This window comes from Saccostrea echinata, unplaced genomic scaffold, assembly GCF_033153115.1.
Source record: "Saccostrea echinata isolate AGI-Se365-2 ecotype Australia unplaced genomic scaffold, CSIRO_AGI_Sech_v1 ptg000018l, whole genome shotgun sequence".
NCBI classification, from domain to species: domain Eukaryota; kingdom Metazoa; phylum Mollusca; class Bivalvia; order Ostreida; family Ostreidae; genus Saccostrea; species Saccostrea echinata.
In genome coordinates, this window is record NW_026889767.1 from 5,390,426 (window position 1) to 5,462,514 (window position 72,089).

At 32.3% G+C, this 72,089-nt stretch overlaps 1 protein-coding gene across 1 annotated transcript; it reads left to right on the forward strand.

The window, feature by feature from the left end:
* Positions 1-21,410: 21,410 nt before the first annotated feature.
* On the forward strand, positions 21,411-47,257 carry LOC133189510 (cell-death-related nuclease 7-like). The gene is made up of 8 exons (XM_061324863.1): positions 21,411-21,475; positions 22,985-23,153; positions 34,229-34,310; positions 36,141-36,293; positions 43,824-43,976; positions 45,300-45,385; positions 45,731-45,853; positions 46,799-47,257. The coding sequence occupies exons 4-8, from the start codon at positions 36,290-36,292 to the stop codon at positions 46,931-46,933; spliced, it is 501 nt and encodes a 166-aa protein (XP_061180847.1). The 5' UTR covers positions 21,411-21,475; positions 22,985-23,153; positions 34,229-34,310; positions 36,141-36,289; the 3' UTR covers positions 46,934-47,257.
* Positions 47,258-72,089: the final 24,832 nt, after the last annotated feature.

Consider the following 72,089-nt stretch of genomic DNA (forward strand, 5'->3'; position numbering starts at 1 on the left):
CTTGTGTATTAAAGTCTCAGATAGGCAAGCTTGTGCTCTATGTTTCCCGAAGTGAAACGTATCTTAAATTTGACAAAATTTCAACAGAATTGAGGAAATTCCAGAAAATGTCTTAATTCTGCACCCTCTTGTGGCCTCCGTGTAAGCTTTGAATGAAAATAAGTGCTGGTTTTAAAACAAGCATCATTTTAAGTTCTTAACAACAAACTATCACAGTTTTAACTGTGTTCCGATTTTAACATCAAATAAGGGGCCAGATTCGGCGGTTACCATACCTTGTCCTTAGTTCAAGACACTTCCTAATGCTGATTTTTTGATCCCATGCCGATCATTCCTTTAAAAGGAATGCTTGTTTAATGATGATTACTTAAAATACCCCCCTCCCCCCGCCCATCTCACAAAAAAAATATAATGTTATATTTTTAAAAAAAATATAATGGCATCTAAAAATTCTATCATTTATATCGTTCAGGAAATATTTGCTATAAGTTTACTTTGATCAGAGTCTTCCATTTTCTCATATTTCTCAAAGCAGGAATCAATGGCTACTGCAAAAACAGACGGCATGATATGAGTGACATGAAAAACATCTGTCCTGTGGATTTTAGAAAGTGGATGGAAATAATCATGTAGGGAACTCAACATGCAAGTACATTGTATATTAGAGTGAAATGGAAATGCAATCAAAAAATCTAACTCAGAAAACTCTTTGTTCTAATAAGGATTATATAATTTCTTAAATTTATGTTCAAAAGTTAAAATAAAAATAAAGACAATGTATAATTTTGGAGAAAGATAATATTAAAACAAGATGTGTTTGTGAAACGCTGATGCTCCGTATGGCAACTCATAACAAAAGTTAAACTTTCTCAAATGCAAATCTAATATGTTTGTACTGAAAGTAAGGTCTTGTCTCGAGGAATATACCTGTCAAATATGAAAACCCTAGCAGCAACCATTGAATAGATATGGAAAAGGTTAAAAATTTTCAAAAGTAAGTCAAACATCAAGGTCAAGTTCAAATAGTAAAAATTAATGTGCTCAAGGAAAGGCCTTCTCACAAGAAATGCACGTGTGAAATATGAAAGCCCTAGCCCCAACCGTTCAAAAGTTATATCTAGAGTTAAAGTCTTTCAAAAGTAGGTCAAATTGCAATGTCAAAGGGCCAAAGTTGTTGGTATTCAAAGTAAGGTCTTGTCACAAGAATTACATATGTTAAGAATGAAAGCCCTAGCACCAACCGTTCAAAAGTTTTGGCCAAGGTTAAAGTTTTTCAAAAGTAGGTCAAACTCCATGGTCAAGGTCAAAGGGTCAAAGTTGTTGGTAAAAAAGGAAGTTCTTGTCACAGCAATTACATATGTGAAGCATGAAAGCTTTAACACCAACTATTCAAAGTTATGGCCAAGGATTAAGTTTTCCACAAGTAGGTTAAACTCCAAGGTCAAGGGGTCAAAGTTGTTGGTATCCAAAGGAAGGCCTTGTCACAAGGATTACATATGTGAAGTATGAAAGCCCTAGCACCAACCATTCAAAAGTTATGGCCAAGGTCAAAGTTTTCAAAGTAGGTCAAACTCCAAGGTCAAGGTTAAAATGTCAAAGTTTTTTGGTATTGAAAAAAAGGTCTTGTCATAAGTATTACACATGTGAAGCGTAAAAGCCCTAGCCCCAAAAATTCAAAAGTTATGGCCAAGGTTAACGTTTTTTTCAAAAGTAGGTCAAACTCCTAGGTCAAGATCAAAGGGTCAAATTTGTTGGTATCCAAAGAAAGGTCTTGTCACATGGTATACCCATGTGAAGTTTGAAAACACTAGCATTAACTATTCAAAAGTTATGGCCAAGGTTAAAGTCTGAAAATTTTGCAAAAGTGGATCAAACTCCAAGGTCAAAGTCAAAAGGTCAAATTTTATGGTACCCAAAGAAAGGACCTGTCACAAGGAATACACATTTGAAATATGAAAGCCATAGTTCCTACCAATCAAAAGTTATGGGCAGGTTAAAGTTTTTGCGGACAAACAGACAGACAGACAGATAGATTGACAGAGAGACAGCTGGCAGACAGACAGACGGACGGACAGGGAAAAAACTATATACCCCTGAATCTTTGATTACGGGGGCATAAAAGTATATCGATTGATTTTGTACACGGTTCAAAATTCGTTTGGAGTTAAGCGGGAAACATTTATTCAGCATATTACATTGTAGGTACAAGGTCGTTTAAACAATTTTCTTAGCCTAATTTTTGCTAGGGATATTCCTGAACATAATTATTATTATACTTTCATGTTAAATACTAAAATCTGATTGGTTTAGACGCAGTTAACAATCTGTAATATTACCCACAGCGTTAGCAACACGCTTGACAACGGGTTACACAACGAAAATGCTATATGCGCGCAAATCATGCGCGTACGGTTAATCGTAGAATTCTCAAAACGTCCCTTGTGCGTTTGAAAGAAGCCGAATAAACTTGACGTCAATAAAAACTTGCGTCCGATCTAGCTTACTTGAAAACAACAAACGACAGACGAAACATGCTTGCGAGTGTAGACATAACGAAACTTAGGTGATAAAGAACTCTTTTAGTATCAAACAAACAATAAAGAGGTCGGTAAATCTTTTTTCGAAGCTTTCTTAGTGAGAAAAAAATAGAAGCGGGGAGTTTGAAAGCTTTCTAAACGTTAACGTAAAGACGATCGACGAATTTTTTTGCTGACATCCTAAATCAATAAGACATTCAGTATATGTATATTCAGTATAAATGGTGCCTGTTTTTGGAGGGTAACAGTTGAAATTGACACCCCTCGGAAAACCATTGTCAACCTCCACTGACGCGTCGGCTGACAATGGTTTTCCTTGGGATGTCAATTTCAACTGTTACCCTCAAAAACGTGCACTATTTATTTTTTGTTATACCTTTTAAAAATTGTGTCCTATATAATTCTATACTATAAAAAGTCTAACATTTCCAATGTTTTACTGAGTGGGCATAAAAAAAATTGATGTTTGACCGCAGAGTGAAATGTTGGACCTGTCGATGAGATGTTAGACCGCTTACGTCATGGATGGGCGGGGTCAGCTATATCTTATTTGCATTTGTTGGAGTTCGACAGAACCGCATTGCGGGTAAACGAAATTTACATCATGATATGTCGAAATAAAAAGTAAAAGGTATAAAAAAAAAAACATTTATTCGGCCTAACGGCCTCCGGCAAAAAGTTTGGTTCTTGGGTCCGACAAAACACATTTTGCCCTCGAACCCAGTCAATGAATAATGTTGCTAATAAGAAAAAGTCGTTTACAAAATTGACTAGGTGTGGAAGGGAACAGAGTACATACATGAATGCTAATCTTTATTTTTAACTCCTTGCAACTTTAATTGAGAACACTAAAAAAGATTGATAGTAAATTATCTCTTTACAAAGATTTAGCTCAATTGATTTTATGTCACTCATCCCTTTAATAGCTCTTTTCTAACATATCATACTCAGTTGAGAAAAATGTGAAAGCATATAATTACATATGTTTATACTTATAATATAATGTTAATTTAAGTCAATTAAAACAAATAGACATGTCTACAAACTTAGTTCAAGACACTTCCTAAAGCTTATTTTATGATCCCATGCCGATCATTCCTTTAAACGGAATAATACTTGTTTAATGATAATTACTTAAAACTCTCCCCACTCCCATCCGACAAAATATATAACGTAACATATTGAAAAATAAAAAAAAAAATAATGGCATCTAAAAATTATATCATTTATATCGTTAAGGAAATATTTGCTATAAGCTTACTTTGATCAGAGTCTTCCATTTTCTCATATGTGTCAAAACAGGAATCAATGGCAACAGAGTTGTGATGAAAAAGAAGAGTTCCCTCCATGATTGCTAGTTCTGCATTTTGCGGAATAATAGCTGTCAATTCTGGGAAAACATTCTTTATGGCATCTTGTAAAATGAAGTTCTCTGAAAATCCCCCGACCATCAAGATTTTATCGATTTCTTTTAAGTTAATTTTATGTAACATTTCTTGCATGTGTCGCATTATCTCTTCACAAATCGGCTCAAAAAGACACTTAAATGTTAAACAATCAATGCAGAATTTCCCCCTTTCCCAAAGAACTTTATCTTTATGTTGTGTATTGTTTGTGAGTAAGTTTAAATCCGCACTCAACCGAACTCTACACTCTTCCGCAAATGAAACTGGAATTTTGAGAGTTAGGGGAAATTCACGAGTGTATAATCTTTTCCTGACTTCGAAGTCCCTGAATATGTTTGCATAGTCTTTCGGGTGTTTTTGTTTGTATTGCTCAAGAAAATCTTCCCCCACTATTCCTGTCAAAATCTTTTCAAAAACTTGATCAACGCCAATACTTCTAGACTGCAAACTGTCCATTCTGACTACCTTTGCTAATTTACCATCGCTCGTATGTTGACACAAGGTGATGTCGACACTTCCACCTAAAATAATCCTCAAATATGAACTCTCATATGGATGAATGTAGAATAAAAGATTTATACGATGGTATACATTTCTAAAATACTTTGAAACATAACTTAAAGATGACAACATAATTGTTTGCTTGAAAGTCTGACAAAACTGCTACATGTATATATTTGGATATTTTACTTAAGGAAACTGGATCCTGCTTTCAAAAGTCTTAAGTATTTTTGTCAATTATATTTTTAGTATCTACATGCATGGCTTCATTAAAAATCAAAACAAAAGATGGGAGATTAAATTTATTCTTTTGGCGCTACGGTACATTTAATATGATCGTTTTGCACTGAAATTGTTTCTTAAAAATAAATCACTTTTTTGAACTTTTTCCTCCAGTAATTTTTTTCTTATCGAAATAAATCATGTTACAAAATTTACTCTTATTTCATCCTGAAAAGACGTTAACAATATGATATATGATTATGTTTTTTTTTTTCGAAAAAAATGAGTCATTTAAATATCTTAACTTATAAATAACTTAAATTCTTAACTGAAGCGTAACCATTTCATGAAAAAAAAAAAAATAAATTCGTGCCCATACTTTTTTGGTGGAATAAATTTCATTTTTTTTCTTTGTGTTTGTGTTCTTTGTTGTTTTAACTTTTGGAGAAGTTTGTAAACAATTAAAACAAATAAAAAATTATGCATTTCTTGCAAATAGATTAACAAATAATAATAATAATAATATAGATAACCACGGCATTAAGTAAGCAGCACACGACAATTTCCTGATTGTTCCATAAAATTTTGGAAACCGGAAGATGGGTGGACTGGGTATGGATTCCAAGGCACTGGATGGATACTAGGCGATATGATAGACACTCACTGTATATTATTTGCTTTTTTAACAGGGAGACTGTTCCTGATGCAACCTCCTGGACAACCATCGGTAATCATCAACTTCATATCTGGGCAAAAATGGTGCGCAGTGCACGTCGGGATATTGGTTTCCGAGCAGAAAGGTCATTTAAGGGTCTTGTCATGACACCAAGACATTTGTCAATTCCAATGTATTTGGAAAAGATGGCCTATTAGATACACAAGTACCAATTAGGCCCAATTCAATTCGTAAAGAAGAATAACAAGTGGAATTATGTCAAATATATATATATATATATATATATATATATATATATATATATATATATATATATATATATATATATATATATATATATATATATATATATATGTATATATATATATATATATATATATATATATATATATATATATATATATATATATATATATATATATATATATATATATATATATATATATATATATATATATATAAGATTTCATACAGGTTGTCTGAAAGCTACGTTTGCAGACTTATAAATGACCGTAGTTATCATAAAAATATAAAGGGGAAGATATTCAATGAATACAATTATCATTATATTCATATGTGACACGTTTGCAATAAGTGTTCTGTTGAAATGCTTTTAGGGAATCTACTCAAATGTGAACAGCTAAACTTGTGAACGAACTGAAGTATGACAATATCAGACAAATCACATTATTTATTTCATAAATTAATTTATTAATTTTTTAAAGATACGAAAAAAAAACACTCTTTAAAGGAATTTAGGTATATCATAATCGTAGCGTTTGTTATCAAGGTAGAATAACTGCATAAAATAGAATTATCAATTTCAGGAAAGCCCCTAAAAATTATGTCACTTTTAATTCAAATTCAATTCAGCACCATTAAGAAATAAAATCGATTAAATTTATTTCGCGAATGGTGCTTTCGCGAAATAACGCGATAAATAATTCCTCGCGTTTATTTAGGATCTACAGTATTAAACATATAAAATTACCTGCGTCCAGAACAATATATTTGCAGTCTTGATCGTTGCTTCTTTGTTCTTTATTGAAGTGCTTGTACCAGAAAGCGGCTGCCTCTGGCTCAGAGGCAATCTTAGGCCGATTTATAGGTATACCAGCCTTAGAATGGAAATACGGAAATTAAGCATAACGTTACTTAAAGATGACATTTACTAGGGTTTTAATTAACAGTCTAAAGGGATTGCTATAAAAACAATATCTTCAGTACATGTATGTTATTCTGTTGCTATAAATGGACAGGATATCCATGATATATATTAATGTCAATATAGAAAAATAAATGTTTTATTATTTGAAGAAAAAAAAGTTATATATCCAAATATACATATATGGCAAGGTAAAGTGAAATCGGACTAAATTTTAATATTCATATAATTTGCATTTTTTTCCCTTGTAATTTAATTCTTAAAATTTAGATAAAAAGTATTTTAGCATCATTTAGCATACAGTATGTTTAAATACATCAACAACATCCATTCTAGATGAATAGTTTACTATTGTTTCAAAATTTAATAAGGTAAATCAAAGAATTTTTACTAAGGAAAACCAAAGTATTTTTACTAAGGATTTCAGATTGGTATTTTTTATGTTCTCCTTTTGAAACATGCATATTCTTGATATTAAATGGAAATATTATTTTTGTATTCACAAATGTTTTCCCAAATGTACATAATATTTATCTAATTTGAAAATTTTTTAGCTTCAAAATCTAAAAAAAAAAAGTACTAGAGTAAAGTTTCTTAGTAAAGTATCAAAGTATGAACTATAGTAAACCATATTTAAATTTCTTTGAGGGAGAGACAGCATGAGTTAACTGATGTTTTTTAATAGTTGAGAGTTTGTATCATCAATTCAGAGAATTATAATTTTAGATTAACAAAAGACCCAAGGACCATAACGATCACCTGCGTATAATGTAACGATCCATTATTAAAACAAAATAAGCTGATAAAAGTTATGTTGCCCAAAAACAAGAGAAATAGGATAATCATGGATCAGTAAAATATTAATTTAGTACTCAATATCAAATCTTAAAGTTGATCTATTTATTTGCCTGTACTTTCCTCCACCAGTCACTATCCTTTTGCGGACTTAACAAAATAATAATTCAAGAGCACTGGTAGTGAACACATTTCATTCCCCTTGCAATGGCCTCTCTTAGCCTTTAAAAGTTGTTTGTTGTACAAAGATATGGTATTTTTGTCCCATCTTCATTTATCTATTATTTAAAAGTGTACCTGACCATTAAAGTATGAAAGTACTTTTGTATAAAATAAAATTTCTTGTATAGTTATGTTATTCATTTGACGTTTTAAGTTACATTATTTGAAGTAATTAACTATTATAGGTGAATAGCAAAGGGGAATGACTTCTTTCAGTTGAAACTAATAAAATGACCAAAGGGTACAGAATTTCAAAATCTAGTAAAAAAAAAAAACCTGCTTATTACAACTTTATATATTCTATTTGCCTCTTAGATGCCCAGAAGCAGAGAAGAAGATTTTCAAGGAAATAATCCATTTTCACTCCAGATTCATTATAGTCCCACCGTTCACGGTAGCTCAGTCAGAAGAGCGCTCGAACAGTATTCAATCTCAAAGTCCATTGAAACAATATAAATCGGGAGCAGAGCAAACAAGGATCTCAGAATGTAGAGGTGGGATCAGGTGCCAAAGGAGGAGTGAGCATCCCCTGCCGACCGGTCCTACCCGCCGTGTGTTCCTTGTTATGATCGGGAAATAACGGAAAATCCGTCGACAATTCAGTGTGTAAATAATGGCTGAGCAATTAGTTTGAAAAACGTCAGTCAGCATATGACTTAATGATAGATTGTATTGCTGACTAGGCCATTGTATCGACCATAGAACCTAAGAAATGATGACTTTAAACGAGACTGTTGATATTCTTGTTTCATCAACTTGGTTGTAAATAGCTTGCCTCGTTTAAGAAATTGTTCATACGTAGAGCATGCTCTTTGTATCGAATCAACTGAGAGACATTCACCCCATATGCAGGTGATAAGGGTATATTGCTGCATAAGTAAGGGAATCGAATTTGACGATTGAAAAGTTAAAGTCATCACGTTTATCATAAAGCTTTTTTGTTAGATTACCATTAATGTCTTTTTCTAGTAAAATATCAAAATATGAAACAGATGTGTCAGACTCTGTTGTATCTTTTATTTCAAGCTCACTGGATATATCGTGTCGATATATGAATGGAAATAACTATTGTTAATATGTCGTCGATATATTTACTCGTGTAAATGTCGAGTTGAAGGCCACAGCAAGAGATTTCTTTTTCTCATGTTTAAGGGGGAACAAGATATTTATCACATAAACATGAACCTAATTTAACTGCTTTATGTACAGGGGGAGAGAATATTTTGAAAAAAATTATGCAGTTTCACTATATGATCATATATGATCAATAGAGCCCCGCCCTAACACCAGAACCCCTGATACAGGGGCCAAGATATTCACAATTTTCAAAGAGGCGCCCTTGCACAGCATTACTATATACTTGGTTTATCTGCTGAATACCTAGGAGCAGAAAAGAAGATTTAATATATACATTTGTGGTATCTCTCTATTATATAAACACACAGAGAGCAAATATCTTCATACATATATGACGTTTTTCGAAGGTCATAGGTCATTCTGTGACCTAATCACACAGCGCAGTAATATCTCATAAAAAGACTCAATCTACATGGCAATATAGCATGCTTTTCATGTGTATTAATGTACAAAATACGCAAGTAAAATAATAATCATTTTATTTACAATGTAAACGAGTATTTAATACAGTTCTTGATCGATTTTACATAAAGAATAGAAAACTAGTCTACGTCTTATTAGTTTCATGTCTGAGCTGCATAGTCTCAACGTTTACCTTTATTTTTATTGTAGACCTCTAAATGCTATAATTTTTTTTAAATAAACTTTACTCACAATAAATTTGAAAATCTGTCGGAAAATATGAATGTTATGCAATCACGCCACAAACAGCTGACAAACATGCACTTCTGAAGTTCGGTAGGCACACGTCCATCATCTAGAGCGTTGTCTTAATAATGTAAGCTATCGCATGTGTCTCCGTGTCAACATCATAATAAATATGCGTTATTGAAATCGCAGATTTTATGTTTCTGATCAAATTTTATACTTGATTTCAAGTTAACTGGTCCGGACAAGTGCCTCCATACATCGCTTTCCGACCGAAATTCCTCCAACTTTTTATCATCAAACATCGCACGTCTTTCTTGTTTTTCAACATCAAATATGGGTTTTCAAGAATACAAAAACTCCCAGATACTAATATGCTCACTATAATTGATCACAAGTAGCCTTTCACTGAATATTCCCTTCAAAACAGAATCCTTTGCCAGATGAATTTCAAGCGTAACCGCTTTTCAAGCGGATTTACACCTTGCGTAATTTGTCAAAATCTAAGACGAATAGTTAGTGTAATATTTATATTCGATTATATTCGATTGTCTGTCTCAAATGTATATATAAGTAGTAAATAACAAGTTAAAAAACTTCACTGGGAAATGAAGTGGGTCGGTACGTGATCAAGTCTTCTGGGAAGGCCTCTGACCTTCACAGGATTTGATCACGTAACCGACCCAATTCATTTCCCAGAGACGTTTTTAAACTTGCTATTTATTTCTTAAAAAAACAATTCACTTTCACTTTATAACCAATAGAGCCCCCCCCCCACAGAACCCGTCACCCTGGGACCACATATTTCACAATTTTGGACGAAGCACCCTTGATCACATAACCATGCATCTAGTATATATTCTTTATATACAGGGGGAGAGAACAAGATTTTTTTAGAAATAAAAAAAATATGCATTTTTACTATAAGATTAATAGAGCCCCGCCCTAACACCAAAACTCCTGACCAAGGGGCCATGAAAGTTACAATTTTGGAAGAGGCACCCTTTCTTATCATAATTAGGCATTTAATTTGTTTCCTTAATACCCAGGAGCAGAGGAGAAGATTATTAAGAAATAATGCATTTTCACTATATGTTCAAGAGAGCCCCGTCCTAGCACCAGAACCCCTGAATCTGGGGCCATGAATTTCACAATTTTAGTAGAAGACTCAATACTTATTACAAGCATGCCAACAGTTTGACTGCTTGAAGTCCAGGAGTAAAGAAGAAGATTTTTAAAGATAGCATTAATTGCATTAATTTCGTAAGTTCTATAGTCTATACAATGACCTTGTCAGCAAATACATTTATCATTAAGTCAAATGCTGACTGACGTTTTTATACTAATTGTTACGCCATTATTTCACACTGAATTGTCGACGGATTTTTCCGTTATTTCCCGATCATGAAAAGGAGCACACGGCGGGTGTGACCGGTCGGAAGGGTATGCTCACTCCTCCATGGCACCTGATCCAACTCTGATGTTTTGGAGGTCCGTGTTTGCTCTGCTCCAAAATTTGTATTGTTTAATGGAATTTTGAGCTTGAATACTGTTCGTATCTCCATACATTTCATTTTAGTGGTTTTGGCCCCACCCCTCAGGTCCCAGGGAGCAATCACTATGAAATTTACAATTTTTGTTCCCATTTACCCATAGTTGTTGTTTGCCAAAATTAGTTGAAATTAGATGAGCGGTTTCAAAGAAGAAGCTGAAAATGTTTAAATGTTAACGCACATTGCACGATTAACGACGATGGACGAAAACAGATAGCAATAGGTCACCTGAACAAACTCAGGTGACCTAAAAATGGGTAAAAATTTGAAAATGATAAAGGAAATTCGGACCGGAGTTATTAACAAATTAATTGATCACATCCTTATTGCGTATTACTTTAGCAGCAGTGTTCTAATTTCAATATATTTCATTATCCAGAGTTTTGTAAAGAAAGAAGATAATGGTAATAGAATAAAAATTTGAGGTATTTTCCGATAAATACTCAGGGGCCTTTAGCATAAAAAAATTAGTTATTGACCTATTTTTTTTTTTAAATGAATGTGCAATATACGATTTTTCATTTCTTTCTGAGGATTTGTTAAATTTTTGTCTTTTGAGTAATCGTCATCATTAAGACTACTTTGTTAGTCATAAAAATATTACTTCTTTTGCCGCTTTTTCTATTAAATGTTTTGCAGCAGCACTCTGCATTACGGGAATGGTTATGATCCATGCTATTTCATCCTCTTTGTTAAATATTCTTCTTTTTTCCTCAGTGTTAACAAAATGATTTTTGAGGTATCTTATTGCGTGTGAAAAGATCAGCTCAGCTGGTAATTTCTTCCCCGAAGCGTCAGCTATTTTCAGACTTGTCAGTTGCTAAAAGGTAAATAAAAAAAGAAAACAGTACATTTGACACATACATCTATTCGTAAACGTACATGTAAGAAATCCGCTTGAATTGAATTTTGTCGCAGTATGTAACCATCATATAGAAAAAAAAGACCCTTCATCATTTGCTTTAACCCTTTTTATCACAATCATTAAAGTACTTACGGAGCTTTACTTCTTGATGAAAAATTATTAATCTTAATCAGCGTGAAAATTGAAAAACAATTGAAAAAAACAAATGGGTACCTTTTCTTTGGCAATGTGGGTGAAGAGCATCTTGATTCTGCGAAAGTAGTAGAAACTCGTGTGTAATCCCTTCTCTGCAAGTTCAGAATACTTTCTCTCTGCATCAAACCCAAATGCAACAAGGTTTTTATCATCGTCCAAGAGAATGTTGCTTGGTGTTTTAAATGAAATAAGTTCACCACTTGGGTCATCCCAGGTAGAAACTTGTATCTTTATTGGCTCTTCTTCAAGTTCATCACATACGGCGAAAGCGTAGCCAGAAAAGGTAGCACCGATGTCGATAGCTACTACTACTATTTCTTCACCTTGTCAACCGTGAAAACATATCCAAGAACATCCAAAATACTTAATTTCTGATAGTGACCGAGAGAAACTGCAGATTAGTGCCCATACATATATATAAAGAATGAGCTCGTTCGAATACGAGGGGTGATCAAAACGTTCGCTAACTGACTGAATTACTTCCATAAAAGAAATAAATTTAGGTTTCAATGTTCATTTTTTTAAAAGTAGTCCTCTCCCATTTTAATACACGTCTGCCACCGTTCTGCCCATGCGTGAATCACATGATCCAGGCGGTCACGTGACATGCTTCGTTGCATTTTGTTGACAGAAGCTAAAAGATTTTTCTGAGTCTTATATTTCTTTACATGCAAGTTGATTTTTTAACAGAACAATCCATTTGTCGGAAATGCCAAATCTCGGCAATAAGATGGTGGATAAAGATATCCTTTCCCAGAATGAGCATGGTGACCGTCACAACCCGAGTCTTGTGTCTTGTGAGCGTCGTTTATCCAATTTGGATAAAGTATGAGCGCCTTCTTTTTATCATATCTGATATATTTAAAGTCTAAAGTAAACTGTATTTTAGGGGTTTATTAATATATTATTGTTAAGATATTCAACTATATTTCATACTGTAACTTGGCGATCTTTCATAACAAATTGCTCAACTAAGGACATATCTCTTCTCCAGCTTGCTTTCACTGGGCATCAGAACAACCATCATTTTTAACCAACTATTTTTCTTCACTAAAACAATCAATCCAAATAATGATTGAACTTCTTGCAAGTCTTTTGTCTTCATAAACTTTGAACAAATTATTATATGCTACTGCAAAAGAATTTCCAAGATATACGTAAAACTTAAGAGGCGTTCGTTGCTCGAGTACGACTGAATCAACAAATTTTGTCCTAAGTCACCTATATATTGACGTCATTTTGATATTGTGACGTCACAAGCATGGAGCAAAACATTACATAACATCTGCAATTTAAAGAATATGTGTATGACTCTATGTGTGCCAAATTTCATTCTGAGCTGAATTGTGGTTTTGTAAATATAGACATAGTTCGCGAACTTTTTGAACACCCCTCGTATATCAATTTTAGGAATATATTGCATTAAAAAAACACATGTGAGATATTTATTGCATTACCAGAATGATAATTCAGCTAATATATTTATGCAGAATAAACTTTCTGGCAAAATTAACATACATGATGCCAAAATAAAAAAGAACTTTGTCTTTAGAAATAATTATACTGCAAAAACCTACATTTTCCATCATTAATTTCAACTTTTTTTTTCAATCTGCTTGGTTTTTCTCCATCTGCATTTGCTAATTTCTCTATCACACTTGTGAATATTTGTGGAAGGGCACCCTTTTCTTCTGACATTGTGATTGTTGATTCCGAGCGCAACTCAACTACCAGGGCTGAACTTTCAAGATTTGGCTTTAGAGTGTCTGGAATACAAGCTAGTTCTCTTCGTACTCAAATGAATAATAGTTCAATATTTCATAATCTTTATCATAAAATGCACAGATAACAATACTCCACATAATTTTCCTGCGCTTTTTTTTTAAATATGAAAAAGATACTGTAAACATATAACTGTTTTCATCAAAAGATCTTATGCTTGTAAGTTGTTAATTTCATACGCCTTAATAATAAAAATTAGTAAGTGTAAACTTACAACTCTCTTTCTGATTCTGCTGGTTCTGCACAAGTTTTGTATCAATAACGACTCCAATTCTCATTAGTTTTACTTTTGATATCAGATTAGCAATCAACAATACACCTTTCAATAGAGCAAGAATAACTCCATCGTCTGCCAACAACCTGGCATACTTTAGGCAAGCTTTTGTTTTTACAATAAGGTTTATACAGCTCCCAACATTTTTTATGCTTTGGATTTCACAGCGCTCCGATTTTTTCAAATTGAAAATTCAGATTTCTTATTATTTCATCTATATTTTCCGTCAGCATACTCGCCAAGGAAGAAAATGTGATGTCCTTTGGATGAATAATACTCCCTTTTGCCATCACCCATATTCTGTCGTTAGCTGCATGAAAACAATGCTAAAAACTTAATCTAAAAGGATTTATGCATACACGAGTTTCAAATTTTCAATTATTATATATTTCATTTCAAAAAATGCTACATCTCATAATTTACTTTATTATTGACTTTAAATTAAAAAAAAAAATAAAATTTAGAATTCCCTTACAGAAAAGAAATCTTTAAAAAGAAACCTTCAGTTGTGAAATCATAGCTGGAAAGGTTTTGTAATAAATCTATCAAAAGAACATCAGCATCACATGTACATTCTGCAAAATTCCATGACAAGTGTGAATGGAAATGAAACCTTCCTGCTTTTCTCCAGTGTTTCTTTGTATTTATTGATAAAAACTATAACAAGGCTCCCTTTTTCAAATTTCTTTATAAAATTATTGTTGCCTTTTAAAGCGGGAAGCTCGTTGATCTCAATGTTCAAGTTACTCGCATGTTCTATCATGGCAGAAAATGCAGGATTGTCTGAGCGCAGGACAGCTTTCACTAAAACATCCAAATATATTTCCATTTCAAACATTTTTTATTTTACAATATCAGCTGTGTCTGGTTCCAACTTACTTATATATTCAAGCTACGTGATATATTACCTAAAACTAAGCAGAGCGCATATTCGCACTATTTACTAAAGTAGGACAGCCAATATTGGACAATGACTAATGATATTAGTTTTTAACGATATGTATTGATTGTCCAATTAAAAAAACTTTCTATTCCCTGATGACGTGTTTTTGACTTTACGATCGTCTACTAAATTGTACAGTATATTAAAGCTGAACACGCCTCGTAAAAAAAATCTGTCCGCCATTTTCGATTGGACTATTGCTATATCTGAGGGCCCCTATATATAGAGCCGCTCACTTGGTCACTGTTCAGTGTAATCAATTGTCACCGGTGTTGACGGACGTATGCTATACAGCACTTGGTAGCGACAAAAATAACTGTCTACCGCAGGATAGTAAGATACCAAGGAGATTTACAACAGTTGCACAGGTTAGTGCAGTATACAAACAAACACAAATATACGTAACTGCAATAAAATGTAAGCAGAAGTAATGCAAGATAACCAGCACGAACACGAGTCGCCATTTCACGCCGATCCCCACGACAATAAAGCAGTCAGGTGTAACGAATGGGAAGAGTATACCCTGGTGCTGATATCTTAGATAGTAATATCGAAAATGGCGTATGCCTATTTACGAGTCGTGTTCAGCTTTAAGCTTATTGTCGTTTCCTATATGTACCACGGTTATAGAGCCCTTGAACGATGAGCCACAATAAACTTCAATAGTATTTCCATCTCCGACTTGCACATGTACACTTGAACCATCTTAAAAGGGTAAAGATGTTCTCTATTACTAAATTTTTTCTGAACAATTATGAATTTTATTTTTATTGTTATTTTCAGATATCCATGTTTTTTTCAGTAAATTGATATGCAAACTGAGTAATAAATAAAGGCGAATAAGCAAAGAGATTAATTACGAAGCCTGGAACTTTGAGAATTGTATTTTGAAAGTGACTCGTGCAGTGTTGTGTATATAGATAAATGTTACTTTTAACACTTCTCTGCTGAAAGTAAATAAAACTACTGTACAAAATGAAACCTGCAAATTCAGAATACACAAGGGGCGGGGCTTTCTTGTCACTCAGAATCATTTTCACGCATGGGTGAACAAAGCAGTCCCAGGGACTGCTGGGACTGCTGGGACTGCTGGGTTTGCTTTGTAGAGCAGTCCCACAGCGGTCCCAGAGCAGTCCCGCGGACTGCTTTCTGGGACTGCTTGGGTGTCAGCTTGGGTCTGGTTGGTACTGTAAATCTCAAAAGTGGGAAATCTTTTGATAAGCAATATTGAACAAAAGATATTCAAAATAATGTTCTGAACAATATGCAACCTTTCAAAATTTGTTAAACGTTCCCATTAAGGATTTGAAGGGCCGGTCCCTAAATATTTCTTTTGCAAAGGTCTCGGAAACGAAGAAGAATTTCTGAATAGTTGTTGAACAAAAAGGTATTCAAAATCATAAGAGCTATCAAGTGGTATGAAGAAAAAGGGACTGGCCCCTCAAAATAGGGCCCGAGAGGGGCCGAAAGTCTTTAATCAGTAACTCTTTGACGATCAATATTTTGTAATGCATTACTGAAGCAAAAATGTTTATCTCAACAATTTACAACTTAATATTGTGATATTCACATTATATGTTACATAATTAGGGACCATAAGGGGCCAGAATGCAAAATCTTTGACGCTTTATATCTCAAAAGTGGGAAATCTTTTGATAAGCAATATTGAACAAAAGATGTTCAAAATAATGTTCTGAACAATATGCAACCTTTCATTTTTTGCTAAAAGTCCCCATTGAGGAGTTGAAGGGCCGGCCCCTAAATACTTCTTTTGCAAATATCTCAGAAACGAAAAAGAATTTCTGACTAGTTGTTGAACAAAAAGTGTTCAAAATCACGAGAGCTTTAAAGTGATATGAAGAAAAAGGGCTAGTCCCTGAAAATCGGGGCTGAGAAGGGCCGAAAGTCTTTAAACAATAACTCTTTAACGATCAATATATTGTAATGCATTACTGAAGCAAAAATGTTTATCTCAACAATTTACAACTATATATTATGATATTCACATCACATGTTACATAATTAGGGATCAAAAGGGGCCAGAATGCTAAATCTTTGACGCTTTATATCTCAAAAATGGGAAATCTTTTGATAAGCAATATTGAACAAAAGATGTTCAAAATAATGTTCTAAACAATATGCAACCTTTTGATTTTTGCTTAAAGTCCCCATTAAGGAGTTGAAGGGCCAGCCCCTAAATATATCCTTCGCACATATTTCAGAAACGAAAAAGAATTTCTGACTAGTTGTTGAACAAAAAGTGTTCAAAATTATGAGAGCTTTAAGGTGATATCAAGAAAAAGGGTCTGACCCCTTAAATGAGGGGCCGAGAGGGGCCGAAAGTATACAATCAATAACTCTTTAATGATCAATATTTTGTAATATATTACTGAAGCGAAATAGTTCATCTTCACACTCTTTGTCTAAATAACATGATGTTGATATCATATGTTATGCAATAAGGGGTGTTTAGGGGCCAGATTTCATAATCTTTGGCGCAATATATTTGCAAAAGGAAGAATATTTTGATAAACAGTATTGAACAAAAGATGTTCAAAATAATATTCTGAACAATATGCACTCATTCAATTTTTGCTTGACGTCCCCATTTAAGACTTGAAGGGCCGGCCCTTAATATTTCTTTTGCATATATCCCGAAAACAAAAAAGAGTTTCTGACTAGTTGTTGAACAAAAAGTATTCAAAATCATGAGAGCTTTAAGATGATATCATGAAAAAGGGTCTGACCTCTCACATTAGGGCCCAAGAAGGGCCGAAAGTCTTTAATCTTTAACCCTTTAATGATCAATATTTTAATAAACATTACTAAAGCAAAATTGTTCGCCTTAACAATTTATATATATCATTATATTTGAAGGAAAATCTCAGTCAAATTCTTATCTTATCAAAAATCGGACGGAAGATCCACTCGTTGCTCGCAAAGATATCGCATCTAGTATTATTATTTTTGTTTTCTTCACAATTTTTGTGCAGAAGATTTCTCGGAGTTGGCTCGATCGATTTACATGAGAATTTCAGGGAAGATGTATCTTTGCCTGAACCTTATACGTTTTTTCTCATTTTTTTGAAATTCACTTCCGGTCCGAAGTTATCGACCTTTAATCAAAATTCAGAGAACCTCCTTGTCTGCAATGGAATTAAAAAACGATTAAAGCTAGAGTGCTGAAAATTTCAGCGATGATATAGGACATGTTGCCATTGATCACCTGGGTTTTCAAATTTTCCGGAAGTGCTTAGTATGGAAGCTCGGTAGGGATCGAAATTTAGGGAACGAATCATGAGTGAATTTTAGAGACATTTCCTACGATAACTTTTTAACTATGAGTATTTTGTTAAGACATATTAAACAGAAATTGTGTAGAATTACAAGATCTTTTATATGATATGAAAGAAAAAGGGATGACTTATCACATTAGGGGCCGAAAAGGGCCGAAAGTCTTTAATAAATAACTCTTTAACGATCAATATTTTGTAATGCATTACTGAAGCAAAAATGTTTATCCCAACAACTTACAACTATATATTATGAAATTCACATCATATGTTACATAATTAGGGATCAAAAGGGGCCAGAATGCTAAATCTTTGACGCTTTATATCTCAAAAGCGGGAAATATTTTGATAAGCAATGTTGAACAAAAGATGTTCAAAATAATGTTCTAAACAATATGCAACCTTTCATTTTTTGCTAAACGTCCCCATTAGGGATTTGAAGGGCCGGTCCCTAAATACATCCTTCGCACATATCTCAGAAACGAAAAAGAATTTCTGACTAGTTGTTGAACAAAAAGTGTTCAAAATCATGAAAGCTTTAAGGTGATATCAAGAAAAAGGGTCTGACCCCTTAAATGAAGGGCCGAGAGGGGCCGAAAGTATACAATCAATAACTCTTTAATGATCAATATTTTGTAATATATTACTGAAGCGAAATAGTTCATCTTCACACTCTTTGTCTAAATAACATGATGTTGATATCATATAATGGATTTTTACTTTAAGCTACTATCAAAACTGAATTCAAGTGCATGCATGCACGTGTGCTGAAATCTGATTGGCTAATACTTTGAAGGCTTTATTTCTCTTACTTTTCAATATACTTCTTTGAAATTTAAAACATTGATATATATCATAAAGCACGATATGAATATATATGCGAGAAATCTAGAAAATACGAACAAGCACGAATGCTAAATCTGATTGGCTAAGGTTGTTAGTATTTATAACTTTTTTAGTTTTTAAGGAAAGAAGATGAAATTCAGAGTTTATGTATATAATAGAAGTTCCTACATTTTTCAATCATAAGAAATGAATACACGGACATGCATGCACGTGTGCTGATTTCTGATTGGTTTATATTCATGTTACTTTAACTTTCTTTGTTTTCAGTGATATTCTTTGAAATCTAAAATGGAGCTCTTTATTATGGCATTCTATGACATGATATACATAAATATGGTAATTTTCCAAATCATGTGCATGCGCGTGTACTTTAATCAGATTAGCTTATACCCATTGTGCTATATATGCACTGTTAATTCCCCCCAAAATACTTTGGAAAATAAATTGTAAAAGTCCATAATACAAAGTTTTGCTTAATTTAATGAAACTCATAGGGAATGGGGCCCAAAAGGAGTAGGGGGAGCGTTTGGGGAACATCTGTAACGGTCTCCGTTACAATTAGAACTAGTTCCATATATTTCATTAATATAATTAGGGAAGTATGTTATCAAGCTGAACTTGTGTTTTAGGTATGTTATAGCTTAGATTTATTTTCAAACTGAAGCTAATTGGAAGTTAACTTATTTAAATGATTCTATCTTTCTTTCAGTCATACCTTACCATGACAACAATTTTTATCACTACATCTAACTAAAAAAACCGGTTCTTAGGGAAGTTGATTTTGAAAAGCAACCTGCCATAGAAACTTCGTCTCGTATCCTGTTTTTGATCATATTGTGTTTTGGTGGATTTTCTTCCTACTGAATTTGTTTCCTGTGCAGATACCACAGGGCACAGCAAATGTTTTAGCTCCTAAAATTAGAAAGAAAAACAAAAACAAACAAACAAAAACAAAAACAAATGACGAATAATATATAGTTCTAAAATGTGTTTTGGGGATTTTCGTCTAATGTCAGCAATTTCAATCTTTTCACTTATGTTGTGTGGTAATTAGTAAATTACGGAGATGTTTTTAGCAATCCTCCATCATTTAGAGATCTTTCACCAGGAAGTATCAATATAACAATAAAAGTGGTAAATCAACTGATTTTTTCTTCCATAGATATATGTATGACTATTTTCCACCAGAATATTTACTTGAAAAGAACTGTGTTCTGTTTTCACTGTTTGCTGACTCTTAAATTTGTATAATCAAAAATACTTATCATAATAGTATTTTTGTGTTATATAAATTTATATACATATATGGCTTACACATTACACTGACATATCTGGTCAATTTACAGAAGATTTTTTTTTATTCAAACGCGTATCATAAATCCGGAAACTTCTATTTAGAAAGAACAGTCAATGAAGAAAATTGTTTGTAAAAAAATATGAACATTTTAAATCAAAGACATACAATTTTTTGGTTGTTGTTGCATAGAATATTATGCAGGTTATTCCCAGTCAATGGTGATCGAGATTCCAAAACACAAGACTCATTTTGTGTAAAAATAAAAAAAATAAAAAAGGCACCATTCTCTAATGGTAACAGGTAACGGAAGTTAATTTGTTACACGGAAATGTGAATTTGACGACATTACATATATATACCTTATCTTAACATACTCTGATTTCTTCATAATTTGGCTATAAATAAAGATAATGTCAAAATAGCTTAAAATTCAATATAGGCAGATACAATACTTTATATATACACACACACACACACACCCCCCCTCTCACACACACACCTACACACACACACACACCCTCACACACACACACACACACACACACACACACACACACATATATATATATATATATATATATATATATATATATATATATATATATATATATATATATATATATATATATATATATATATATATATATATATATATATATATATATATATATTTCATTTAGATTCTGCATTCTATAATTAAGATTAAAAGTTATCTAATATTTCTGTTCATACAATACAGTAGTATCTTTGTGGCTTCGTTCTTCTGCGAAAAGTGAAACATTGCTGTAAACAGTACACGTTACGGTATGTTACCCGAGTAACAACGTAATTCTGTGACATGTCTACACTATACATGTTACTGTTACGCATAACCCATACTTATTATTGATTCGAGAATAAGAATTCAAAGAAAGGTTACATCATTTCCACTCTGTATTTTCTAACTTCCGCGTGAATATTTCTATATAAATACACTTGAACTTGTAATAAATAAAAATAGAAATCAGTCGCTAGAGTTGTAAAATGACAAGTCTCTGTTTGTTAATTTTCCTTATAGGTAAGGGATGGCTGTGTCTCTGTTTATCTTGCAAGAATACCATCAATCGCTCTGTAGACTGGTAAGCAAACTATTAAGAAAATTTTTAACTATGTCTGTATATTCTTAAGTGTATCAATCCTTGGTGAGTGGTTTTTTGTGTTTTTTAAAACGTATTTTATTTTAAAAAATCAAATACCGTAACTGGAAACAAGTTACAACTTATAAGTTCGTCTCCTTAAATATCACAATTTGTCATGCAAAATAATTGACAGAACTCTGAATTGTACACAAAATACAAGTGGGATTTTGTTAGATATCATAGCAATTTAAAATCTACAGATTTCATCAATAAATATTATATGCTTAGAGTGAGATGACTTCTCTCCTTTAAAAAATCCCATTGTTTCAGAGCATCTGGTATGAAAGATCTTTTGAATATTTCTAATCTGCATCTTGGGACAGTAAATTGTTCTTCATTACGGGTATTGCATTTGATACATTTTCATTTTTTTGGACAATATCACTCAAATATTGAGACAAGACCCAACTGTGAAATGTGAGGTATCATTTTTTTGCGTTATAGCGACTGTATTTTAAAGTTCCTCAACGAGTTTCAAAGTAAAGTGTTTCTTTAAACACAAAAATAATAGGACCTGTGAAAATTCTTGCGGCAGTCAATTGTACTTTTTCAAGCTTTTTGGCATCCTGAATAAAACATCCATCCGAAACAATTGCAGTATTTATTCAAGCGAGGGGTTGTGTCAAATGTAGCATACAATTTTACCACTTTTTAACTTCAGTCTATTCAAAAGCCAATTGTTTTGTTTAGAATTGTTTGCAAAAATAAGGTATTGAAAAAAGTTTTTAAATTCGCACATTTGTGTTTGATACAAGTACATTCATGTAAGATAAAATACCTGTAGAACAACATTAGTTTAAAACACTAATTCTTATTTATAGGAAAAAATGAATGCTCTTCCTACAAACAACCCACACCAAACTGACTTTTATAAATTTCAATCATATATCTTTGACCTTCTTTCAAACAACCTTATTTTAATTAATGGTATGACAAACTCTATTTCCAACAGTAACTTAACGCCTTTGAACATTTGTGTTTCTTCAATAAATACTTACTGACAATATGTGAATTCCAACAACCCTAAACACAACAATTACTTCGCAGAAAAAAAAACAACTTTGAATCCAGTTCATGACACCTTTACTTGTCATTTGATACTCTCATACACAATATGGATTATTCATAATTTAAAAAGATGTGAACAGGATTAAACTGCTGTCAGATGAAGCAAAACGGTGTTGATATCAATTCGGACCAGCTCTAGGTTGTTTACTTCCTCTCGTACTTGTTAATCGCAATTGTTCGTTAGCTTCCTTTATTTCACAAATGTTAGAAAAATAATCAGTTGCTTGTATATATAAAAAAAAATGTTCACAGTGACAGGCATTAAAAATATTTTGTTGAAGGAATGTTGGTCTTTTATTCATTCTTTTCCACCAGGTACTTTTTTGTCGACCCTGACTATTGTAGACATCCAATTAAGATCAACATCTATTTCAATTGTAGGTTTGTTTTGTATAAGCCACCAAGATCACAAACCTCTCCTCCATACAGACAAGGGACTGAGTTTTACTACTATGACTCCAATGGTGATTCCTTTCAGCTCCAGGGTGCTAGCATTCTATCTAGACCAGGAAATCCGCTATACTATACGATTCACCAACGAAATTTCACGGTAGATAGCCTCTATTTTCATGAATGCTTAAATTGAATATATTTAATGAACAATTATTTATAAAACAGAATGTAAATATTGTTATTATCCCAATTTTCTACCTTCTACATACAGTGGCGGCTCGTTAATCTGGGTACCTTCGTTCCGAAAGATAAATTAAGAAACCGGATAAGTGAACCGCTTCGAAAAAAAAAATCCCAATCAAAACGGGTAGACGTACTGGTATCAAATGCGAAGACAAAGAGCAAATGCACCTGTTTACCATTTTATTTCTATAAGTTTGAAAAAAAATACATCTATATATCCAAATTTACATGTTGAAACAAAATGCGGATATTAAATTTTAAGCTGACATATTTTTTCTTAACTCGTCTCCTCTTTGGCAGGTGACTGCATAAAATTGATAAAGTATGATCTGCTACTGTTTTGTTTTTTTGTTTTTTGTTTTTTTTTTTTGCAATATTTGATAATATCGCCAACCCCCCTAACTCCGTCACTACCCTAACTCCCTCACTTTCGAGAAACTCCGCGCTGTTTGTAAACGAATGCAATTGTGACGTCATTTTTAGCATGCTGAAAATCTACAATCAAATGCCGAGATAATGTAACAGTCAAGTTCAAGAATAAGTAAAAAACAAATGACAATTATACTTAATCTATTGTATCTATCATTTTTATGTGAAATTAGTGAGCACGTTTTCCTTCATGCGCTATTCCATCGATATCTCCTACATGTGCGTCAACATGCTCATTTGCACATGTCAGTCATTTTTATGAAGGTCTATGTCAAAGGTTTAACATGACATACCATGTTGAATACGGCTAAAAATATTTTACCTTTTGTCTACATTTGCCCTAATGCACTACACGTTGGAGAGGACGTTAGGGCGACGTTATTACATAAAAAAAAATACGTTATATTAGGCAATCTTTAAGGGAGCCGACTGGGGTTTTATTGTGTGAAAACTACTACAGAGAAACTCTTTAATTTTATACCATATGTACCTTACATTGACTCCTGTATACATGCCAAGTTTAGTGAAAATCTACCGTCTGGTTATTTTTTAAGGACCATCTCAAAATACAGGTACATTTACTATAGGATTATATAGGAAAATACCATTTTTTCGCACTTCGGAGCAAATTATACAAATCATACTACAGACTTTTTGCTCAAATTATGATATATGATGGGTAATACTATATTGTATATTTTGTGCAAGAAACACAAAATTATACCGTCTGGTTTCCAGAGGGGGCATCTCAAAATGTCAAAATTCATGAAATTTTCCTGTTTTTATGGAGTACAACAAAACATGACAGATACCACAGATTTACATAAAAAATTATAAAAATGATTGTTAGATTCTCAATTTCCTATGTTTAAAATTTCAAGAACATATATTTTATACTTTGTATTTTATGGCATAATTTATGACCCCGCTTAAAGAACTTCGGTTATTCATAACGTCAAAAACACACTATTACGACGTCTATCTACCCATCATTTGAAAAATCGTTTGAAAAATCAGTTATTTAAAAACGTAATTAGTTTTTTTAACCTGAGATTTCCTAAATTTGTTAATTTTTATAAATTATGTAAAAATAGTTGCTTTAAAAGAGTAAATTGGCTTTATTTTACTATGTTGCGCGAAGTATTGCGCAATGAAAACCCCAGTCGGCCCCCTTAAAAAATTGTTTGCTTGCCCTCTCCCGACCGACTAACTAAAACCGGCCCGACTCAAAACTTTTCTTTTACCTCTAGGAAACAATTATTTTTTTATTTATTCCGAAGATTTCTCACCTATCAATAACTACTTTAACTTCATATTTGCAAGTGTTTCTGAATGAAAAAATGAAAAAAAAAAAAAAAAAAACCTTCCTATCTACATTTTTTATCCTGAGTCGGGAGAGGGCAAGCAAACAATTTTTTTAAAGATGGCCTAATTATGTATCTTTTTAAACTGTCATATTCAAGGACTGCGCATGCTCTTAAAAATTCACAATTTTATGAAGTAAATTTTTTACAACCTTATTTATTAAAATGTTGAATACAATAAACGTTGTTGCAAGAATATTTTAAACGAAAATTTAGAGCTAAAGTTCAAATGCGGCAAGTCAGAAAGATAAACTAGATCTAATTTAAGGTACACAGGCAAAAGTGGCTTACATAAATTTTATATGAAATTCACATGAATTTCATGTGAATTCTTTGCATGAGAAAGAGACGAAAAACAAGACATGTGAAATTTATATGAAAACTTCAAGCCATTTTGACATAACTTTCATATGAATTTTACATGAAGAGCATATCGCATAAATATCTTGCAAAGAAAACTTCACATGAAAGTTCTAAAAAAATTATTGTGAATATCATACAAACTTATTCACATGATATTTGCATGAAAAAATAAAAATATTTACATAAAAAAAATATTTATATAATTTTTACATGATTATCGCATAATTTTCAGATAAAAAGATAATCACATAAATATTATATAAGCCACTTCTACTTCCCGTTCGAGAATTTTTCACTCATATAGAGACGTAACCACATACAGGTGATGGGCCTCAAATGTAGACTTACACTCGGCTCTCAGGGCCATTGAGCAGTAAGGGATCTTTATCGTGCCAACGCATATCGTGTCTCGGTTTTAAAGGTCTCATCCGAAAGACCCGAAACTTTCATTTTGAAGTGCCGAGCGCTCGGCTAAGGAACGGTTGCTGGCTATTTTTTATCGACTTAGGTCAGTCGTTGTCAGGGCTCAAACCCACGACCTTCCGATTACGGAGAGAGCACTCTTCAGACTGAGCTACCGTGACGGTGTGAGATCGAGAGAGAAAAAAGTGTCTAAAATAGTTTTTTTTTTTAAATAAAGAAAAGCAGACATTTGAATTTTTAGCATAATTATTCGTAAATAACAGGCATATCTATGAGGAATCGTTTGGTTATTGATGCATTCACATTTATCAGTCCAATTAATTGCAATATCGCCAATATAATCTATTTGAAAGAAGTTATTTTTGCGGACTAACTTATGGTTTTCCAAAATATCTATCTCATTGTGTGTTCATAAAAAATGAAAAATAGTGTGCATTTTAGTTTTATTCACTGATATCCATCCAGTTCGGTTTCATAGTTTCATTGAAGATGAAAGAGTTATTTTCAATTTTGCAGTAGAAATTGACCATCCAGATGCGGAATGCAAATTTCCAAGATTAATGAGATAGGGCCACGTGGAAAAAATCGCTTTCAAAATAAATCATCCGAAAGGCGAAGCGTCTGGATTAACGCACCCCACTATATAGAGGATATTCAATGTTTTGTAGTTGAATATGGAATTTATTTTACGAGTGGGACAGGATTTGGTGATATTTTCACGAGTGCGAAGCATATTCAACTACAAAATATTGAATTTTCTGTTTATTATATTTTCTTGACCTCTGTCTTTTTGTAACACAGTTTCTTAGGCTTTGACGTTATAGTTGAGCGATTCAGAATATCCTATAGCTTATAGCTAAGCAATTGTGAAAACTGAAAACATGGATTTCAAAAACATATTTTGAGAAACTTTTGCAGCTTCAGTCTCTGTCAGCATGGTTTATTTGCTTAAAATGTTCTTATTACACGGAAAAAATGTAGAGGTTTACAAAGAAATGCTCTTGAAAAGTAACAGATTATTTTCCAAATTTAAAACCACTCGTGAATGACAAAATAAAGATGTTTTAAGACAAAGTAATTTACAAAAATATATATCTTTATTGAACAAATCGGGATTTTTTCACTGTAAAAGATTAAAATTTTTGTTCCTTTTTTTTTCATTCACATCATTTTAGATAAATAGTTTGAAAAACAGACAAAGACAATTGATATTTAAGTTAAATCATAAAAAAGAATACATTATTTTACCCTATATCTTTTATTTTTGATAATAAAATACATGAAGATGATGTACGAGGGTTGTTCGGAAAGTTGCGGAATTCTGTCATAACTTTTTTACTTATATACATATTATGTCCAAATTTGGTAGAAATATTTCAACAATAAATTCTTAAGATGTGAAATATTTTTTTTTTTAAAAGATCCTGATTTATTTCAAACTTCTTTAGAGTTAAAAAATGCGAAGATCGGATCGCGGAGCAGGTCAAAATTTCGTAATTTACAATCAATTCACTAAATAATGTCTGTAGTCATATCATCTGCAAAATGGCGCAAGATCGGAAAAATCCTAGACGTTTAAATAAGAACTGTTACATTGTTTCATAATCCAAATTATGACTTAATATTTTGCTTCGTTGAAAAGAAATCAATTTCAGAAGATAGGCAGTCCTCGATGAAAACGGAAAATATGACCTTGTAATTAACGTCACGGAGCAGCAGTTAACGATAATTTTGTGTTGTACTCTGGAAAACTCCAGGGAAAAAAACTCTGAAAATGCTGGAGAAAGCAGAAAATAAGTCAAAAGCGAGCCATGCATCTGTGTGTACATGGCAGAGGCGGTATTGGAATGTTGAGATTCTGTATCAGACGAGGACGATCTGTGAAAAACGGATTATCTGTAAATATCTGATCAAAAACTTAAAAAAGTTAGTAAGGTCGTGGTAAGAATTAGCTGCTTCACAGTTGCTGATCTTGTCAAAGCACAGTCACACAGTAAAAGAAATATAACACTGACAAAGAAAACTAGATGCTGTCGTAAGACAGTAATACCAGCACTAAGGTGTTTGTCTCTAAATGCACACTCCTTCATAATTGTGTAACCAGGGAATAATCCACAATAATTCTATAATTTAAATCAAGCATAAAATGCTCAGGTGAACATGTGGCCTTTGTGGCCTTTCACTAAATTCATTACCAGTCTGATATTACAGATATTTAATGATGTAAATTATGTTTAGGAGAGAATTTTTGAAAGGTTTTTGTTTTAAAAATGGGGGGCTGGGTGGGAGGGGGGGTGCGTAAATTTTGGCCCATGATTGGAACTTGTTGGGTTTATTGTCAAAATAACAAATATTATTATTTTAGTCTAGCGTTTTTGATGAACTTTAAACAATTTAAATTCCAAATGACAACTTTGGGAAATGATCGAATCGTTCATTTTTTTCAGTATATGGGTCGGAATATACCATTTCAAACCAACACCCGATCAACTATATCAAAAATCAACCCCCGACTACCCACAATTCATCTGTTTTTCTGTCATATTTGGAATAGATAACCCAATGTTATGTAAAAAAAAAATATTGTATGTAATTATGATATAAATTCTACACATTACACCTTTTTGGAAAAATTCTGCGTCTGGCGTTGGAATTACGTCTCACTACGAGCACTACTTTTACCGTTATCATAATGATTGCACGTGGTATACATACATCATTATTACCAGTAGGAATTCTCATGATTCTTGTGTGTTTTAAATGGTTTATATTATGAAGTTAACAGTTCCTACAACAGGCGGTAAATACATTATGATTATATTATATTAAAAGTTTAGACCTGTATAGAACGGGGGAAAATAAGCTAAAGTGCAAATGGTAAGAGGCCTATAGTTTGAAAAGGGTCAAAAAGATCATTGGATGCCACATAAGTTATACATTGAAACTAGATCCTGGAGTCATTCCTACTCTCTGGAACCGGAAAAAATCAAATAGCTTTCATTAAATTAAAACCGTTCAAGGTAGCTTAGTCGGTAGAGCGCTCGCTCCTTGATCGGAAGGTCGTGAGTTCGAATCTCGGCCGCGACTGACCTGAGTCGATAAAAAATAGGTAGCAACTGTTCCTTCGCCATGTGCTCGGCACTTTGAAGTGAAAGTTGCGGGTCCTTCGGATGAGACCTTAAAAACCGAGGCCCCGTGTCACGGCAGGCGTTGGCACGAAAAAGATCCCTCACTGCTCAATGGCCCTGAGTGCCGAGTAAAGGTCAAAATTTGAAGCCCTTCACCGGTATATGGTGACGTCTCTATATGAGTGAAAAATTCTCGAATGGAACGTAAAACAACATACAATCAATCAATCAATCATTAAATTAAAAGCCCCTGAGCCATCTTTGTATTATGACATATTAAATAGTATATGGGGTAATGACCCCTGAGGTCATCCCCACCATCTGAAACTTCAAATGATCATATATATATATATATATATATATATATTGATTGATTGCTTGATTGATTGATTGTATATTGTTTTACGTCCCATTCGAGAATTTGTTCATGTCAGAACAAGGTATTGCTTTGTATTCATGAACGACCTGAGGGCTGGGAAGGGGGAACAGGGGAAGGAGTTATGTCTGCATGGTCTTAAATGTTGTAAACTACTGTTTGTGAATATTAACCCCATTTCCTTCTTGTCATCTTCATTTATTGACCTCACAACATACATGTTTATTAATTCAATAGATTATGGACTTTTTGATCATATGCTTAGCTCTCCCTTGAATCAGCAATGGTGATATAAATATTTTTAGAATAGTTAAGGGTTAAACAGGTATTGCACAATCTCTTAAAATTGATTAAGCTCTGTAGTTGAATTATCTATACCAGTATAGCTTGATTTTGCTATTCAAAACACCTTGATGAAGTTATTTAATCATACTTTATTTCAAAGTTGTGCAGTTTTATTAACATGGATAAAAGTCACATTATAAATGTTGACATGGTATAAATTCGAAATTTTCAGCTTTGAGCTGTTCTGAAAGAATAAATGAAAAAAAATGCTTTTTAAATAATGTGTCTCCTTCCGAGCATTTGCGATCACAAGTTTATTTAGTTTTGTATGGGGTTGTTTACTTGGGATAATCTCTCTCATCTTCTCTTTCTCTCTTTCTGACATCTACTTGGGCCTAAAATTGAAATGGAATTATAGGTGAATTTTTTTTAAAATTGATTGACTTTTACACTAATTAACTCATACTGCAGCTTTGGAATAATATCCCTCCCAGAAATGTAAAAAATAAGTTTACTCACTATCTTGTCTTTGATCTACATCTAATTTCAAAAGGACACAGCCAGAAGTCTTTTCTCGTGGTTTGTAACAGATTTCACATGGAACTTCTATTTTTCAAAATCATGTAAGTTCCTGTGACTTAAATCCATTAGAATTAAAACACATGACAGTCCTCCTGCTTTGAGTAGGCAGATATAAGCTAAAATGTTGAAAAGTACTCACTATGAATAATCACCTGACCTTTTGAAGACAGCTAGGTAAACATACCGTTAAAGGTATAATTATCATACATAGGCCAGTGCAAAATTGAACTATCAGGATTGATTCATCATTATCATAGTTAAAATAACAAGAAACACAATAGAAATGTGATGAAATATTTAGCAACAAAAAGAGTTTTATTTCATGAAAAACATTTCTTGTCTAAAACAATGTTGTTTTCATCATATTTATTTTTTCACAATTTTATCTTCTCAAGAACCGCTGGACCATTTTAAACTACCTCAAAATATCCTTGGGCAAAGGGGAGTTAAATTTGTTAAGATTATTCAAATGAATGATCAACCCTCTTTCAAGGGGAGAGCAAGGGAAGATAAGAATGAGTGAAAATTTAATGGCACATTTTAAAAATCTTTTCAAGAACCACTGGGCCAGAAGTTTTAACTTATGTGAAACTTCATTACATAGTGTAGATCCAAGTTTGTCCAAATCATGGCCCCCAGGGGTAGGGTGGGGCCACAATAGGAGATCAAAGTTTTACATGGGAATGCGTGTACATGTATAGGGAATAAACCTTCAAAAATCTTCTCAAGAACCATTTGGCTTTAAATTTGAAACTTATGTGAAAGTTCATTACATAGTGTCGAATTAAAATATTCTTTCAAAACTTTACTCCTCCTACAGTTTTGGTCGGATTTCATTAAAACTTGGTACACAAGTAGACTATACTAAGATACATAATTCTCTGTGTCGATCTTTGATTTCAATGAACAGTGTTGCAATGGTTACTAAAAATAGATAATTTTGTGAAATTCATTCAATCGGCTACTCCTCCTTCAGTTTTGGTTCAGTTTCAAAAAGACTTGGTCACAATTAGTCTATAGTAACTTACAACTTGACTAAGTTTTATCGTTTTTGAATTTCGATGAACAATATGTTGCCATTGTTACTAAAAGTAGAATTACTAACAGTAGAAATTTATGAAATCTATGAAATTTATTAAAAATGCTACTCCTCCAACAGTTTTGGTCCGATTTCAATAAGACTTGGTACACAAGTACACTATACTTAGATACAGATTGATAATTTTTTTTTTTTCATCGGTTTTTTGATTTCAAAGAACACTATTGTTGGAGTAAGTTAAAATGGCAATTGAAGAAAACAAACAGTGGTCGACCAATTTGATTTTTTTAAACGGCCTACTTGGTGTAGAAGTAGAATATACTAAGATTGATTATTCTTTACAACAGTTTTTGATTCTGACATAAGGGTAATCCCATGGATGCTAAAGATAGAAATTTCTTTGAAATTCATTTGAAATGCTACTCCTAAAACAGTTTTGGTCTGATTTTATTAAAGTCTTGGTGTTCAAGAAGACTATATTAAGATAAGACAATCTTATATATCAGTTTTTGATTTAAAAAAAAAATTGTGTTGCCATGGTTGCTTAAAATAAAATTTAAAAAATTCTTTATAACACTAATCCCAAAGATACATCTTTATTACCAGTACATACCAGTAGGGTAGGACTGGAATGATTCAAATTCTTCTATATCGATATGTCACATGATATGATACGCATCAGGATAGAATGAATTGGTTATTATATCTTCTTTTTGTATTGAAATGAAAAAAAAATATTTCTTTACAAATAAGAATAATTTATTTATGGAAGGTGGAGAGAGAGAGAGAGAGAGAGAGAGAGAGAGAGAGAAATTATATATATTGTAAAACAAAGTTATTTAACAAAAGTGGTGTTATGAATTTCATGCTTAAAATGTAAGAGGAGTTCTGGGAACCAGAGGTTTGTTTTGTAAAAAAAAAAAAAAAAAAAAAAAAAAAAAAAAAAAAAACATTGTTTTTCAACTCTCATTTGACCCCTGAGGTGAAAATCAGAATCCATAACCTTATTGCACATCCACAGGACACAACCAATGATATTTTAAAAGATGATTAGGCTACTGCGTAAAATGTAAGGGGAGTTCTGGGAACCAGGGCTTTTTTTTTTTAATAAAATATGTCATTTTTCGACTCCTATTTGACCCCGAAGGTGACAATAAAAATTCCGAAACTTTTTTGCACAGCTACAGGACACCACCAATCATCTTCCAAAAACGTATTAGGCTTCTGCGTTAAATGTAAGGGGAGTTCTGGGAACCAGGGCTTTTTTCAAATAAAAACATCATTTTTCGACCCCAATTTGACCCCCAGAGTGAAAATGAAAATTCCGAAACCTTATTGCACATCCAGAGCACACCACCAATCATCTTCCAAAAGATGATTAGGCTACTACGTAAAATGTAAGGGGACTTCTGGGAACCATGGTCTTTTTGTATAAAAAAAAAAATATCATTTTTCGACCCCCATTTGACCCCGAAGGTGAAACTGAAAATTCCGAAACTTTACAGCACATCCACAGGACACCACCAATCATCTTCCAAAAGATGATTAGGCTACTATATGAAATGTAAGGGGAATTCAGGGAACCAGGGCTTTTTTGTATAAAAAATGACATTTTTGGACCCCCATTTGACCCCCAGGGTGAAAATGAAAATTCGGAAACCTTATTGCACATCCACAGGACACCACCATCTTCCAAAAGATGATTAGGCTACTGCATAAAATGTAAGAGGAGTTCTGGGAACCAGGGGCTTTTTGTATTAAGAAAAAAAAAAAATTTTTCGATCCCTATTTGACCCCCAGGGTGAAAAATGAAAATTCCGAAACCTTATTACATATCTACAGGACACCATCAATCATCTTTCAAAAGATGATTAGGCTACTGCATAAAATGTAAGAGGAGTTCTGGGAACCAGGGTCTTTTTGTTTAAAAAACGTCATTTTTCGACCCCCATGTGACCCCAGGGAGAAAATGAAAATTCCGAAACCTTACGATAGATGATTTAGGCATGATTGTTTATATTCGAAACGACAAGAACTACTGTTCTTACAATGTTACTGAGTTTGCTCCGTGGTTACAAAACATGTTCATTTTAGAAATAAATAACATGACTTCTATTAAATCACCTGGAATGAAACTCCATACATCGACAAAATAAATATTAATACATTTGATAATGTGCTCATTTTTAAATTTCTTGAAGATAGTATAAACGAAGATAGACATTATCCGCGAACTTTCTGAACAACCCTCGTATTTCTATCGATTTATTTTTAAATGTTTTCAATCCGCGTTTACCAATATCTGGTCATTTATATCGATAATCATGCTCAGAATGTGTTACAAAAATACACTTTAAATAAAAATTTAAGTACAATTCATCGTATTTATTAAATTTTATAATTTTTTTATTTTTTTATTTTTTTAATAAAAATCCTTATCATTTTATTTTATTTTAAATCTAGATTCTAAATTAATATTTTCCTTATTCTTAAAATATTTTTCTTTGTGTTCTCATTCAGTAATGAAAAAATTTTTTTAAAAAAATGAGATGTCACACACAAATAATAGATTATTTGATGAAGTGAATAAGTATGTTTCGTGGAAGTACAATATAAATTCAATTTTTGGAATAATTAACATGTTGATTTTTTTTCGTTGATATTTTACCAAGTTAATAGCAGAAATAACAATATCATCATTATCTTATGTTACGATAGATGATTTAGGCATGATTGTTTATATTGGAACGACAAGAACTACTGTTCTTGCACATTGCTTGACGGGAAGGAATACCCCCGTTTGAGGGTTAATTCCGTTTTGGGGGGTTCGACTAGACTGGCAAATAGGGCATTGCTTAATCAAAATACTTTGATCTCTCTCTCTCTCTCTCTCTCTCTCTCTCTCTCTCTCTCTCTCTCTCTCTCTCTCTCTCTCTCTCTCTCTCTCTCTCCATGTGTCTATATTTGATATGCTGTGTTGTTGTTTTGTTTTTTTCTCAGACTAATCCATTTTATGGGATTTACAACGATCAACCACCAAAGCCCTACAAAAATCCATCTAATAAGTTCGGACACTCAAAAGGTATTTACCATTTTTGAATGTATTATTCGTGTTTTCTAATTTTATATGATTGCTTTTAGCATTTTTGATAAATAAAGAGAGATATATGTGCCTTACGTTAATTTGAAATCATGATGATCATCACGATGAAATTAATTATCGGTAAGATAAGAGTTTTCTGTCTGTGAACATTTCATTGAACAAATATGATATTGACGATGAAATGGCTAGAGACCTTATCAATTCTGATTTATTCAAACATAAAAAAAAAACTTCCCATATCTTGCTTAAAATACAGACTGAAGATAAATAAGTTGCCATTGATTGCAGTATTTACATATACACGCAATGGGTTCTGGCCACAGATATGGATCTTTTTACCAAAAAAAAAGACTCAGGTGAAAAGTTATATTTTAAGTATGTTATTGTTTGGTTCATCATTTCTAAATAAACTAGATATATCCTTATTCAACTGAAAACTACAAACACAGACACACTACAAAATAAAATAAAGTAATAATAATATTATTAAGGACAGATGATACAAACAAATTTTTATCAAAAATTTTGAAAATAACCACTTTAGTCATGATTACATGAGTAAAATGAATAAGTTTAACCGCATAGATTTTAATTTTTTATTACAAATTTCACAATTACATGTATGTGATTTTAAGCGACAAAAAAGTGTATAGATTAATAAGGAGGATTGCAGAAAGGTAGAATTTTGAACATCAAAGAAAAATTACTAATTCTTAATATTTTAGAAATTTATTACTTTCATCATTTACAATCGAAATAGGTCCAAAAATATATACTAATCCAGGCATCCAATTTTTTGTTTGTGTCATCTGTCCTTAATTAATAATAACAAGCTTATTCAGGTAGTTTGTGCCCCCCGCTTAAGAAATAATGAAAGGGGTGAAAGAAGTAAATTAATATGCAATTGGTGAAAGTAAAAAAGATCAACTTTGACCTTTCAACTTTTGGGCTTTAAAGTCAGCAAAGATCTTTTGAGGAGGTTGGATCCAGCTATCAAAAGTCTTAAGAATTGTTGTTAAGTGTATTTATAGTATAAAGCTTAATCAAAAGAAAAAGAAAAAAGAACATATAGGTCAATCTGCTTCTTTTGGTGCTACGATGTAATTAATTTGACCTTTTTGCACTGTAATGGCGTCTTATACACAAATATCTTTAAGTTTTCTTCCAATATTTTTTATCCGAATAAATCGTGGGACCAAATGCAACTTCATTCTTGAATCAAAGCGTTTAAAATTCTGACAAAGAAAAAATTTCAAATAAATTCGAATAATCAATTATTTGCCCTTCCTACACTCACAAAATTTCATTTTTCTAGCGTTAAATATTTAACAAGCAATAAATCATTTAAATATCTTTAGACTTTACTGCATTTAAGAAGAATAGTCAAAATTATCTTATATATTCAGAAAAAAAAATTGAAAGTTAGGGTCTTTGACGTAAATTTTTAGATATTACTAAAATTTTTCATTTAAAACTAGGATTAACAAACACATTAACCTTTTCTTTATATGTGGAGATGGGGGGGGGGGGGGAATCCTATCATATCATTGACGAAACGTGGATTGTATTGTTATTGTCCATCTGAAAACGTCATTGATATTTATATATATTTACACATATATAAAGGATAAGGTGGTGTATGTATTATTCATATCTTTCATGTCTACTATTTTTTCTTGTCCATATTAATATTTTGAAAGAGATTATACATAATCTTTGAAGGATATCGTATATCTTATTATTGAGCTTTCATGTAAAAATGATTCTTTTAAACGAGGTTGGTTAAAGTATAAACATTTCTCTTTTCAGGAATCTTTTCTTTTTCTGTCCAATCTGGATTTTGGATAATCTCTAGTATACCAAAATTCCCATCTCTGACATATCGGTATGCAAAGGAGCAAACATCTAAAGGCCAAATATGTTTATGTGTTTCCATCGGACTGGATTTATGGAATCACATGGGTATCTCTCTCTCTCTCTCTCTCTCTCTCTCTCTCTCTCTCTCTCTCTCTCTCTCTCTCTCTCTCTCTCTCCTACATTAACAATGAAACTGAAGAGGAAAAAGAGGAAAAACTAAATTCGTTAATAAATTTTACTTATTTACTTTTTCATTACAGATAAAAGATAAATTATATCTTGGCAATGTTGGCTATTTACATTTATCCTTTTTTTTCCTATTAAAACAAGGAAAGCTTGCAATGCATGCTAATTATGAAGAGTATGTAATGTATCAACAACCAATACAAGCCCGACATGAATTGATACATCAAAAGAACAAGAGTAAATTACGTACATAACTGTTTCCTAAATTACAAATACATGTGTGAACATGCTTTTGCATGATCTAACTCTATTGCGAGTCGAAAGTTTTTGTTTTTTTTTATTTAAAGCTAGAATCCAAATAATTCATTAAAGTCCTCTCCATTTTCAGCAAGTAGAGGTAGAAAATCTATTACGATCATGTTTGTGGTAGCATCATTTTTTCCACCGGGCTGCTCACCTTGTGTTTTGCAGGGAACGTACAAGAAAAAGTTTCAATTTAAGATTTTCTCGAATGTGACGGAATTCAGCCTTTAATCGCTTAAAATGATATAATAAATCTGACGTCAATTAAGACACAAAACACCAGTTCAGTTTCGCGCTATTTTATTCATTTATTTATTAAGGTCTTCCGTTTCCAACGGAAGACCTTCTACTGATTCTGTTGTTTCTTTTCCACTATTATTATTTTTTTTTTCTTACCGATTTTGTGCAGACGATTTCTCGAGAACGCCTCGATAGATTTTCACGAAACTTTCAGCAATGATGGCAAATTATCTGAACTTTATGCGTTTTTTTTCATTTTGTCGTCATCACTTCCGGTCGTGAGATATAGCCAATTTTCCATTTTTAAAATGGCATTTTGTCCGCGAGTGTTCTCAAAAACGGTTAAAGATTGAGTCTTGAAACTTCCAGGGATGATAGATTGTGACTCGTAGATTTGAGAAACCTGTATGGCTTTTGTTGCCGTGACGTCCGTTGTCCACCGGAAGTAATTTAAAGATATGCAAATTTTCATTTTTTTCTTATTGAAATGTTTTTAATAGAGGCAAATAGACTGTTTCGAGTCATATTATTTCCACCGGAAGTTATTTCTTCCGAACCTGAAGTAGTCGAAAAAATGCTCATTTTTCCTCGAAACTTTAAGGGATGATTCCTCCACACTCAGTGAAGAGTTAAAAGTCCTTTTGACTACTTCCGGTCATACCGGAAGTGAATAAAAAAGACCAGAAGTTGTTTGAAATTGATAGATTTCACTCTTTTATGAGTTGCTGAACAATTCTGAAGAATTGATATGAATTTTTTTTACATTTAAAGTTGTTTTACTTTCTTTTATCAATCAAAATTTCCCAATCAAGATTTTATCAGAAATCTAACGGAAGACCTACTCGTTGCTCGCAACGAGATCTCATCTAGTTTTATTTTTATTTATTTTTTTTTTTTATTATTATTATTATTATTTTTATTTTTATTTTTTTTTTTTTTTTTGGCTTTTTCATCGTGATCCTTTTTAAAATATTTTCATACTGCAGATTAAGAAGTTATGTTTGACGATCAACACGCAAAAAATTTCTCACTGAAAACAATGAAGTAAGAAAAGTTTTAAACTTTACCCTTACGCGAGTTTTACTCAAACACACTGATGCATTTAGAAATAAATAAGTTGAATCCGATTTTATTAACTTAAGTTTTACTTTACTATAATGCTGCAAATTTTTAACAAATATCCGAGTAAAAAATATTTAGTCAATAATTGATGTGACCGAACAACAAGTTTAAAATACAAAATGAAGGACTGGGACAGTTTTGTTGGTAGCTTACCTGACATTTGTATAACTGCCTGAAGAGCCTAACATGGCAAAAGCTCTTGCAGTAAATATTTGTGATTATATATATATATATATATATATATATATATATATATATATATATATATATATATATATATATATAATAAAGATTTCATAGAAGATGGCACTTTAATCCATAACGCTTTCGCCTCTTGGCTCTTCAGTGGATTTTGAATATTGACAATAACAATAGCAACATGACATAATAACGTCGTTATTAAGACGGACGTCATAGTTAAAAGTTATCTTTACTATGACGTCATAATAACGACGTTATTATGTCATGTTGCTATTGTTATTGTCAATATTCAAAATCCACTGAAGAGCCAAGAGGCGAAAGCGTTATGGATTAAAGTGCCATTTTCTATGAAACCTTTATTATTTTTCTGTATTACTACCTATACTTAGTACTTCTTTAATTTTAATATATATATATACAGTACCAACCAGAGCCAACCTGACAGATAGCAGTCCCAGAGCAGTCCCACAGCGGTCCCAGCAGTCCCTGCGGTCACAGAAAGCAGTCCCAGCAGTCCCAGCTGTCCCAGTAGGCGGGGTTTTTAAATTAATGGGTGGAGCTTAGTCATAACTGAGATTACACAGTGTATCAACAAACAATGTCAGTAATAAAAAGGCAGCTGAAATTTAATAATGCACTTCCTTTTTTTTTAGGAGAAATAAGTGTTAGATATGTTACATGTACAGCATATTTACAATTCTTATGTGACAATTATTTCTGAATAATTAATTGCAGTATATACAAGAAAAAAAATAATTATATTTAAAAAAGAGACTTTCACACTCAAACTGTAATTACATATGTAATATATTTATTTGAAACCAAATTAAACTATTGTTTGTTAAATTTTATTTATTGACAATGGTTACTGCATATATTTTTTTCCAGAAAATTAATTATGTGCTTAATAAAATGAATGGCTTATTTTTAGACTAGAATTCAATGACTTTGAAATACATGTAGATCCTACAACTATAGATCAAGGCCGATTCCCATATCACTCCGTATTATGTTTATCATTGACGTTTCATTGAAGCTTCAGAAAAAATACATGTGTAACATGAATTTGATGACAGCTAATTCTTTATCAAAGTTTGCTAACAAATATATTCTGGCTATCATTTTCATTGACTTGTCGATATAATTATTGTAAGAATCTTTACGCAACGTAAAACAATTTCACTAAAATATTTCCTGAGCCCGTACATCAATGTGCATGTACATGTAATTCAGGCAAGTGACTATATCTCAGATATTAAAGAAATTAAATAATCCTGAAATACATTTATACCATGTTTATAAAAACAAGAGTTTTGCAGTTTGAAAAACGAAATAAATGTCATTGTTGACCAGTATGGTCAGTGATGTGTAACTCTGATACCCAAATAACACGCGTGAACTGTCTGCTATTCATGCCCAAAGGCGATTGAAAACTTAGCCAGGTGTTTACACATTTTATACACTGTGTACGGCTTTTAATCGGCCAGACTATGCAGTTGTTACGTGCATCTTGTTTTTCTTCAAATGTAAGAAATAAAACACAGATTTCGATAATTTTAGCCATATTTATTTTAAAAATAATTTTATATATTTATTAAAACTTTTTCATAAGTTAAAAATAAATCCGGGATCAGGGAGAAAAATCAACGAATAATTGTTCACGTTGTTTATATGACGGGAGATTATTTCATAGAAAAAAGACTGTTCTTGTTGAAATTAATTAATAGGTTTTATTTTCAAGCGGTAAAAAAAAAACTGCATTGATTTTTTTTCTTTTTTTCCGTGATAGCTACCTTTACAGTCTAAAAATAATTACTTTTCAGTGCAGCATATACATGTATATAAAGCTTTGAATTTAAAAAAAAAAATTAATGCCGTGATTGTGTCCTCCTTTAGGACATAGAATAATATAAACTTTAAGTACATAATTTAACAGCTTTTATTAATTATATAAATCATTTAGTTTCAAACACCTGCATTTACGTTAAAAATACGGATAAAAAAATCTTTTCTGACTTCGGTTTTTTAAACTGGCAAAACAACTTTTTATTATTACCAACAATTAATTAATTTTTTAATTGATTTTACACTGCAATGGTGCGAAATCGACGGTTGACGTACATGTATACACGTATCTTTCATTAGCTAACAGTATTTGTTAATTTTTTTGGAAAAATTCTTGTTGATTTATTTTCTTTTACAACTTCTCTGTTGAAAGTTAACAAAACTTCTGTACAAAATGAAACCTGCAAATTCAGAATACACAAGGGGCGGGGCTTTCTAGTCACTCAGAATCATTTTCACGCACAGCAGTCCAAGAGCAGTCCCACAGCGGTCCCAGAGCAGTCCCAAAGCAGTCCCGGGGACTGCTTTCTGGGACTGCTTGGGTGTCAGATTTGGTCTGGTTGGTACTGTATATATATATATATATATATATATATATATATATATATATATATATATATATATATATATATATATATATATATATATATATACATATCTCATATCTGTATCTATATATATAGAGAGAGAGAGAGCTCAAAAACATTCTCACCTAGCATGGTTTAGTGAATTAATTAAATGCACTATTTAGAAGTATTTGTATGTCACAAAGACGCGAAACGCAAAAAAAGTATTAAGATTATTATTCATAACTCAGTTGCTCCTCTATTTGCACGAGTAACAAACTTAATGCAGTTAGGCATGTCATGAACTAAGTTTTCAGAGAACATGTCTTTGGAATTGAGCACTGTTTTCGCTAGAGTGCTTTCCACATATCTTTTAATTTGATTTATAAGTTGTTAGCATGTTTTGAATAAGGGCTGATCATCCTCATTTGCCCTAAATGTTTTTTCAGGGTTTGAATCAAAACTGTTTTCCAGGACAAGGAAAGTGTAGAAAATACATTTCGTTTGATATACCCTCTTGTGCTTTCTAAATAATGGCACGATGCAACATAATACATACAGTTCTTTTTGTGGGGAATAGTAAATAAGTACACATAGTACCAACATCTTTCAGTATCTTCTGATGAGCCCAAGAGGGGTTCTCAAACGTAATGCATTTTCAGTATTAACACAGCCTTGATACAATCGCGATGAAACTCAATCTACAGGAATTCAGGGGAATTCTAGGCTGGGATATGATAATTATATTTGAAAAAAACGTGTGAACATGTAAACGGCTAAAAAAGACATGTGGAAGATACTTCAGCAAGAATGATACTATTTTCGAAAAACTATCTGTGAAAACTGACTTAATAACATGCATATATATATATATATATATATATATATATATATATATATATATATATATATATATATATATATATATATATCATACGTGTGTTGGATACTATCCATAAGATAAATCTATGCTTTATTAATAGTACTACCGTTTTTGACACAATCTCTCGCTTCAAGATTTAAATTTATAGAAATTTCTATTTGTGAAAGTTTTGTATTATCAAATAAATGCTAATGAGCAAAAATGTTCGTTAAAAACAAGGAAAGACTCGTTTTAACAATGCATTCTTACATTATTCTATAAAACTTACCATGGTTCTACAAGTATCCTAGCACTGTCACCGTACACAGAATGATTTCAGAGTAGGATTCATGATTTCTCGGTCCTTACAACACTGAACAATTTTCAGTCAAAAGTTTGTCTAAAACGAATCTCCAACAGATTGCCACATATGCTTTAAGGGACGCAGCAGATATCATTCCAAGATTTCATATTTTGTTTCTACGAATAACTTTCTTTCAGCATGTCAACGTCAGCAGTGCGACGTCACCAATTTGCTCGTCATCATTTGGGTATAAATAAAACAACATAGTTCCATACGGTTTATCTCAAAGTTTTGTTAAAAAACGAAAATCGTATGAGATAAATAGAACATCTATAATTGTGTGACTTGATATTGCTTTCTCCAACGAGTTGAAATCAATTCACACAATATAGATATCCTATATATATATATATATATATATATATATATATATATATATATATATATATATATATATATATATATATATATATATATATATATATATATATATATAAGGGTTGTCAAAACCATAACTGGTTACTCGCCTGTCTTTCTGATCGAGTACTCGGGTACTCAGCCATTATTCGAGAGAAAAGAATTAAAATATAAACATATGTACATGTATCTTCACTATCGTATTTTGTTCTTTGTCACTGATAGATTTTATGATCTAAATACCAACAGAAAAAGATAAAATCCCAATAATTTTAATACATATAAGAATATAAAGCTATGATAAACATTAGTTTTCTTGTAAGGGAAGTTTGGAGTGATTATCAATATATCAAATAAAGGTTAATATCATTCATGAATTTCAATGTTGAACAATCATGTTCTCAACTTTTCACAGCTGCGCATAATCGAAGTATCTTGCCTATCATCGATCGGATTGTGTGTCTTGTAAATTTGTGCTTCGCAGAGAATTAAAATGTTTTAAAGCAACTGTTTTTCGCTCTTACTTTGATGTCACTTTGCTCGATACGTTAATGATTTAACATATCGTTTGGCCATATCAAATAAGTAAATTTTGTTTCACAAAGTTAAGATTTTATACATTCGTTTAAAATATTTCCAGGTTCACATTGTTAGAAGAAGGAAGCAAATTTAATACTAAGCTACATGCAGTAATAAATGTGTATGCTTTTTTACTGAATGAATTTGATTTATATGTGAATTCCAATTATGACGTGTCCCTGGCCATAAACAAAAACAATGCGACGCCACTGACCAAGGAAATAATGAGTTTAATTGTTGTCAAAACCTAACAGAGTCTAAGTTCAACGCTATGTAATTAAAATAACGGTACAATAAACCCGAAAATTAGAATGTGCTTGACAAATAACGATGGAAATAAGAAGTTTTTATAGCTTTATTTTTTTTCCAATGTAATAAATGATTCAGAAATAAATTGTAGAAATTAATCATAAAAGATGGATATGTCTGAAACTACAATTCAACATTGCAAATATAGTGTCAGTAGCATATAATGAATGTACATGTATCACCAATCCAGATCCTCTTACCCCCTTCTTTCCAGTTTTCTGGTATTCCTTATAACAAAACTAAACTTCATTGTACAGCTTGTTTTCACCTTTGAAATGTTTTTAAGGTTATTAATTACTCCAAGAACAAAATGAACTTGTTTTGGTCCTTTTGTAAACACTGCTGGTATTACAATGAAACATGTTGTTTTAACAAATTGACTCTTGACATATGTGTGCTCCTGTTTTGAGAGTTTTTTACATTGTATCTAAGTTACAGATGTATAGGACTCGTCTTAGGTATGACATTTACGCCACACTCTTTTTCAATTTCTTAGATCTTTCGTCAATTACATAAAAGAAAGGTATGATTCGAATAATGAAACATGTACCTATATTTCTTAAAATGTCCCAGTAAATATCAGTGATTCTGGGGACTTTCCAGTATTTCCTACTGTCTGGGAAATACGAGTATTTCTTACAGGATGAAACTATGTCATTCAGTTAACTAAATTAGTTACTAAGACTTTTTTATCTTTATAGGCAAACTATTCCATATCACTAATCCCTACTTTTATGTAGGAGGTCCGCCAAACTTTAATTCATGGTTAACCTATGAATATTCAGTAGTAAGCAGTGTAACCAGGGGAAATCAACCATTAAAAATTTTCGCCAAAAGTCGGGTATTCAATGCAGGTAACTTATCATTATCATTATTACTTCTTTTAAAACAATTTCTTTTAAAACAATTTTATTTTGGTATTTTTATAATTTTTCTGAAGAAAATATGTTTTTGGGCCTATTTTGATTGTAAATGAAGAAAGTAATAAATTTCTAAAATATTAAGAATTTGTAAACTTTCTTTGATGTTCAAAATTCTACCTTTCTGCAACCCTCCTTAACTTATTAAACTATGCACTTTTTTCGCTTGAAATCACATTATTGTGAAACTGAATAAATATTTTAAAAATCTAAGCGATTAAACTTATGCATTTTACTCATGTAATCATGACTAAAATGGTTATTTTCAAAATTTTTGTTAAAAGTTTGTTTGTATCATCTGTCCTTGATACTCCTATTTCCTATCATATTTAACCAAAATTGTAGCAGAAGAAGTAGAATTAAAAGGTTCCTCGGTGTATTCTCGAAATGAAAAGATGTACATATAAGGATCGATCAGACCTAAGAGAATGGTTTGACTTCGAATCTCAATATGATCGCTCCATTTTGACTTGTTTATACTATATACATACGTGTACTTCTACTTGCCCGCTATTGATTTTAATGAATATTGTTAAAAAGAACATTTTTTTTAAAAAAAATTAATTATATATATAACTTGTTTTTTTAATTAAATACTATTCTCCCTGTAGTTTCTTCCTCTAATTCTCTAACGATTCTTTCCCGTAGAAACCAATTTCAGTTGGGGGGGGGGGGGGGCAAGCCAAAATAAATCCTTGTTAAGGATCTTGAAGTCGTTTTCATTGAGGGGACATGACAGTAAATTAGGGGTGTTGTAAATTCTACAGTATACATTTAGAGAATTATTGGTTCCTAGGTCTGTTTCAAATCCGATGCTAATTTCAGAATATTAGAAACATCGACTAATTATTGGTCGGCCAATCAACATTTAGGACCTAAACACTTTCGCAAAATCTTCTTGACCATTTATCAAACATTTTAGAGAAGATTAAACCCACTAACAATTTTTTCCCGTATTTTATGGCTAGAAATCTTCCATATTCTAGAGTAACTATCTTATACTGTAATCCGTAAGTATAAATTGTAAATTAAGAAAGATGATAAAATAAGGTGGATTTTGGAATATAGGAGACGGTTCCTTTGAGGACATATGTGACACTGAGCATAACAACTTCTTAACGAATCATTTGTACACTTGATTCAATTTGACTGCCGTCTCACTAAAACGAAAACAGGGAATAAGATTGACGTTAACCAGACAAATTCACTTTTTATTCCTTAAAATGAATATAAATGCTTTAATTGTTTACTCTTTAGATCTTTACAGTGATTTGATTGCTAAAACCTTTAGGGATGATTTACGCGTTCAGACATGGCAATCAACTAAAATATGCATCAAACAGGTTTGTATTACTTCTAACAAGTTGGTTAAAACACATACATTTTTATATACGATAACTTTTGAGAGAAAAAACAAATCTAAATTTTCTTTTGATTTTTAAAGCGTACTTGAATAAAAGCTAGAAAATAAAATAAAACCCTTCAAACACTTTGTTCTCAGGAGTTAAATCGTACAATCGAGTACGTCGGCTGCATTTTTTTTTTAATTAACCGATGTCGCTAATAATGAGCAGTAACACAAGGAGCTCCTTCTGCTAATTCTTGACACTCTAGAAAGGTTTTGAAGTCATATTCTAAAACTAGCTCATTCTCATAGATAAACGCTTCTTATCTAATCTCTGTTTTAGATTTCTCGTATTGGATCGATGCAGTTTTATGATGGATTTAAATTTAGATCAACAGTAGATCATTCGAAGTGGGCAGTAACCGAGAATCTAAATTGGATATGTATTGCAGACTTAAATATAAGAGTAAGTATAAATTATTGTATATTTCAGGAAAAAAAAAACTCAGCAAATGTTTGATCACTTTAGAATAGTTGATAAGATAAACATATAAATATATGTAGCTATCTACAGTGATTTGTTATATAACAAAAGTGGGCGAATAAGAATTTCTTTTTTATAACGTTAAGACTGAACACGACTCGTCAATAGGCATACAGTGTATGCCTTATGAGTTGTCCTTTCTCCGATATCAGTACTGAGGAATCCCTTTTGCATTCGTTACACATGACTATTTTCTTGTCACTGGTACCTACGTGGAATGGAAGACACGTGTTCGTGATGGTTATTTTACAATACCTTAGTTTACATTTTATTGCAGTTTACATGTATTTGTGTTTGTTTGTACTAAACTGATATGTGCAGCTGATGTAAGTTTCTTTGGTAACTTTCTCTCCTGCCGTTGAAGATGCATGTAATTACTTTTGTCGCAACCGAGTGGTTTACAATACCTATGTAGAATATGCTCGTCCACACAGGTGAAAACAGATTACACCGTGACCAAGTGAACGGCTTACAATGTCTATAGGGACTGTACAGGTAACGACAAATGAAGAGTAATATGGCGGACAAACATAGATCTCTGCCTTTTACGTGTCGTTTTCTGCTTTAAACACTAACGATGAGCATCGACTCGAACAAAAAAAAATGTCAAATTTCCGAGATTACATGAAACATGTAAGCTCGAAAATCCGTTGAAAAAAAGAAACAAAATCAAACAAGCGAAGGAATAAACAATATTGTATATATATATATATATATATATATATATATATATATATATATATATATATATATATATATATATATATAGATATAGATATATATATATATATATATAACTGGGGGGGGGGGGTGAATTAAAAAATAGTTTTTAACCCTTGATTGAATGCTTTTGCAAATCATTTTCAGAAATCGCAATATGGAAGAGGTGGGCTAGCAGTGTGTCTGAACCACAAAGATCTTGCAAATGAATTCAGATCCATCGCCTGGAATACAATCCCCTGCAAGGAGATTCCTTTAGGAGTGTGTCCGTCTTATGGTTAAAAAACATTCTTTTACTGTTTTTGAATACTAATATATTGTCATCCTCTTTCTGAGGATCTTCTCAGTATTTCAGTTGGAATACTTCATCGTTATATGTGCCGTGTTTTCCGTAAAAAAAATTACATTGTATTTCTATGACTTTTAATTGATTTCACATGTACAAATGATAAGAATATATTTGACTGTCGTCATGAGAAAAGGGCCCTTATCTTTTGACGTCACAATGCGCAGAAAACGACGTCAAAGTCGCGGTAGTGTAAACACGGAAGTAGTTTCTGTCGACTACGTTTTGTGAACACGAAATGAAATTGGATTTCCAGGTGTTACAAGAAAATTATTAAATCATATGAAATATGATGCGGAAAGTTTTAATAAATAAAATAATTACACACTAGTTCATGCATTTGTTAATTATTCTGTTTAAGCATATATCACATAATTAAGCTAAACGCGACATTGAACGCATTGTTAATTACGACGATTTATGGCGATGTGTATATATGATGCGTGGCTAAAGATACGGTATATGTGTTTTCTGAGCAATTTGCAAGTTTAAATTTGACTCATATTCAGTAGACTAAGTCTTAATATTAAATGGTATTCTACATACACGTATATTTTTTTCAGAGAGAGAGAGAGAGAGAGAGAGAGAGAGAGAGAGATCAATGCACATATACATAAAAAGAAATACCTTCGTGTAAAATGTACGAGGGCTGTTCCGAAATTATTGGGACGTTTACTTTTACTCCATAAAGGACAGAGATAAATTCATGAAAATTCGTCAACATTACATAAAGAACGAATAAAACAAATGTGCAAAATTTCTTATTTATAGGATAATTAGACAAGTTCCCGTGAAATTATAAGCATGCATATGTCTATCTGGAGCTACGTCATTTTAACGTCGAGTCAGCCGGAAATGTTTTCGCATTTGTGAAACGATCGGGAAGCGTTTACTCTTCTTTCTCTGTTATCACATATAAAATTCTAAAAGTCAAATGTCTCTTTTCTTAAACGATTCTTTAAAAAAAAAAAAAAAATAAAATGTGTGCTCTTGCTACTCCAGTGTAAAATAAATTACATGACGTGTTATATACAGGTTGACTAGTGCGTCGTGCAGTACCGATTTATGCAACGCGGATCAACGTTATTTAGTCCGTAATAATTGATGGTCATCCGAAGCTTTTGTTTTTACTCTGGTTGAATTATATGTAAGAAAAAAAATATATACCAATGAAAAAATAGAACCTTTAGACATGGTTTTTTTTTCTCATTGTTATTGTTTTAGCAGGTCGTTTAGTCTGGAAAAGAATTAGCGCTACACAAAATTTTATGCATGTCCGCTGCGCCGCCTTGACGTCAAAATCCATTTTGTCGTCGTTCTCAGATTTCTATGTCGCGCTTGAATTTATTTATGATCTCCGTATTTCTGAACGAAATTCTAATAAACTTGCACAAAATGAAGTCAAAATAAAATTGAAAAATTATATACATAAATTGAATTATTATCGCTCTTACTGTGTGTCCACAGGGAGTTTGAACGTTGGTGTTACATATTTTCAATAACTCATTTCGTGACTGCGCCGGGTACCCCTACCATTGATACATTAATATACATGTACCATTGAAAAGAAGAAATAAAATATTTGTTAAATATTTTTTGCTTTTATGAATTCTGAGTGTTTGTTAAACGTATATCAAATTTTCACTGAAAGACGTTCATTACAAAGAAGAATATACACAATGTCTCAATAATTTCCAAACAGCCCTCGTATTTAGTCATTTTAATTTTGATTCCTAGTTAATCATATCGATATGCGCAGTTAGACCACCTCAGGGAGAAGCGTCGATATCCAAATGTGTGTTTGAGGGAGAAGGGGGGGGGGGGCAGAGATCATTGAAAAGCAAAGAAAAAAAAAGAAAAAATGAATGCGAATGAAAAAGCATGAATCGGTAAAAGTTCAATCTAAAAAAGAGAACCTATCTTTTTTTTTTTTTTTGGGGGGGGGGGGGTATAGATACTGGTATCATGGGAGATTCGAACCTCCTACTAAAACAACGAATGAGAGAGGGGGGTCAAACGACCATTATATATATATAATTCTTTGCTAAATTAACATCAAGAGAATATGCTAAAGGGAAAAACGGAAGAGGGGGATGCCACGGAAATTTTGCAAAAAATAAATTGTGATAAAAAAAAAACATTTTGAAATGATCATATAAATACATTTTTAAAAAGTAGTGTCTGATACAAAATACTATCGTATGAATTTTCTTAAATTGTTCCGATAAAAGCTGACTTGAAATTTATTGCAATATGTTTAAGAAATAAATGCAGCTAATGTGGACTTTTTCCAAAAGCATTATGATCAATGCTGAAGAAAATAACAATTACATCGACGGTGATATTAGGATTAAAATATTTATGAAACAGAAGAAACAACAGATTAAACAATAGATTAGGCTGTCAAGAAATTACAAACGTCTGACAAATGTTGAAATGGCGACATCTTTTGAGAATAAATCACTGATAGATTAGTAACAAGTGTTTATGGGTGTCATATTCAAATGTTAAGAAAATGTTCAAAAATATCAACAACAAGTCGTAAGACAACAAAAACAATCAAGAAATCTTCATTTTGAGAAAGATGAAAAGAAATTAACACTGATGATGTTTCGAGCGAACTGCTGAATTCATGTACATTTGTATGTAATAAATTAGTCACATTTCGTGTGGAAATCTTGGACGTCGAGTCCCAGCTCTGATATCTCGATGCCCGGATATCTCAACATTTTTTTGAAAGTTCCGTTGATGTCGGGATACTGAAGGAAGAGGATTAAACAAGCACATACATCTTTCTGATTTTAAAGAAAAAAAATATTGTTATTTCAGTGGTGTGGTTACAGGCAAAAATAAGAGTCATGTTCTTTAATTTCGAGATTTTGACAAATTGTTATTTTTTGAAACAATAACTAGGAAGAAATGGTTTGTATAATTTATCTTTAGATTTCAAGACAAAATCAGATACTAAGTCGCCTATGAAGGTCAAGTTAGAGTGGTAGAGTTAAAAACATTCAATGGGATATTACTAAACCGAATCGCCTCATATACAAAAAAGTATAAACATGTGTGTTGGACGTAATATTTAATTCTTGTTTAAGAATATAATTTTATGTACATTTCATCGCACCGAAATATATGAAAGCTTAGGTGTCAGGTTAGCTGATACCACAGAGGAAGATGATCAGAGGACCTTAATTATGTTAAAATACATATATTCAAGCAGGACCGTAGCAACAGTTTCAAAAGTTGGGGGGGGGGGGCTTCCTCCAAAAATATGGCAAGCAAAAAAAAAAAAAATAAATAAATACCTACACTGACTCAAGAGTGTGGTGTTAGGGGGGGGGGACTTCTTAAAATAATCTGACAAGCAGAAAAAAGGAAAACCTTATCTGTAAAAATCTTGGAATTTGCCAGTGCTCCACATTACAACAAAAATCAAAATTGGGGGGGGGGGAGCACCTATAAAAGGAAAATTTGCTATAGCAAATTACTATACTCAGAAAAAGTGGGGGCAGGCCCCCTCTGCCCCCCCCCCCTTCATTCTAAGGGCTGTTAAGTCTCGCAAGATACTCGGTTTCAATTTCTAATAGATTTCATAAAAAATGTAATGCAACCATATTTCATTTCGCTCAGAAAAGTCTGTTTAGTATGAGTATATATTTGAGCAGTACAAGCATCTCTTTGATCAAATTATACAATATATACGTAAACGATAATGTTTGATTGGTTGTGTTGGTTTAAATTAACGGCCCTTTTAAGAAATGATGAACGATAATTGATGTGTTCAAGTGATAAAGCAGTAGCGTCGAGGGCACAGCTGCCTCAAAATAAAACAAAAGTATAGAAATATTTATAACCGCTTTTGATTAAGTGTGATTTACTTAAAAAAGTAAGAAGTTGACAAAAAATTTAAACTTTCATGTACTGAATAAACGTTCCTAAAGCAATCCTTGACATCATTATGTGCCTCTGTGAAAATATATTTTTTTTTATATCGGGATCGATGTCCTCTTTTGCGAGGGGATGCCCCGCTTTAATTGAACGAGGTGCCCCTCTGGGAAATCTATATAGATTTTTTTAAATATATATTTTAATATTACAAGTACTTTATATCTTTTATAAAATGAGCTAGAGTATTAATTATAAAAAAATACACTGTTGGGAATTCAACAAGAATTAATTTTTCGATTGAATAGAAACCGTTCCTAGATCCTGTCTAGACCCCCACTCCTCCCTTTACAAGACTACTAAATCTGCTCTAATACAGTATGAAAATAGTATGCGACTTCCCTCATGAATAATCACATAATAGTTGTTTGGAAAAAAAAAAAATTCTCAAGTTTATATGTGTCAAAACGATAAAGGTTATTTTAAAAAATGTAGTTTTAAAGAATGTTTGACGCATGCGACGTCATTACGTATTCAGTAAATAACGTCAACGTTGTTTTGAAACGGCCTCACTAAAATGCTCATAAAATACTAAAAACGTGAGATATTTTAAAAATTGATGTATATTTGTATTCAGAAAGAGTCAGGCTATCAAAATTTATCAAAAAGTCAATTTGTGAAATTTTGACCTTAAGGGCCCTTTTCTCATGACGGCAGTCATTTTATTTTTGATATATATGTATATCAATTTAAAAAAAAAATAGTGTATGTACTTCCAGTACATGTATTTGTGCTAGGAATATATCTTTGCAGTGCTTTATAATTGCTCAATTTCTTATCATTTAAAGTTTGCAACCAAAACAAGAAAAGTTTTTCTAAGATGAAAAAGCAAACAAAAAAAAAAACTTAATATAAAATTCTAGCAATGCACAAGAAACCCATACGCTTTATGGTCTCTGCTGACATTAAATCTGCCCAATTGAGACTAAAACTCTCGACTCATTTGTCAAGGAGATTTACAATTAAATAGGGAGTCTATACATATTATCACATTGTACGAAACTTGATCCACTGGTTATCTGTAATATAAAAGACAAGTATAGTTATCATAAGGTCTGTGACATGAATTTTTAATACAGTAAATAAAGGTGTCACATTTTATTTCAACATACATATTGTCTGCTCAAAGTGAAGGAGTATGAAACATTTTAGAAAGTGCTGTAAATATATTATACAATTATAAATAATTATCCCTTTTGAAGTCAACATGATGAAATAAGGACCCGAGACCTGCAGAATGAAAGCCTGGCGCAGAATTTTACCGTAAAGAAGAGCCGAGTCTGCATTCCCTGGAATTGAATTGTAACGAAATGTTCAAATGAATAAACGATAAATTTTATGACGTATAGACCTATCGTATTCTCTATAGTAAACAGACAATGCACATTTTATAACACGTTTTTTAACATATAATCATTATTCTATGCATTAATTTTAATATTAAAGGAATTTTGATTAAGAGGTCATTATTAAGCGGTCAATAATTATAATGATTGGGTCATTCTATCCTACGTGCAATGATTTCTAGGTCATTATTGCTGTAAAACTGTACTTTTTAGAGTCATTATTGAGTTTTAAATCCTCCTTACAAGCCAATCAATTTCTAGTATTCTCAATAGAGCATAATAAAAAAATTAATATGGCTATCTTATGCCTAACCTAAAGCACGAACCTTACGGACACGGGTTTCATAATTTAGATAGATGACTAACTGTTTTTTATAATCATATAATCACCTTGTCAGCTATTTGTTTGTAAGTAGAATATTAAGATTTAATACATTCTTAATATATAGCCAGATTAGACTCCATTTCTGAGCTTGAATTCTGGATCTAAAAGATTGAAGTTGTTGCATTAAATAATGCAGACACTTCGTGTTTGTGTGCTAAATTTTCCAGAAAGATATGAATGTTTAAAGGAATTAAATAAATTGCATAGTCTTCTACTAGCATAAGCGAAAACCTCGCTATTTCCTTCCTGTTTTTGAAAAAAAAACTCCTAATTTATCCTGATTGGCATCGGTTTGAACCTCAAATGGTAGATCAGAAATTTGGAAAGCACAGAAAATGTCGAGACAACAAGCACTGTTTAACAGTCTGTAAAGCTTCCTCTTGCTATTTTTCCCATTTCAAAATCCATTCAGGAATCTTTGTTTTCTTTTTTAGTTCTCTTTGACTGTAGATGGATAGTTTTAAATTTGTGAACGTCTAACTATATATATGTAAGTCATAACTAAATTTCTGATTGTATCGCATAAATCCTAGAATCCCTATGAGCTTCTCTGGTTTTAACCATTCCTAGATTTATTTTTATACTTTATTATCATCAGGTTTAATTCCCTAGGCAGAAACAATTGCAATATAGCCCACATATATTTAACTCCCCTCTTTAAGAAAGGGCATTTCTTTGATCATTACATGGTAACACAATCCTTCTCATGCTGAAACAACATTTTTAAGTTGTCTTGATGTTTGCTTGATTTAGAAAAATGAGCCCCAAATCGAAGAAATTGTATCCGTTTTCTGTTGATTAAACGCGTGTTGATGACTGACAAACGCATCAACGTTTAGGAAAATCATCACTGTGGGGGATAGAACCATGGCAACGAAAAAATTTAATGCTTTAGAGTCCAGAAATAGGCGCTGAAGTGGGTGTGGGTATTTTTTCCAAGACGAGAGCTTTCGTCCCTTGTAGTTTATGTATATAGGTGTGGTACGTCTTTTTTAAACGTGGTTTTTCTTGACTGAAAGTGTCAGAATCTCTATTTTAACAACTTTTAAGTGTATTTATAGAATATTCAAAATTTTTTAAAATTTATTTTACATTTAACAATCCGGAAGTTAGCCCATATGCTAATGAACACAATGCTATTATTATTCAGATATAAAATCTGCTGCTCTAGTAATCTCTCGAGCACTTTTCTCCATTATTCGCTGATAGGTTGCAGGAGCATTTACTTATCCATTTGCCATGCGATAATGTTCAAAGAAACCCAAGGGGCCCATGGTGGAGGCATTTTTCTCCTTATGTTTATCTTCTATTATAGGGATCTGGATCTGGTAATATCCTGATTTCATACCTAGCACGACCACCAATTATTCTCAGTAAGCAAATCTACATGTGTAATATCTCACAAGGAAGAGCATGCTTATCCTTCTTTATTTTGCTATTGAGCTGGCGATTCTAAACATTAAAGCGATATGCGTGAACATTGTCTCTGAAATAAATGAATAATATAATATTTACATTATGGAATAAATCAAAATATCATTGTATCACATATCAAAAAAGAAAGCTGCATGACTTGCCTAATTGTTATTTGATACACATTCACCTGTAAGTGATTCATATTATGCAAAATAAACCTACTGGGAACAAAACTTACAAACTAAAATAACAGATGCCCCGGTTAGTGAAGCAGTGTCATAGACTTGTTCATTGGAAGATGCTCGTTATAAATGCACTGAAAGTCTAGGAAAATCTGAATCATTGAATCAATTTTCGCTATTTAAAACCCTATTTAGGAAAGGTTGCAATGGTCAATGCTATTAATGGGCGGATCCAAGAATTTTTAGATCACCTCGACGAAGTCGAGATGAGCTTCTGCTATACTTCCGGCGTTGGAGTCGGTGTCGGCGTTAGCGTCCGCTCCCCGGTTTAAGTTTTAGGAGCAAGGCCATTCCCAAGGAACTATAAGCCCTATCTGGATTAAACTTGCATGGATGATGCATCAAGGGATGGACATTATCAGAATTGCTTCAGATGCTGCGTCTGACCTATATTTTCTAGATGAGTGACCAGGTTAAAGTTTTTGGAGCAGGTCCAATCCAAGGTAACTATAATATAAGCCCTACCCTATCAGGACCAAACTTGCTTGGATCATGTATCTAGGGATATACTTTAACTAAACTGCTTCGGATGCTGGATCTGACCTATATTTTCTGGATGAGTGACCAGGTTAAAGTTTTTGGAGAAGATCCGTTCTCAAGGAACTACAAGACCTACCTGGACAAAGCTTGCTTTGATCATGCATCTAGAGATGGACACTAACTAAACTGCACGGATGCTGGATCTGACCTATATTTTCCAGATGAATGACAAGGTAAATGTTTTTGGAGCAGGTCCATTGTCAAGGAACTAAAAGACCTACAGGACCAAACTTGCATGGATGATGCATCTAGGGATGCACACTACCTCATCTGCTTCGAATGCTGGTTCTGAACTATATTTTCTAGATGAGTGAATATTTACCCTACCTCGACCAAACCAACAAGGATGATGTATCTAGAGATGGACACTAACAGACTTGCTTTGGATGCTAGATCTGACCAATATTTTTCAAATGAATGACCAGGGTGTTGTTTTTGGAGTAGCTCTATAATTTTATGGCCTGTTATGATGAAACTTGCATGAATAATGCAAAAAGGGATGGACATTACCAGACTTGCTTCGGGTGTTGGAACTAACCTACATTTTTTTGGATGAGTGAACAGGTAGAAGTTTTTGAATCAGACCCATTGCCAAGTAACTATAGGTCCTACGTATACTTAAATCAAACTTGCATGGATATTGATCTCAGGATGCACACAAACTAGAAAAAAAAATTGTTGTGAGATTCAGCTTACTTATGAAAACATTCGTCGAGGTGATCTTCGTAATCTTTGATTATTACTACTTATGTTTTTCCGAAGGGGAGTCCGATGTGATCTGAAACAAACTATTGATCAATTTTTGCTGTGTATTCATCTAACCTTCCCAAACCTTTCATGTTGACCATACCTTAAAGTATTTTTTAAAAAAGAAGTCAGCTGACTTCCAGCTTTCAATATCTCCACTGCGCTTGTATTTGGACTCTGCCAATTAAATTATCAATTTTTTGCATTTTTGGCACATGTAAATACATGTATCATTTTATCCTGTCATATTTGTACTCTTTTTCTTTAACTTAACTTCAAAAGAATTCTCTTAAGGATTTCTTGTTTAATTTATACTTCAAACAAGCAGTTGAAAATTTATGAATTTAATTCGAACCGTAGGCATTTTTCTTCGGCTTCTTCGCCCATCTTCTTTATGTGTGTTTTATTCTTTGTAAAATTCGATTTGCACTTGACGAGTACATTTTTAGACCGATTCTGACAATAATATACTTGTGTAGTGTATGCATGTTTATTGCTTCTATATAAAAATTCATATACATACTACTTCGTTTGTTCTTAAACATTTAATACTTTTGTTACATTTTTCAAGTGCATATCAGCAACAGTTGTTAATTTAGGGATAAAATTTTGTGATATTTTATATAATTTTTATATACGTGCACATAATGTTTTTAAAACGCCTTTTTATGTCGATGACATAACATTTCGACATTTAATTTTTGCTGGGATTTTTTCACAGTTCCATTGAAATTGTTTTTGATTATACTAAAAACAATTTTGAGATGCATATTTGGTAAAAATCCCTTCAGTTTTGATATGTCGATATTTGATGACTACATAGATGAGTTATCCTAGCACTGCTATACCATAATAATTATGTTTATAAAATTTTAGTTACAAGTTTTGGATAATGTGTAACTCCAATGTGGACTCCATTGATTGTCTCTAAAACAGACACTACCTTTAAGTATCAGTTTAATATCATGTCCAATCGAATTTTGCACATCGCTTGTATATATATATATATATATATATATATATATATATATATATATATATATATATATATATATATATATATATATATATATATATATATATATATATATATATACATGTATATATACTTTTATATATATAAAATTTCATATTTTTTTCATCTGAATAAGATGTGTGTTAAGAATAGCCCTATTAAATTACTTTTCTTAACATACCAAATTTAAATTTAAAAACAAATTTTAACCGGACAATGCTGTTATACAGATAGTATGACCACATTATGCTGCCTTTTAAAAAATATTTTGTAACTGGAAAGATGTAATGTTGATATGTTTTGTGAAATGGGATGAGAGACATGAAGTCTGATGGGCTAAATCTTCGCAAAGAAAAATAACTCTGCAGATAGATTAAGTATAAAACTTTTACAGAGTTCTTGATTAAAGTTGCAAGGATAAAACTTTAGTACTCATGCATGTATTCAGATGCGTCCCACACCTAGTCAATTTGTAAACGACTTCTTTCTTTTTAACAGGATTAGTAATTATGTTCAGGAATATCCCCAGCAAAATTAGGGCTAAGAAAATAGCCCATAATGTGCTAAATGAATATTTCCCGCTAAATTATCAATGTGCAAAATCAATCGATACATTCTACATGTATAACTAGAGATAGCGTCATCGTAGGTAAATGGAGACAATTTGATTTCATGTTATGTTATGGCTATGTGATGTTCAGGCACTTTTTTTTTAAATCATCATTACGGTAAAATTCAAAATACAGCTAAACTGAAATCGGTGAGATTTGAAACTTCTTATAAACGAAAATATACTGAAATTCCACGATGCTATAAATAGACAGAACTAGATGCTGTCATGAGACAGTAATACCCGCACTAAGGTGTTTGCCTCTAAATGTACACTCCTTCATATTGGCTTACCGAGGAAAAAGTCATAATAATTCTATAATTTACACAGTACATGTATTCGTCAAATCGAGCATAAAATGCTCAGGTGACCATGTGACCTATGTGCCTCTTATAGGTATTTCCTTTACTTAATTCATTACCAGTCTGAAATAACGGAATTTAATTAATGATGTAAATTAGGTTTTGATCAAAGGGGGGATATAAATTTTTGGCACATAATTGGAACTTTGTAAATTTATTTTCTCAACAACAAATAATATTATTTTAGAACAAAGAATTTTTGATGAATTTTTCAAAATGTGCAAACTTTTTTTTAAGTATTTGGTTATGCAAAAACCTTCTTGAAAAGCCATACCCAATCAATTTTGTCACACCCCCACCCCACCCCACCCCCAATACACACACAATTTGTTTTTGGAAATAGGCCTAGATGGCAAAGTTATGTTTAAACATCGTTTGTTATGATAATTTAAAATTTGTTCTTGTACTTTACATGTATGTGAGCACCTTTTTGAAAATTTCTACATCATTTTGGGCTTGTGTCACCCTACTGGTACTAGTACTAGTTTTACCATTATCATTTTTGAATTGCACATGGTGCAGTGTTACATGTATATCAGTAGAAATTAATTCATTTTGTGTTTTAATTGGATTATATTTCATGAAGTTGACAGGACGTATGACAGTCGGTTAGTACAAGTTTAAGTATAGATTGGAGTAAAATAAACCGAATTGCAAATGGTTACATGTAGGTTAAAGTTTAAAAAGGATCAAAGATCATCGATGCCACAATAGACGAATTTCACATTCTGAAGAGTTATCTCCCGTTGTCGACATTACATTCGGTTACAGGCACAGATCCAGGAATTTTTTTTTCCGGGGGGGAGGGGGGGTCCACACCTCAGTCAAAAAAATTCCAGCCCAGAATTTCCTGAGGAGCAAAAAAAAAAAGAAAAAAAACAAAACAAAAACAAAAAACAGAAAACAAAAACAAACAAAATGAAAAAAATGACGGTGGGGTCCATGTTTTGAAAGGGGGGAGCGCATCCAAAGTCATTTTTTTATTTGCTGTAAATCAGTATAGACTCTGTAGTCATATTTAATCAACTCTGCAAATTCCAAGGGGGGGGGGGGGTCCAATCTCCCCAGCCGCTCCCTGTCCCTGAAATAACAAATGATCATGTGACACCAAAAAGTAGAAAAACTTTTCCATTTGACCATACATAATTTGTTTCTTGTGTTATTATGTTATGTATATCTAATGGTTTAAGGTTATGAACCTCTGGAGGTCATCCCCACTCTCCTAATGAACTGGAATGTTTACAATATGACTACATCAAATTAAATAAAAGTGCATCAATGATAAGATTGCTTGACATTTCATTCATGAATTTGGGTCAACCCATGTACCCTCCAAGAACTAGGAATGAAAATCATTCAAAGAGATGGACCATTAAACTATTTGTATATATTCACTTTTTTTTATGTCAAAACAAAGTATTAGTTTGCATGCATGAACAAACAGTGGAAGGGGCGAGGGGAAGGAGTTATATCTTTACGTCTTAATTGTTGAAAACTCCTAAAATGAATGTTTACCTCAAATCCGACTTGTACGTCTTCATTATTTTTAAGTGGTGGTGTCTCCATATGAGTGAAAAATTACCAAGAGGGACATTTAACAGCAAACAAACAAATGACTTAAAAAACACAATATACATGTACATGTTTATTAGTCAACGGATATACTTTTGGTCATATCTCTAGTTCTCCCTTGAATCAGAAATGATGATATAAATATTTTAAGAATGATTAAGAGTTGAAAAGGTTGTGCTTTTTAAAATTGACTAAGCTCTGTGGTTGAATTAGCTATACCAGTTTAGCTTATTTTGCTACTCAAAGCACCTTGATTAACTATTTTTAATCATACTGTTTTCTGAAATGTGCAGTTTTTTCAACATGGATTTTCAGCTTCTGAAAACAATGCATGAAAAAAAAAATGCTTTTCAAATACTGTAACTATTTCCAAATACTTGTGATCATAAGTTTTTAGCTCACTTGAGTTTCTCTGGTTTTCTGATCACATTTTGTCTGTCATCCATCTGTCCGTTTGAAACTTTTCACATTTTTGTCTTCTTCACTAGAACCAAGGGGCCAATTTCAACCAACCTTGCCACAAGGCATCTTCGGGTAAAGGGGATTCAAGTTTGTTCAAATGAATGGTCACACCCTCTTTCAAGGGGGGATATAAAAAAAATAGTGAAAATTTGGTGGTATCATTTAAAAAAGTCTTATCAAGAACCACTGACTGGGCCCAAAAAGTTGAAACTTTCTTTACATAGACTTATGTAGATTCAAATTTGTTCAAATTATGACCCACTGGGGTAGGGTGGGGCCTCATATGGGGATCCAAAGATTTACATAGAAAAATGCAGGGGATTTTTTCCATCATAAATCTTCTTCTCAAGAACAGCAAGGGCATTATTGTCCCCCGTTTTCGCGAGAGGGACCTAGGGGACATTAAATTTCATTTGTCTGTCAGTCTATCCATTTGTCTCTCTGTCCGTCTGTCACAATAAATTTAACATTCTGTATATACCTCACCTGGGGTGCCAGGAGCTCCCTGGATCGGTATTTAATATAAATTAGATCAAGAAAAATACATTGTGTAATATTTCTTTTGTAAATAAAATAAATATTGTGGATGAAATATCAAAGAAAATCATATTTGGTCAGCTAACTTTTTTTTAAAAGAAGGTAATTTGATTTAACACTTTTTTTATCCTTTGCTAATAAATAATACTTATATAATGGTGATTTTAAAAAAAAACAAATTGCATATGCATTTACGATTTCATTTTGTAATCTACATTTCAATTTATACTTGTATATTTTGTAATCTACAATTGATATGAAATTATTATTATTATTTTTTTTTATTGTTACATAAACTTTATACAGATAGATAATTATACGTGTATGTTGCAAGGAACACACAAAGTACTGTCCAACACACCCCATAGCAACATGTATATATAGAGGGCCAGGTCACCCTCATATACTTCATACAGAGATTATATTATAATGTATATAAATATAAATACATATGTATATATCAAAAATGGGAAAAAAGAATGGCACAATTATTACAAGTTTAATGCCAAGGATTGCATAATACGAAAATTGCATGTGATACTTCGAGATCGTTTGGTCACTACAAAAAAAATCATGAGAGCATTTTTCAAAAAAAATAAGCATGTCTTCATTTGTAATGTTATTTTTCAGAATTCTACATTTCATTTTATATTTAAACATTTTACAAGCAATAAAGGATATGACATTATTCAAAACGAAAGTATTTTGGTTAATCCCATGACTGAAACCCACAACAATATTTCTCCAACTAATATCTATACCTATGGCTTCAGAGACTCTGTTCCATATTGATTTAACTTGTCTGCAATCAAAACTCACATGCTTAGAATTCTCTTCAAAACGACATACAGAACAGTGTTTATCAATATCTTTAATCCATTTGCTAAGATAGAGATTATTTGGTAACAAGTTATGAAATAATTTATAATTAAACTCGGCAACATTTTTATCAAGAATTTTTTAATTTTTTCATCATATACTTTTTGCCATTGATTTGAAAAATTAATATCAAATTCTTTTGACCAGATATTTTCCATAATTGGCTTTTGGGATTTTTGTTGTAATAAAATTTTGTAGAAGAATTTTGATGTTTTATCTTCAATATTTTCTTTTTTATTTTGAAATTTAAAGGAAAATGAATTCCATGCGTTGTTAATATTGATATATGGAATATTACACGAATTAATATCATGCCATTTACTAAAGATTGTTTTAATAACTAAGTATTCACAAAGATAGTTTTGCGTTTTATTAAGTTTTTTTCTGAATTTCTGTGAGAGATTTGAGACCGTTTTCATCAAAAAAATCTTTTACATATTTGTATCCACTTTTGATCCAATTCTTAAAAAAAAATCATTTTACCTTTATATTTAAAGTCCTTGTTAAACCATATATTTTCACCCAAGAATTGGTCTGATACATTTATTTCACTTCGTGCTTTACACTGATTAAACGCACAAAGAACTTCCTTGTAAAAGCGAGGTAACTTATAAAGTATATTAAAGTCTGCAATATCAGTAATATTTGAACGCACTAAGTAGTGTATATCAAGTCCTTGTTGCGCTAAACATGCATTTAAAAGTTCTTTCAAGCTACTTTCATTATTTATAATTTTGGAAACCCATGCCGCTTTTGATGCCTTTACTTTCGTTTAACCTTTTGAATAATAAGAGATAGGGATTTCATATTTCACATGTTCATTACCTACAAGAATTTTCTAAATATACTATGATTTTTGAACCCATGACCTTGAAGTTTGACCTACTTTTAAAAAAATTTAACATTATTTTAAATTGATCATTTTGAAAGAGAAAAGATAGGGCATTCATATTATACATGTATATTACCTGTGACAAGACCTTTCAAAATATATCATGACTTTTGACTCTGTGACATTGACCTTGAAGTTTAAGGACATTGGCAAGGTTCATTGTTATCGTATAGAATTTTTCAAGAACTCTTGAGTAGGTTTAATAGTACTAAACAGGCTATATTCTGAATTGTTTAACCTACCAAGCCAGTCTTCTTTTTTAGATTTTGTCAAATCAGTGTTTTTGCAATTCTCAACGCATTTCCTATAAAAAATGTTGATAAAAGAGACCTACATAATTTTTCACCATAATATTTCTTCAAAACCCATTTATTTCATATAGTTTTTGTATTATATACATTACTGTATCTTCATTTCCTATGACTTCAAGATATTTTGGCTGAAAATGTATATATAGAAACAAGACAAGGACAAACGGCACCAATCTTTTGAGTTACTTCCCTTCAAAGCTATAATTACATATTATTCATAATGGTCAAGAGAGTCAGACTGGTTGATTGATTCTATCATGTAATTGACTGAATAGATTGAAACACATTGTCATAAAAATATTGGCATGGATTTATTTCAAATTTTATTCGTAGTTACTAAATGCTGCTTCCTTCATACAACCTGAGATCTGATCTCAGTCGGTCTACCTTTCAGCATTTGTCACATCTTTGCCCTTCCCAGCATACTGAGCATAACTATGGTAAATGACGACCTGTTGACTACTTTGTCTTCTGAATACAATTTACAAAAAAAGCCATTACTACTTTTCTTTCTTGCTGTATAGATGAGTCTACCCGCTGAAGGAAGTACACGTGCTTTTGTTTACCTCTGTAAACATCCGCTTTATTTGTTTTCACCGCTAGAGAATTCTACACGGGAGATCACTCTCAATTACTATTTCATAAGTGAAAAAACACATGTCTTAAGCTTTTTTTTCTCCGGGAAACCTTGACTTGCCAATGTCCTTAACCTACTTTTCAAAAATGTTATATTTCCTTATAACTTTTGATTGAGAAGAGATAGGACTTTCATATTTGACATGTACATTACCTTAACAAGATGTTTCCGAGTATGCTATGCATTTTACCCATTGACCTTGATGTTTTACCTAATTTTCAAAAATTTTAACTTCGGTGATTACTTTTGAATGACATATGATAAGGCGTGCATATTTAAAACAATATGCAATTGTCACAATTGCCTTCAATTGTGTTGGGTTCTTTTAAAAAAAAACTTTACCAGTCTAGTAAATGGATGACCTTTGCCAATCGAGAAAAACAATACTTTATAACAATAACAATTTATTTACAAATGTACAAAAAAATCAAAATGGAACTCGGGCTCCGGTGGTATCGAGGCTTAGGAGACATCAGATGAATGGTGCACAGTAGACATCAGATGAAACACACAAGAAGCTAGTGCAAGGCCATAATGTCACAGAATGATCACTAACACGTCTCCCAAACGAAGAACCATATTCATATAACATGTCGGCCGGAAGTACCAATCATCACCGGAAGTAGACGTCATCGGATTCAGGAAGTTCTCTCATAACGTTGAATTAACATCAGGGAAGGCTATCTACATCTACTAAAAGGTCACCTATTTAAAATATTGAACAACTTCATATAATAAACTAATCTATCTTACATCATAAATTCTCACTAACGCGCGCCTAATTATAACGTATACATATGTGACAAAATCTATAGTACAAAAATGGTATTCCGTAACTACGCTTGTATTTAAATATATAAACGGTAGTTTACGTCTCGTATCGACAAAAATGAATACAACAAACAAATACTTTCGTTTACACAATCTTTCGAGAAAAACAGAAAAATAACACTTACTGGATTGTAGTCACTCACACTCATAAATGCAAAAACAAAAGGCCCAGGTTTCAAATGGTCCACACAGGTACCAGTAATGCATCCCATTTCCACACAGCATGGGAGCCGCCCAATCCACTAAGTATGGGTCATAATTTCACACCGTCCACACAGTTTGGTGTCCAGAACTAATCTGACAAACCTGGCCAAAACCCTGGATAAGTGTAACTATTAATATCATCAGACTTGACAAACGGGTTTACCAAGCGGTGCCGCAGCTCTTTATGCTACAATTCAGTGACCATCGATGCGTGCAAAGTTAAACACTCCACAATGTATGGAAGAGCATTTGGAGCAATATTTACAATATTGTGACAGCAATTAATAATGGCATCCCATACACTAAGACACGGAAAGAAGGGGACCACAATCCTTTGAATTTGCTTGTTAGTCATTTTAATATAGAAACATCCTCATGTCGCGTAGATTCAAGTTTTTTATGCGCCGCCATGAATATGGCCGAGGCATATAGTGTTTGTCATGTCCGTCTTCCATCCTTCCTTCCTTCCGTCGCAATTTGCTTTTAGCTCAATTCAAAGCTCAGTTTCAAAGAAACTATCCAAGATATTTTTATCAAACTTCATATGCTGATAGATATTGATAAGAACTATGCAACTGAATCAACATTTTTTGACCTTGGCCTTTCCTTTGACCTTGACCTCAATTTTAATAAAACTAGTTTTAGCTCAATTTTAATGAAATCATTCAAGTTACTGTAACCAAACTTCATATGCTGATACATACTGATGTAAGCTTTTTTAACTGCATCAACCTTTTTGACCTTGACCTTTCCTTTGACCTTGACCTCACTTTTCTTAAATTAGTGTCTGGATCAATTTTGAATAAACAATTCAAGATATATTTATCAACCTTCAGATGCTGATACATACTGCTGAGAGCTATCAATTGCATCAACTTTTTTTGACTTTGACTTTGCTTTTGACCTTGACCTCACTTTTTTAAATTGGTGTTTATCTACGTTTAAAATAAACCATTGATGATATTTTTATCAAACTTCATATGCTAATAGTAAATACATACTGATGTAAGCTTTTCAACTGCATCAACATTTTGACCTCAACCTTTCCTTTGACCTTGACCTCTTAAATAAGTGTTAAGCTCAGTTTTAAATAAATCATTCATTTTTATCAAACCTAATATGCTGATATGTATTAGTGAGAGCTATTCAACTGCATCAAAACCTTTCACCTTGCACTTTCCTGTGACCTTGACCTCCCTTCTCTTTAATTTGTATTTTGCTTAGTTTTAAAGAAACAATTTAAGATAATTTTATGTAAGCATGCATTTACACATAATTTGGTAAAAATTAATCATGTATATCCAATTTCTTTAGATTTTAGTTTCAATTTTAAAGAAACTGCTCAAGATATTCTCATCAAACTTCATACATTCATATAAATTTTCATGTTGCATTAGTGATATACATTCGGCCGGACATTCATTTCCTATGGACATATTTCTAGTTTTCAAATCATGACCTCCGAGGGTAGGGTCAGGCCACAATAAGGGATCAAAGTTGTATACAGGGATAAAAGGAAAAAAAATCTTCAAAATTCTTCTTTTCAAGAACAAAAAGAGCATGGTTAATATGGAAACATTCTCAAAAAGCGAAGATTCAAGTTTGTACAAATCATGACCCCATAGGTTAGGGAGTGACCATTTTTTTCCCGTCCCTATATGCCATCCACATGGAAATGCAAATTTTGAAACCATTTTACACATCCACAGGACACAATCAATCATCTTCCAAATGATCATGATTTAAGGCTAATGCATAAAATATAAGGGAAGTTCTGGGAACCAGGGTGTTTAAACATCTTAAATATTTTTTTAAAAAAAATTGACCCCCACTTGACCCCCAGGGTGAAAATAAAAATTCCGAAACCTAAATGCACATCTACAGGACACCATCAACCATCTCCCAAAAGATGATTAGGCTTCTATCTAAAATGTAAGAGGTGTTCTGGGAACCACGGGGGCTTTTTGCATAAAAAACGTCATTTTCGACCCCCATTTAACCCTCAGGGTGAAAATGAAAATTCTGAAACCTTACTGCACATCTACAGGAAACCACCAACCATTTCCTAAAAGATGATTAGGCTTGTGCTTAAAATATAAGAGGAGTTCAGGGAACCAGGGGTTTTTGCATAAAAAAAGTCATTTTTTGACCCCCCATTTGACCCCCAGGGTGAAAAATTCCGAAACCTTACTGCACATCTACATGACACCAACAACCATCTTCCAAAAGATGATTAGGCTACTATGTAAAATGTAAGAGGAGTTTGAGAAAGAAAAGTGTGACAGACGGACCGACGGACGGACAGACGGACGGACTTGAGTAACAACAATATACCCGAACTTTCTTTAGAAAGTGCGGGTATAATAAGATTAGTCGCGCTTCTTTATTCGATGTGACTTGAATATTTTTGTTGCTTTCCGAAACACCAATGGACAAATATACTTCACCCTTTTAAGGGAAGTGTACTTCCGCTTGTAAAGAGAAATGTAAGTTTATTCACACTGTAACTGTACAAACGTTTGCATCTCAAGGTAAATGCATCAAAATAATGCTCCTTAGTACCTAACGTGTTACATGTATAACAGATTTACATGAAGCTGTCAGTGCATAGTAAACGAAGTAGTGTAGGACGTAATGTGTGCGCAGATAGTTAAATCTGCCGGATGCCTTGTATGGATTCAACTGTGATCGGGCGAAGCCGATCACATAAACGATAAAAATCCCTGTCACATGACATAGATTTCCTTGGAACACTCTAGTATATGTTACATATTCTTCCAGTTTCTGACCTTTTAATATTTATTTGTTATTACAATGCATGTTTCATGTAAAACGGTCTGTGTTTACTACTCTGTGAATGAGCCCAGCTATCAGTACTTCTGATTACTTCTGATTACTTTGATTCTTTGTTGATGTTACTTATTGCACATGAGAGGTTTCGGAAACCCCGAAGATTTAGTGCAAGTACTGATACAAGGAACTTCATGTTTTTATGGTAAAAAATTATTTCATTAAGAGTTAAATACACTAATCTTGACTTTCAAAACATTATTTTAATAACCAAGGATATAAGTATTCTTTTTGAAATTTATTTTTATAAATATTTGCATATAATCAATTAAATTAGTGATGAACATTATAAATTGAAGAGGATAAACTTACCAAAAAATTGAAATTATCCGAAGATAAAGACTTTTGTACTTAAAGCAGTTACAAGTACACGTACAAGTTATGTTGCTAAACGAGAAAAGTGATGTAAATGCGAACTTGTATTTCTAACTGTACACGTAGACGTTACTCTGCGAAACCTCCTAATTAGGACAGACGGATTGAAAAATCTGTTTGAATATAATCCAATTTTTCTTTTTCAGAGTATAATTAACCTTAAATATCATGCAAAATGGTATATTAGCAGGGAATACTGTAAAATCACATATTTTCATGGGGCCAAATTTTCAATCTTTGAGCAAAAATACCTGATATCGGACTATATGATTTGAAAACAATTACCTAACCTGCTGAGCTATGAAAACTTACAGGTTGGACTCGTCTCGACACGTCCCTTCGTGTCAATCTGTGTCCGATGCGCCAAACCCTGATGGTTGAATGCTTGCCAGTCAAAACAGCTAACATTTCTTTGGAATCCCTGTTTAATATTTGGAGGTATTTGAGAGATAAATGCTGAAACAATACCAAAGAATTAATAAAAAAGAATATTTGAATAAATATAAAAAGTTTCATAAGTGATCTCTGATAATTAACATTATTTTTATTAATTATAAAAAAGTTAAACGCTTTTATGATGTAAAAAGAAGTCTCAAACCCTGAGAGACTACATGGAATCTGCTCTATATGAATGCAATGGGGGGCTACTGCGTCAAAATGGCACTTTCCTGAAAAAAATGAACAAATTCCTCACTTTTTTTCGCAGGAAATCTAAGAGGAGATTTTAATGTAGTTGTTAAACCAGGGAGGTTCTGCGTCACAATATTTAAATGCCGATATTGAATATCTTTTCAATAAACCTTTTTCGATAGCGTCTCAAGACAGAACCTATTGCATATTTCGGGGGAAAAAACTTATTTGGTGGACAATTTTGCAATCTAGTAAGCAACCTCTTCCAAAATGGTAAGCATATTCGTTTTTAATGAATCTATCTGCTGCTGAATAAATAGGCTAAAACGTAAAATAATAACATGAAAATTAGCTAAATACTTATTTGATCTTTTAGCTATGAAATTCATCGCTGTCCTATTTTATTTTATCTGTCTGTTTTTTAAGTTAAGTGATCGGACATTTTTGAAGTGCATGCTATCATTAAACGGAAAATAGCAAAAACAAATCTAATCCACATTATTGTGTTGTTTTTTTTTTCGTTTTCTTTTGTTTATCATTGCTCATATGAAGGTGAACTTTAAAAATATAAGTTTGAATCAGGAACAACCGACTACATTCTTTAGAGCATTCTATATCTTATTATTATTATTATTATTATGGCTTATTATCTAAGCTTGATGTTACTATAGTTGTTCAAGAAAAAGTTGAAAATATAATAACTAGAATTATGGTGTAGATTAATTTTTTATGTAATAAATTTTGAAAGAGAGCTTGCAAATATATGCATTTTAAACCTTTTTTCACAATTTCTCTCCTTTTGTAAATTTATTTCTATAAGAATATTTTTGTATGGCGATTGTATACAGTTCATTAAACTGTATCTCATTTAAAACAAGATGGCAGATATGTCAACAAAATAATATCTCAACTTATGATAATCTTAAACCAATCTTGTTTTAATTAATTTTTTGGTTCTTTTTATTTGAAAGGATATTTCCAAGCTTTATTTTATTTCATTCCAAAATACTCAAAATGCTTGAAATAATGTTAACATATCATGTAAGACTTCAACATCCAATGCCCTGATGGTTCAGCATTGTTACTACCCCCAAAGTCCAATGGGTCGTTTCCTTTAAGAAATGCCACACTAAAGTACAGTGGACTGACATGCAGAAGTCGATGGTGCGTGGAAAATTGACTTTTGAAGTAATTTCTTAGGCCGTTGTGTGGCTTTCAAATTAAACAAGTAAGGGCCAGTCCTCACAAACCACTCGATAGTGTTATTGCTCTCACATTGTTATACTGATTTGAGCTAGTTTAGAACCCAACTAAGGTTAAGAGAAGTTTTCGCACATATTTGACCAGGGTTAGTCTAGCGCCCAATCAAGAATTTAAGATTAATCCTTGCTCACTATGAGACTGATAAGAGTTAGTCTCGCAGCCAGCTGATATATTAAGGTTACTATTTGACTAATTAGGGTTAGTGTTGAACCCACCTGAGAGTTAATTCTAGTGTATTTTAATGATACACCATTTACAATAATTTCATATTTATTACAAATTTTTAAAAAGTTTTTTTTGTTTCATTTCAAGAATGCTTCTATACCATAAAGCTGCGTAATATTTTAGTAACATGTATATGCAAAGCAGAACAATGAATAACAAGACAATCTCTTTAATTAAAAGGAGTACAATTTCTAGTACGCTAGTACGCTAATAATATTCTTGGTTACACATTTACAAATTTGTTAACAAATAAAATAAATGGTCATATATTGTTATCGGTCGAAAGTAAAATAACCCCCATCCCCATGAAAACAGAAATATTCAAACTGTATGTTATCAATCAGCAGTTTAGCAACTTCGGTTGGATAGCTTATTTTTTTAACAGAAAGTTATAAACAAAAGATGTAATCATTGTAAAGAATATGCTTTTCATACTATTTTTTTCTATTTTTTTAAACATAACCTTGTATGATAACTGCTTTGTTTGCTTGATTATTTGTTTATAGATTATTTCACTTATATGAGATTTCACCGTATGTCAATTAATGTCTTCAAATTAAGACCTTTAATGAACACTCATGGCAATTGAACAGTGAGGATCTGTGTTTTGCCAACGCCTGTCGTGACACAGGGCCTCGATTTTTAAGGTCTCATCAGATGGACCGGCAACTTTGACTTCAAAGTGTAGAGGGCTTGGTGAAAAACAGTTGCTACCTTCTTTATCGACCAGACGGCCTGAACCCACGACCTTCAAAACATGAAGGGAACACTTAACCGACTAGGCTAGATAGCGTGACGGTCTGATAACGTTTAAGAAAGCCATATCCCTGCAAGATTACCTTTGAAATAAAATACAATTGTACATTATTTTCAATTTTAGAAATTTTGTTAAATCATTTTTCGCATTCCTAATAAAATATAAAAGTTTTTTATTATTTGTATCTGTGATTGACAATGGCAACATGTGTGCAAAGGATTCATTGAATTGTCAAGTCAAAAAAAAAAAAAATGTTTTTTTAAAAGTATTGCAGGTTAATCTGATAGTTCGTTTCTTTTAAAGAAGTTAGTGTTGTGCTTAATGAATTCGATCAAGTTTCTCATTGTGCCTAATTTCAGACCTTAAACCTTGAACTTGCAGTTATTTGTCTCATAGATTGGTTTCAAAAGATAAATATGCAAATTTTTTACACATATTTGCCATTATTTTCAGTGATTTTATTTCAACATCTGATAGTTTTATTTAAAGACATATTTTCCTCCCCTAAAGCAAATTACATCCCACAAACAACACCAAACAATATAAAATGTACAATTTGACATTTAAATTTTTTTTTCTTTACACATTCCTTGAATATGTCTGATGGTCTCATTAACGTCCGATGGCCATTGTCAAGCCTCGATAGGTCAGTGTCCTTAAGGACGCCAAAGTTCGAACCGTTGATTCTTAAAACACATGTCACAATAAAGTGCGATTGACTGACACATCAAAGTCCGATGATGCAGTAAAACTTAATTGTTTTGAAATCACAATAGTTCGACGTCAATCCTAACGTCCTTGTATGACTTTCAAAATCCAACAGATAAGGGTATGTCCTTGCATCATGTTTCACTAGAAAGAGTACATAGTCTTGCATGCACCCACCCGATATATTAGGGTAAGTCAGAGCACTTTATTGGACTGATTTGTGTTAGTGTCGCATAGCACGCAACTGAAAAGTACAAGTCTATGAAGACTTTTTGACTGATTGGGTTAGTTTCGCACCAACAAGTTAGTGAAAGTCATGTGAATGCCTGGATAGCTCAGTGGGTAGAGCATCTGACTAGTGATGCAGGGTCCCTGGTTCGATTCTCGGTTCAGCCATACATTTTCTCCTTTTCTGTTACAGATTTGAAGCCGTTTACTAAACTTTGACTTGCAGGTATTAGTCCTGCCAGGGTCAGTTAAGAACTTGGCTGTGTGTTCGATGGCAAAGACAATTTAAGGAGAGAGGGATGTAAATGGTTTGAGTCATACAGTCCCTGAAACGTTCTACTTTCCCATTTTTCCGTTCGCTCACCGTTCGTTCACCGTTCGTTCAGCGTGAGTTCACCGTTCGTTCACCGTGCGTTCACCGTTCGCTCTGCGTTCACAGTTTTGCGTTCACCGTTCACAAAGCGTTCAGCGTTAGCTCTTCGTTCCGTTCACTTTGCGTTCACCTTGCGTTCAGCGTTCACCTATCGTTCAGTTTTCATTGTCATTCGGAACTCCGAAGTGAAAGGACTTATCTTTTTGTAGGTTAGGAGTTACAGGTTTTTTAATTTAATAACTAATATATCGTGTTTGAAGAAACATTATTTCATGAGGAAAAATATCTACGATATATATTTTTATTATTCTAACTTCGCTGTTAGGTTATTTATTAAATTACTCTGGAAAATAAATGTTGTTATAAGCACATTCTGTACCTATGTAGAACTATGCTGAAATATTAAATTTAACTAAGGGCAATGTGTAAATACTTCAAGCACTGCAACATTTTGTTGTTTTGTTAAAGACGACAAATCGTTAATGGAGATAAAATTATCCAAGTCAAATAATTACGCAGCAAAATTACAAAAATATTTATTTCTAACACGTTTTTTTTTTCAATTACTACAGAAAGTTCTGAGAGTTATACATAGTACTGCGGATATCGTGTTAATTTATTATCTTTGGAGCGAATTAAATTGATAGTGTGGTTAAAAGAAATATTTATTTAAAATGTAATGCACTACAGAATTTTCTCTACTATAATATGTAAAGTCTATAGTTATAGAGAAAAAAAATCTTTCTT

Bases quoted from the DNA above. Each gene is read 5' to 3' on its own strand.
- LOC133189510 (XM_061324863.1), top strand. The intron at 43,977-45,299 runs GTAACTTATCAT...TTTACTCTTTAG, and splicing joins AAGTCGGGTATTCAATGCAG to ATCTTTACAGTGATTTGATT. The intron at 45,386-45,730 runs GTTTGTATTACT...TCTCTGTTTTAG, and splicing joins CTAAAATATGCATCAAACAG to ATTTCTCGTATTGGATCGAT.